Raw genomic sequence first — 72,089 nt, 5'->3', positions numbered from 1 at the left:
CATGAATGTGATCACATGTACTCTACTTGTTTCGTAACCTTGCTACAGCTGACACATGACAAATGACGTTATTAATCCTTATTTCCAGCAATAAGTCAAAAGCAAATATTTCCATGCCCCAGCAATTAATTATCGATCCCAACGCAATGCATTGCTAGCAAAAAAAAAAAAAAAAAAATTATTACCAGTCCCAACTATTACCAGTATACAACCAAATAATGCTACCAGTTGAAGTATTTCTAGTCGTAAATATAATGCAAATTTCTCAGATGTATTGAATCCATTATATCTATGTATTATTGGACCACAGACCTTGAGTAATAGTTACAGTGTGTTACATTTTAAATATGTCCTATGTCACTTGAATGATGAGTTCTGAGCAATACTGAATGATGTTTTGTAATAATGCATAAATGCTATGCCAATAATTTCTATAAATAATAATTTTGTTATATTCTATAAATGCTATGCCAATAATTAACTCTTGTTTTGAATGATGACTTCTGAATAATACTGAATAATGTTTTGTAAAACTATATGAATACTTTGTAACTGGCCAATGAGTGCCAATAGTTACCGCAATCAGATGAGTTATGAATAGTGTTTTGTAATATTCCATACTTGCTACATGTTTAGTAACTGGCCAATGAATGCCAATGATTACTATAATTATATTAATTATGTATAAATGCTATGCCAATAATTAACTCATTTTGAATGATGACTTCTGCATAATGCATAAAACAATGCTTTTTAACTGGCCAATGAGTGCCAATATTTACTGTAATCAGATGACTTATGAATAATGTTCTGTAATACTTCATACATGCTACTTAAATGCTCTGTAAATAGCCAATGAATGCCAGTAATTGTTCAGATTGGTTGATAGACTAGTGTAATTCTCAATGATGACTAGCATAAGACTTAATGTCCTTCACCTTCTGACCTAATTACCAGAAATTACTGCAATATCCGTTTGTCCTGTCCATCCTCATGGAGCACTATATTTGGTTTTTGCACTAATTCTACGTTGATGTAAGGGTATGGATTCTACAATAATGTGGTGTTGACGTATCAAGCCGTCCACCACCTTGAACGATGGAGATGTCATTATGGTTCTACTGTTTGGTGTAGCTAATGTACTAGCAAAATGATAACATTGAATATTAATACAACATATCAGTGTCTTGGCTGCACTGATAAATACTTCAGGGAAGAGAACTTCATATTGTCTCACTTGGTGCTGTGCTTCTGTAGAAAGATATGGACTTTCAGTGCAGCTACGTGCAACCTACTGTGCTACAACCATGATGCAATCCTTCCCATTCCTTTCCTAGTTCTTGACATATGCTAAAGACGTCTACAGTGCGTGTGCACTTTATTTCACTCCATGATATGTTGTAAATATGCTAAAGGCTTCTACAGTGCGTGTGCACTTTATTTCACTCCATGATATGTCTTAAACATGCTAAAGACTTCTACAGTGCGTGTGCACTTTATTTCATTTTTAGGGTAATCAATTCTTGTAAAATGCTAAAGATTTTTACAGTGCGTGTGCACTTTTTTTTCATTTGTTAATAAGATCAGGTGTCCTAAAAATACTAAAGACTTATAAAGTGTGTGTGCACTTTATGTCATTTGTTAATATATTTTGTATTCAGTGCTTGTGCACTTTATTTCACTTCATGATATGTTATGCACTTTGTTATTTGTTAATATCTTTTATACTCATTGCGTTTACTTTTTGTCATTTTCTAGTATATTCTGTACTCAGTGCGTGTGCACTCTATTTCATTACTTAATATGTTCTGCACTTATCAATAATGTATATACTCTGTGACTGTAGACTTAGTAACTAAATAGATTTTAGAAAAATTTGTTGCTCATGGCAAGTCCAATTGACTCAGATGTAATTTCGAGGTATTGCTCATGCGCTGCCTGCGATATGTAAGGTATAAGAGAATCTCAGACCAGATAGCAGTGTTGACTGCAGTAGGAACTGTGTAGCTGTAGCAGTAAGTTGTTGCTAGCAGTCTGGTCTGGTGTATCGTGTTGGCTGGGCCGGTCGTGGTGCAGCGATGCCGGAGCCTGAGCATTATTGTATAAGGTGAAAAGAAGCCTCGCGCATATGCAGTAATGTCATCTCAAGTCCCATGTAAATGTTTTAAAAATGTCCTAATAATAATCTTTCTCACGAAAAGTAACTTTTAACAACATTTCATTTCAATTTAAAGAATTTACTAATTTCTCCAATCCATGATCATCTCGATTATTGCAAAAGAAAAATTAGTTGTTTCCTTTCATAAATGACAAATCTATCGGCCAGCATTGCACAGGGCTGCGCCAGAAAAATTTATCGTAAGAGCAGATATATATGCGTTATCCGGCGACTTCATTGAGATAAGAATTTTTTTTTTATTCAGAATGATCTTTCAGGGCCATGACCCAGCACTGCTGACGTCCAAAATTTACCAGGTTAAATTTACAGTCAATTATTGAAAAGTTATAAGTGAGCGACAATTTAATTGAGAGGTTAGTTACATTGTATTATTACCAGGTTACTGAATTTATTTTTTGTAGGGACGTTACACTGAATGTGAACGACATAATTATAATTTTTACTGTTGAGAGGTTTAGGAATTTTTCTGTTTTGAGGTTACACTAAGTGTGAATGACTTTTGTGGGGAGGTTACAACATGAACAGACATTAAAATTGCACGTTAATTTTCACTAGCAGGCCAGTGTGCATATGATAGGGCTTGAAATGAAATTATGAATATTTTTGTACTGGATCAGGTTTCGGACCCACATACATACCTTTGGAGGACACCTAGAGATGATTGCAGTATTGGGAAAAGGAAAGAAATGATTGAACTATACTGTTCCGAGAGATTCAGATCCTCAAAAGAGGAGATACGAATTAGAATCACAGTCCAGCACAAAGTTTGTCAGAGACTCTAGTTCAATCAAGTACAAGTAAAATAAGAGCCATGTTCTTTTAAATGGCTGTTGGTTCATCAAATAAAATTTTCTAATGTAAGTAGGTTTACTGGCGACAGTATTACTGTTTACCATGACTTACGCCGATGTCATTTCCCAACATAAACCGGCTCGCCCAGTTGGTAATGAAGGAACGTGATGTTTAATGTGATTCTGGATTATAACGTCTTTCTCTTGAGGTTACCAGAGGTAAAGTAAATCTGTTCATGCCTCTTAAAAGTAAATGCCAGAACCCACGCATTTTATCTGTGATAGATCGTTACAGCAGACCACTGTGGCCATATTTCCCGGCCGCCGGAGTGCGCTGGCAAGGGATCTTACTGCCTTCCGATATACGTTGCTGTCAGTTCTTCCATATGATTTGTCGACGAGAACTGTTTCAAAATGACAGAAAATGTTTTAGAAAATCGATTGTTTTCCTTTGCAATGAACAGAAAGATTTTCATTCTAACCTATCCAAGAACAAAATTTTCGCAATATTAGCTCAAATTCAATATTTGCTTCTATAATGTAGGAAAGCATTTCACAGTTGCACAACCCGCATCTGACTCATTAACCTTATGCTTAGTCGCTGGCCATAAATCCTTGCTCAGAGTGACACCAGTTTAAGTAACCTAATGTAGAGAAGACTGTTTGCCAGTGCTGTTTCTCACCGGAAAATACGCAATTCACTCACTGGACTCCGTAAGTACGCTGTAACAGTAATTTCTGTGTGTATGCAATGCTTATAAATTGTGGAATTTAGTGGTGCTCTTTCTTCCACTTCTGTATACAATATGCCTGACCTAAACGGGCACTTTATAATTACAGGCCGTGGGCACTGCAACATCATACTGACAACAGTAATGTGCTTTTACTGACAACCTCACTGTTTGTTTTACCTAATTTTGTAATAATTTAAATAAAACATGTCCGTCCATCGGGAGACATTTCGTCCCCCTTTTCCTTCTCTGAAATTTGTCAGTGAGCTTTTTACCTTCCAACCAGCGCAATGCGGCAGAGTACGGGCGGTAAACGATTCACAAACCACGTTTTCGTGCCGTTAAGGCGATTTCTTCAAACATTGTCATAACTGAAGGAATTTAGTATCTTCTTAATCGTCTTATGCAGCAACGTTCATAGGTATCTCAAATAGGAAACGCTCTTTATCTTTATCCAGGTACGAAGGTTGTAAAACAAACTTCCCACAGTTTGTGTCAGGTTGATCTTTTCTTCTTATAGCACTGCGTAAGTATTTTGTCTAAGAGGTATCAGAAGTAGTGTTCCTGTAGCTGTGGGAATCATTGGTTGAAAACGAGTTTAACACCGATGGGTACAGTACTGCTAAATATTCAAAATTATTATCAACATAAGTCTGAGTTGATCCACAAACTGAGGCATATTTATAATATTGAAGCTAGACTGTGTATCCTTGACTTCCTTGACTGGGCACTGGAAGGCGTTTACACACACGTATACAATACTATTAATACATCGAACACTATAGTTAAAGTTGCTCTCACAAAATTATTTTTTTTAGTTCTTCTGGGTCTTCAGCGTGCAATATGTGTTGTAGGTACAGTCTTAGACAAAAAAATTGACCGCTGAGTCGTTCACGTAAGGTGAACAATAGTCGTGCTCCCCTCAGAATTCTATGTCTACCAGTATGCTCGATCCGGCACCATTTTAGGCTGCGGCTCTTCCCGGAGGAAGTCCTGACTGCAGTCTGAGAACATCACTCTTGACTACGACCTTAGTCTTGAGGTAAAACGCGAGACTATCTAATACAATGTCCAGCAACCGAAAGCACACGTCGACAAAATTTTTACCGCCCCTTTCCTCTCGGTGCTGAAGCTATGAGCGTAATTCAAGCGAATCTACAATATATTTCGGTTTCTGTCACATTGGTAATAACTGTTTGGTTCAACAATATTTTAGCGAGAGATTTCTTGGCCGACCATCTGCCTCTGTACACCACATGCAGCTGAGTTCTCTGGGACCCGTTTGCTGCCTACCAGCGGGGGGTGAGGCACTGCACTGCCTCGCCTTCTGCCGATAACGTCTGCTCCTCTCCTCACTCTCGACGGTGTAAAATGCTTGAATGTTGTTGAGTGGTGACCCATAAAATCTGTCTACAATTTGTGTTTCACACTCGATAGCAACGGAGGCACAAAACCGTTTTTATTTGATGAGTATTTTATTACACTAATATGCAATACATCACTGTGGCACAGAATTAATTTCATTGTTTCTGATCCAATGCGCTATAATTAAAGCATAACATCCTGTTCTTTTTCCTTTCAAAGGAGATTCTTCAAATACATTATTTTTGTCATGGATTCATATGTGTTAGTCAAGGTACAGAGAGTAAACGCAATGCAATGTGTTTGGTTTCTTTCTTTGATTGCGTATGGTAAATGGATGCGAAACATTGTGTCAATACTTTTCATAACCTGCTCTACAGCTACTCATGCAAATTGCTTGTTATGACGTCCATACATTAATTAATGGAGAAGTGAATGCTGTTCAAAAATGATATTTAAAATATTCAATTGGATTTAAGGCAACAAAATTGCTCATATTTGAAGCTACCCAGAGAAAAAGTAAGTTGCTAGAGCCGCTGTTAGCAAATGTCTGCAGAGAATTCCTAATTGCTACTGTGGAAATTTAGCATACAGGCCCTATAGTAATCAAGAGGTTCATTTCCTTCATACTTATCACCCTGGCATGTGAGTATTAAGGGAAGAACAATACTGAAATTCGTATCGTTGATGGTCGATTCGAATTTCTTCAGAAACACTTGTATTGTGAAGCAGCTTGGCAGTAAGAAAGCCAAAATCTGTGACCATTAACACAACTTACTGAGTCGAGCTACCAAAGGAGTTGATGTGTAAAGGTTTTCTTCTGATTTCGCCACAGAATTTTTTCTGGAAATTCGCAGCTCCACAAAGTAAACCAGAAAGAGAAGCTCGCACACACTGGCCCCTACTACGGTTAGGACTGATGACTCATTGAGCTGTTGCGACACGAGACACGGGCGGTACCACAGGGCTACAGACACACTGCCGCCAGCATGCCAATGTCACCATGGCATTGGTCGCTCAGCCTCATAACGCATTCTGAAAGATAATAAAAGTTGTCACTTACGTGAAGTACAGCATTTCTTTAGCCAAAAAATTGAATTTTCTGTCTCAGTGTCTTAGTTTACATGATGATTATAAAGCACGAGTCATTCAAAAGGAAAGGGAATATCAAGTGAATTTAGCGAGTCATGTCAGTACCATACACAGAAGCGATTGCACTGTTACAGTGTTCCCAAATGTTTGTGATGACGTTACCAATTATCAGCTGTGCTAGGAACAGTTCTGCAGCAGTATGCGAGGAGAATCCCGTGCTCGTGTCATAGGATACAGAGAGGAGGCACGGGGTTTGTTTAATATGCACCGTTTTCTCTTACCAGTTGTGTGAAACATTCAGGTGTATAATCTTCCATCATGATTACAGTTTCTCACAAAATATATACGAGTAAAACAGTTACCTGGTTACTTTGTGACAAAAGATTATTTCAGTACAACAAAGTCTTTGGAAGCCAACTTTGCCCACCTGTCACGAAAAGTAAGATAACAGACATTTTGCACCTCGGAATAGATTGCATGTATGTGCAGTCTTGTGATCATAGAAGTAGAATTTCATGAATTGCACGAGAATGCAGAAAAATGTTGGTGCGAATGGAAACTATAAGAAACAGAGTTAGCTAATTATTCTGTGCTACATAATAATCAATTCATTTGAAAATTCTGAAGGGAAGAAACTAAAAATTATGCCCATTAAGACAGAAACTAAAGTGCCAATGCGGGCACTGTGCAGACCTGCGATCTTTCATCTTCAGCTCTATACAAATAATGTATACTAGCCAGCGTATTCTTGCTTTCGTAATCTTTCCCTCTTGTTTAGTCTTCTAATGATGAACTGGATCCACACCCATGAGTCTGATTGTTTCTTTGTGTACTTTCATCTACTACCTTTGTGTGTTATTGCTCGGTGTTCAAAAAGCAAAATATTATACATGCTCCCACGAGGTATTAGAACGAGGTCGCAAGAAGGCTAACGAATTATAATCAAAATACACTGAGACGCCAATTTCTCTGTTGTCATGGTGTTAAGTCGACAGAAATAGTTGGATATTATTGCCTGCATAACCGGAATCCCGTTGTCGTCTTCTCTTACTGAGATTTTCATATTACCCTGAACACAAGACGCCGAGATTAATATGTATAGTCTCCGTGACGAAACATCCCACATTCCATTCATCCTGATCCATTCGTTACGTGCATCGGCAGCAATGAGTGATAGGAAAGCTGTTGTGAGGTGACGAATGACAATAACAATGGTAGTATTAACAAATCAGTAATCAAGGATGATTACTGAATTACAGACAGTTGTTAACGATTAACAAAATAACCAAGAAAGGCTGAGTGTTTAATTGGCGTACTGCATATGTGTTCTTACCACTTTGTTACTGAATTCTGTGTTTGGTTGTTTGCAGAGAGAAAAGAAGGAACCCTGTAGTCATACATATCGCTAGTACGAGATATTATATCTTTGCTTTACATCACGAGATGAACATGGCGTCACTGAGCTGATATTTGAAATACATTTCTGTTTTCTTTCTCTGTTTCTCTCTCTCTCTCTTTATTTTTATTTTTTGAGGGAAGCATCGAGAAGCGCGAATAATAAGCAAGTAGGCATATACTCTATTTACAGTTATTTTCGTCGGGATACATAATGAAAATATACACCTTTTAACTGTATTAAATTGCGTAATTACAATTACTGACAATCTATTCGTGAGCCTGTTCGCATTCAGTGGGGTGAAACCTGTCACAGAAGCAAGCAAAACACGAATATTTCTGGCACCATGCGCAACACACAACAAACAAAATCTCGCTGTACTGACGTGTTGCCCGATATACTGCTCGGAAAACATATCTGATTCGTGTTGCTAAATACAGCTCTATCAGATATCAATTTGGATGCGAACCAAGTGTATAAAATTGTATCTTGAAATACACAGAAAGGTACATAGATGTATTCCACTGAAACATCACCATGACCAAGATTGTAACTGGGGTCGATAGTATCGTCGTCTACCACCTTGACAACTTGAACGGTGACAGTGCTCGGCCGGTTACTTATGTTTACTGGTGTCAAACCTGCAGGATGAAAACACAAAAATGTTAATAACCCGAAGATCATTAACTTTGGAACCCATAGTGAAGAAAAGCGGTCATCAGTTGGAAGGTTAGTTTGAACACCACAGTGCTTTAATAGGCACGGTCCTGTTGGAGGTGGTATGCCGTTGCTTTCCACCAACCTTTGAGTTGACTTACCTGCCCAGTTAGTGGGGGAACCTACAGTTTAACGTGGCTCTCGGACCACAGTGCTACCCAGATACCTTAGCAGGAAAATCTTTCTGTTTATTGCAAAGGAAAACAATTGATTTTCTAAAACATTCTCTGTCATACAGAACTTGAAACAGGTCACGTCGACCAAATCATATGGAAGAACTGACAGCGATGTATATCGGAAGGCAGTAAGATCCCTTGGCTTTTGGTTTGGCAGTATTCGATAGTCATTTCTAGGCCCAAGTAAATGAAGTAAGGCAGCGCGTTTTTGTTATCAAGTAACGTCTTCGTCAATTACTTTGGTTTTAATGTAATCTACGAGTAATTTCTGATGTCTGATATTAACATCAAAAAGATTCCGTAGACAGGGAGAGAACCTGTTCTTGGGCAACTACTTTCTGTAATCACCAAAAGGCATTAAAATATCTTCAAGAAAATGTGTTCCAGCAGCGGTATGGAGAAAATGACAGTAATAATGACGGTAATAATCGAATTATCCGGCAACATCACACTTCACAGTGGATTTTCTAGAACTAAGAAATTTGCTGAATTAGTGATTTCAAAATGGCTTCACATCGAGGCTATGATGCCTAGAAGAGTCTTTACATCCTACTGACATGAGAATAGCGTAATATCCAAGGCAGAAGCTCGCTTCTAGTTAACCATTTCGTAGACTCGAATTATTTCCACCGTGACTACTTTTGTAAGCAAAGCACATCATCCGTTACAGCACACTCATGTGACTGGGAAATGTGGCCACAGTGGTCTGGAGTAACGAACTATCGCAGGTGCAGTGCGTGAGCTCAGGCATTTACCCTTAAGAGGCACAAACAGATTTACGTTACCTCTGGTAACCTCAAGAGAAAGACGTTGTAATCCAGAATCCCCATCAAACATCACGTTGCTTCACTACCAACTGGGCAGATCCGGTTTACGTTGGGAAATGACATAGGCGAAAGTCATGGTACACAGAAATACTGTCGTCAGTAAACTTACTTGAATATTTTAGTTTATTTGATGAACCGATAGCCATTTAAAGGAACAGGGCTCTTATTTTACTTGTACTTGATTGAACGAGAGACTTTGAAAAATTTTGTGCTGGACTGTGATTCTAATTCGTATCTCCTCTTTTGAGGATCTGAATCTCTCGGAACAGTATAGTTCAATCAATTCGTTCCTTTTCCCAAGACAGCAGTCATCTCTAGGCGTCCTCAAAAGGTAAGTATGTGGGTCCGAATCCTGACCCAGCACATAAGTATTCATAATTTCATTTCAAGCCCTATCACGTGCACACTGGCTTGCTAGTGAAAATTAACATGCATTTTCAGTGTCTGTTCACGTGTCGCCAAAAAGGTGTCGTTATTTCTGGTCCAACATGCACACATCTTACTGTTGGTGAGTAAGCAATTGATACTTAAACTATATTCTTGGATGATAAAGAAGGACGGTAGGTGTGCGGTTCGATTGTCGCTTAGGTACAAAAATTTGTATCGATATTCAAACACCTAGCAGCTGGTTAGAAAAACCAATACGTAACATTTGATTTCACTTAGTTAACAATCGGATTACGTGTTGAGTTCGTATCTCCATCACAGCACTTAACATCATGTTCTTCATCTTTAAATGCATGCTCACTTTTTCCTTCTGAATGTAGGTACATCAGACATCTTTCGTGGTTAGTTAAAAGGGACGAAAGGGTCTTCATAGAAGCCCCAGTTTATTACAAAAATTGACGTCTTTAATTTTTAAGTTTAAATTTGGTTACTGACATTGACGAACATTTCGGTAGTTCATGACTCTTCATGGCTAGTCAGCAATACGATATGATTTGATTACATAAATACTTGTTCCATAGATCATGAATACGAAACTTCGTAATGATATGGAATGTGTCATTTTAATGGAAGATTTCTTTAAATACTGTGATTCAATTTCTTTACAACAGTTTTTTACTCTATCTTTCTTTCTTTTTTATCTTTATCTCTCTCTCTCTCTCTCTCTCTCTTCTCTCTCTCACACACACACATTCTATTTTTTTATTTGTCTTTTGTACTCGACTATCGGCCAGGCACGAAAACGTCAATGAGTGAGCTTCTTAGTTTTGATTAAACTTATGAAAGAAATATAAAAACAACTACGAGCCTTACCGATTTATGATGCTCAGTTTGCAGTCGGTTCCGAGTGTTGTTAGTAACTACGCTTCAGTCCCTAAACCTAGTTACAGAAATGCGAATCAGACGCATTACGTATTGCAGGCTGTGGCAGCCACGTCTTTGAGACGGCACCTATGGCCACTTTCCAGCCCACTGTAGCAACATATTGGTTCGTCTTCTCCCTGTTGGTACTGTAACTGAGATTTGGCAACAAGGCAAGGTATGTTTGGCAACTCTGTGATCGACAAGTTACTTCCTGGTGTGCACGGAATTAAGCATCAAAGTTCACTTGATTTTCCCTGTCATTTCCATTGAATAATCTGAGTTACTATAGTTTGAGGTGTAACAAAAGATTGGAAGTTTACGGTTTTCAGCTGCACGTGGAAATCGCAACTAATCTCGTCCTTTAAATATCGGTTTACGAGCTCTAGCCACAATTGGCCTCGTAAGAGGAAGACCAGAAAGATACCTCTTCGCCAGCTGTGTGGTATCGTGCTGACTTGTAGAAAGCGTCAGTTCTGGTCTGCGGTTCCAGTCTCGCTGCCTGCAACGTTCTTATCCCTTCTGTGAAAGAGCTACAAGCAGTCAGATCGAACACGGGTAAGGAAATCGCAAGAAAATACTTTCGGCTCATAGTGCAATGGTGGAAACTTACAATGTTGCACAACAGGTAACACATCTTTCCGCTGCTGACAAGCAAATTTTGGGTTCCTGGGAATACATAACTTTATTTATGAAATGCCACATTTGCATACCTCTTGAGTATGACGCAGCATACCAATTAAACACAGACCCAATCGAAATCTAAGTGAGTAGTATTTTACTAATTCGTGCCGATAGAGGCACGACTGTGTACAGGTACTCAGTATTATTAAAACAGACTTTCGTCGTAAGGTTATCGTGGCTAGTTTTATTTCATTTCTGATAATACAGTGCACAATTTTCGTAAGGTTTCTTTTAGTGTTGTTAAAACAAGAGAGAGAAATTAATCATCAACGATATATGGGAATTCTCTGATGTTATCTATAACAGTCTGACGAAGCACATGCAGTTTATTGATTACATGCATGTAGAAAACTTGTTCTGAGTTAAAGCTGTCAAATTCAGATGTTCAAATGTGTGTGAAATCTTATGGGACTTAACTGCTAAGGTCATCAGTCTCTAAGCTTACCCACTACTTAACCTAAATTGTCGTAAGGACAAACACACACACCCATGCCCAAAGGAGGACTCGAACCTCCACCGGAACCAGCCGAAAGCTGTCAAACAAGCTTTGAAGGAGAATAAAATGCCACTACCACATGACAGTTAATGTAGAAAATACTTTTCTGACGTATTTTGGCACGACGTGCTCTCACCATACATAATACACAAGTTTCGATTTGCATCTGCTGCATGGCCGTCTGTTGAACATGAAAAGAACGAAATGTCGCAGAAGTTAGCCCTTTTTACACACGCAACTAGCTTACACGTAGCTACAACAGCTCCAGAAGTTAACAACAATTCCTCCGGAACTTGCGTATTCCGCAGTGCTGTGAGATAATGCATATGGCCGGATCTAGACTTCTGAGAGACAGACAGTTACAGTTTTTGCTTTGGACGAGGTTTTCAACAAACAGATAGCGCAATAGAGTAGCTCAAGTCGGAAGGAACACTTCCTTTTTAAATTTCTGCATCCTACACTGTAGGTAGTTCTGTGTAGATGGCAGTTACGTGATTTTATTTCGGTGATTCCAAAATAGAGTCGAATGTATGCACTGGGTAGCCGAGGCAGCTAGTTCATGGTGATTCGGTCAAGCAAGTAAATGAATGTACTGAACACGTTGCAGACCACCACAGGGAGTCTGTGTGTCAGAAATCTCACCCAGTGCGGCGCAACGGCGTTACGATAGAAGAATGAGTCACTGGGAAGAGGATTTGCTGGTCTGTTGGATTGTTGATAGGTTCATATACTTATGGTGTGGGTCTGATTCCAATTTCTGCTGATGGGTTTTGATAAGAGAGCAGATTCTATTCTATTCTGGCTACGCCAAATGAAGAAGGCATTGTGATCTGAAATCACATTAAATATGATATTCCTTCTCTAGCAAGTAGACGTTAGGTTGCACAACAATAAAGTCAGGAGAGGCGACATGTAGAAACATTATCAGCAGTAACCTTTCTTATACTAGTTATTTATTTCTAGTTGCAAAACAATGGCTATGTAGGGTCAAAGAACACATATTCCATCATTTATTTGGGCTTGTGTATGTCGATAAAATTGTTTCTCAACTGGGAATGTAACTCAGACCGCCCTTAACGCGGAATTTGATCCCTTCGTGACAATGCAGCTCCACTACAATTTGCTGTTTGTTCAAAATCTGCAGATTACTCAAGTTTGAGCGTGAATGGGTTCGAATCCAGGCCCAGCACTAAAGTTTTCATTATGTATTATCATGGTCTAGCATCAGAACACCTACCTGCTGGTGGACAATAATTTTGATTTTTAATGTATTTTCATTCGTTGTCAATACTAACGATATCTGACGTTTTTGACTCCCAGTGAGACACAGAACTATTTGCGAGGTCACTGTAAGTTCAAGGACGTTATTACGAGATGCTGGTGGAGAAAAATTCGGTAGCTGACTTCTCTTTGTGTGTAGTCAACAATGGTATGAGTGGGGTTCGATTCCCAGTCAGCATTTTGATTCTGTGACCTTCCTGGGTGGCAGCGGGGAGGGGGGGGGGGGGGGGTAGGGGAGTGTTTCTGCAATTGACCTCTTAAAACGGTATTCTAACACTTTTCTGCGCATTTTAAAAGTGTCAGTACAACATTTGTTCTACTAAAATCATAAAGTTCTATCATACCAGATCTCAAAATCTACGGTATCGATCCTTTTTTTTCCCGGACCGAGACACCACCAGTAGGGAGAACCTATGCGTACAGTCACAAAAAAAGCACTGAAAGGAGGGTTGGGTTGTTTGGGGGAAGAGACCAAACAGCGAGGTCATCGGTCTCATCGGATTGGGGAAGGATTGGGAAGCAAGTCGGCCGTGCCATTTGAAAGGAACCATCCCAGCATTTACCTGGAGTGATTTAGGGAAATCACAGAAAACCTAAATCAGGATGGCTGGACGCGGGATTGAAGCGCCGTCCTGAAAGTAGGTCGTACTGGATATGTAGTCTGCAACGTCAACCATACAGGTCCACTGCTCATATTGCCACTGTTGTGTTGGAATGTACAGACTCTGACAGAGGTAACTACCACTCGGCCCGTTATGGCTCGTCACTCGCAACGCTGCAGGAACCAGGGAGCGGCTGTACTACGGCCGTCAGGGAACTGGCAGCGTATGTAATGTATATATGTGTGTATGTTTTTGCTACACGAAAGCGCCGACTGCCAGATGGCGCCGCTAACCATGGAGTGTGTAAGCTCGATTCACAAAAATCTGCTAACGCTATTGACATCAGTTTATGGAGAGGCGAAGTACAGGCGAATTTGGCAATTCTATATATTTTCTCATTTTCATGTGTAAAAGAATCTTTTAGTGATTTCAAAATTCAAGTGGACATAGGTTGTTATTTTATTGACGTCACTTACGTCACATCAATTCACCTTGCTACCAAGTGATGGAATGGAAACAAAAGAAAAGTAGGGATTTGCTCAGAATAGTCCTCTTACATAAAAACTGATACTTTAGTGTTAGAAAACGAAGTAGGGCAAAAGTTCTACAAATAGTAGACGGCATAGTTTGACTATATAAAATTACCTGTTAAGGGAAAGCGTTGGTCAAAATAAAAGCGGCACCAGTCATAGTTGTAGAAGTGTGTCTGTACTCTGGCAACCCGTTAACAGCGTCAGTGAACTACAACCGACGTGGCACAGTGCAGAACCGTTTCACATGGAGATGAGCGTACGGCGTAGGTAAACATTCCACGTCTAGATGTGTTTTGACCAGTGTCGTTAGATGTGTCCAGGTTGCTCATCCGGTAAGAAGTTAGGGTCAAGGTTCAAGGTTGAAGTCTCATGTAGGACACGAAAGTCTGACCGGTTGACGACTGGGCAGGTAGATCGCCTTCGCGAAACAGTTGACTGCCGGCTAGTGATGGGGAGCTCGTGAATGAGTCGTTCAAATGAACGCTACACTCCAGTGAAGTGTGAACTAACCACTCAGTTTCAATGAACTGGTACTTCAAACTCTTCACAGATAGCACACTCCACACTTTTCTCTAGTTCACTCACTCTCTTCCCCTCTCCCTCTCCCTCTCCCACTACATCGGCGCTACGTCACTCATCCTCCCTTCAGTCCTCCCTCCACTGCCTGTCGACGAATCGCGCGCGTTTGTCGGGGAACGATAGGTTTAGGAAGGGTTTGGGAAGGTGAGGGGCGAGGGGAAGGCAGCGTCAGCTGCTTCCTGCAGGGCTCACAACATTACCCGTGACTATTTGTGCAGTTATACTTCGCGTCTACGGGTAGCCTACCGTTGGCAGCGCTTGCAGACAAATGAATATTAAAGATACAAACGAAGAGGCTGGCTGTGTGAGCACGCACAGCCAACATGAAAGTAAAATGCTTGCCTTCTGAGACTGGAACTGAAGCATGAGTCAAATCCACACTGAAGGATAATTGTTCATGTAGGATTGTTTATCTCGTACACATTATTTAAATAATTACACTAAATGTCAATTTAAGGATTGTCCTAATTATATTTAAAAAATACATATATATTTATGAATAAACATCAACGGATTTGGCGAATGTTCAGAGATTTCCGTTTGATAACACGATTTGTTCCTCTTTTTCCTGTCAGGCGATTTCTTCTGTCAGTTACAAGGTGTCCTGCCTTCGAGAACACTCTTTCACGCGGCATGGAGGTTGCAACAATACACAGTCGTATTTTTGCAAGTTCATAGAGCGAGGGGTATACTGACAGCCGTTCAGACCAGCACTGAAGTGGACTGCCTTGTCTCTGTAGCAGGGGCTCTTGTAAATATTTGTCCACTTCCACTATTGCAGCAGCTCTCGGGTGTGGACTACTCTGCAGCCTGGAAAACACTTCGTCAAATTCGAACCAGAGACCAGAAGTAGATACAGTGGTTAGAACTGAGATTGTTGCAGTAGCAGTGGATGTGTTCGTCACAAATTTCTCACAGTGCCTGATCAGGTTTAATTTCACCTTCTCAGCAGAATTTTTATGAGGAAAACCAGTACTTTGAACTGGGGATTTAATGAAGTTGCTTCTGCGAAAATTGAATCTTCCTCTACATTTCGAAACCGTCATTTTAAGTCCTTAGCTAGCTTTTCGGCCATTTGCTGCACGTCTACATGAATTTCAGTGTTATTAACAAACCTGCAACACCATTTTTTCAACGAGCGACTAAGGAGTATAACTTTAGAAGCAGTGACAACATTTTCACTTGATCTTTCCTCTGTGCAGTCTTTGAAAACTTTCAACAGGTCACAGGCCTGTGTTACACTTGCAATGTCCTCTGCAGTCAGACTTGGAAGATCCGGATAACTCAGAGTGATAACTGTCATTAGGGAATTCTTAACCTCGATTATTCTTCGCAGCATATCATAGGTTGAATTCCATCTTGTAACAGTGTCCTATCTTTGTGTCAGAACTGGCTCATTTAACTGTTCCTGCATCATTTTCAGTTTCATGCAGGCCTGTGAACTTCTTTTAAAAAATTGAACAATTTTTTTTTACTTTATTCAGAATGGGTTGAATGTGTGGAAGCCTATTCTGAGCAATTAAATTGATTGTGTGTGGAAAGCAGGGGTTGTGTTTCCAGGCTGTGAGTCTTATAGCTGCCACAATATTAGCAGCATTGTAGCTAACAACACACACGATTTTTTCTTGAATGCCCCATTCCATTGTGACACGACACAGTTCTTCGGAGAGTTTTTCTGACGCGTGCTGTGCCTTTCGTCGTATTTAAAGCACTGTAGGAGGGAAGGCGCCAGCTACAGGTCTTAAACGTAGTGTGCTGTCACCGACAAATAACTCTCATCTGTGGTTGAGGTCCACCCATCCATTGTCAGCACAACCGCTTCCGCAGAATTAATTTTGACTCTCAAAATTTCTTTCATCATGGCGTACTGTTGTTGTAGTAGTGTATTGGAAATGGTCTTCCGAGCTGGCATTCTCTAAGCACCATTTAGTTTGCCTACAAAACTTTGGAAATGTTTGCTTTCCACTATGTTGAAGGGCAAATAATCCTTTACAACAATCTCCAGAAGTGTGAAATCTATCTCCTGATTTCTTTTGTTCGAAAGAGGTTTCGAAGATTACGTAGGTAATGTCCTGTGTTATTGATGCCTGCTGTCTGATAATGAAGTGATACTGTTATTTTCTGGCACCGACTGCTGTTCGCTGCTGACAATTGCTGGTGGTGGTTCTGGATTGTGCGGGTTATTTGTCCAAGAAATATCAGAAGATGCAGGAGCAGGGGGCACTAAGCGCCTGACTGACAATGACACTGTTGGATGCAGCACTCGAACATGACGTGCTAGATTAAATGTATTTCCTCCTTTATATGAAACACACTTAGAACAACAGCTGCACTTTGCTTTCCCATCACCTAAATCGGCGAAGAAACCCCAAAATTCACTACTTTTACGTGATCGCGAGTTGCTAGCCATAGTATAAGAGTGAACAGACACAAAAACTGGTTTCTGAATAAAATAAAGAGGGATTTTACCTGAAATTGTATAAATGACTACAGGTTACAGTTTACGTTTTGAATCTGGAGGTTTATTATTCTCAAAACAAATAAAATCTATAGGAAAACTTCTGAATAATTACTTTAACGTAGGTATATAGACGTTTTGACAGTGATAAACATACTCATTCTATTTTGGATTAAATTTTAAAAGGAATAAAATTGGACGGCATTTCATTGGTAGCCCTAGTTTTCAGTCCATGAATACAACAAATAAGGTTTCACTTGGCAGATAAAGACTTTTTTGGGCGCTTCATGAGAAAATGTCGAGCAAGATTAAATGTAATACCTTCTTTTTATGTGAAAGGCTTCTTTGTTTATCTTTCATTTCTCCCCTTCGACCATGCTCTATTTAAGTTAACTCAGACACTGCAAGAGTGTAAAACGTTGCTTGCACGTTACTGCATAGTTCGGCCATCTGTTGGTAAAATTATGAAGTATTACGAAGCTTCATTGTACGAGCGAGGCGAAGCGAACGTAGCCGCGGCCGAGCAACTTCGCCAGGCTTCCGTACTTCGTGAATGAACTACTTCATTTGAACGCTTCACGGCAAGAGTGACATGAATGAAGTAGTTCACGCGACTGAACGAGTTCGACCCGTCTCTACTGGCGGCAGGAAGCTCGACAGAGGCCGGGGCTTCCCCGAGCAGCTGACGCAGTGCGGCCACACCTGCGGAAAAGTACTGGCTGTCATGGCGGTGGAGGGGGGATGTGCAGCAGCTAGGCTGACGTCACGGTGGGGACGACAGTGGCCTTGGTGTCGCAGGCATCCTCCGCCGCACACCACCAAGCTGTCTGACGAGTGGGGATGTAGGTGCTTACTTATTTTTGCAAAACGCTCCATCACATTGTTAATTTGTCAGTTCTTCATGGCAAGGTTCGGTTTCTATACCAGATAGGCGATGAACAAGACCAAATAGAACGAACTAGGATCTTCCGGACGACAGCATACAACTATCGTCATTGCAGTACATATCATACACCTTATGTAGCTGATAAACATTGTTCTGTATTAATATGGAAAGCATTGGTACTTAAAAAACGACTGTATACACCATATGAGGTTTGCAGGTATAACAGTGATTTCTGCACCTTTAACAAACGATGCGATTTCTCATTTCGGATAGTTTTAGTAAAACTAGTTTGTCGACTGACGAGCTGCATTCCTTTCGTCTTCTACACAATGTTCATTCCCAAGAGGTGAAGCTCACTCGAAGGCAGACTCAGAATTTCTGTGCTGGGATTCGACAAAGTGACTTCGCCAGAAGATGATGGGTACGAAACTCATTGAAGCGTTGCGACGAGACGACGCCGCCACTCGGCTGATAACCCGAGGAGAGTTCGTCGAGTGACCCCTCGGTTTCCGGGCCCACCAGACTCAACAGTCTCAGCAAGCTGGAGAGAGCCTTTAATCTCCCCTGCACAGCCGACACAGCTGTAAGACTAGGCGACAGTGGTAAATGGTAGAATGGCGGTGTTGAACAGCTGAAAAAAAATTTTTTTGTCATAGTCTCTTTCATGGTTTCAGACCACTCTTTCTCACTTCTCCTTCGCGCTGCATGTGTCATTTCCTCACTGACGCAAAATCTCCGTTCTAGTTTCCTGTTGCACTTTCTCGCTCTTTGGCCAGATTGTGTCTAATTCATTCACAGGACTGCAGACTTCTGATCATTCCAAGATGAGGTGCCACTTCCCCTTGCGCTGTTCTCATTTATGCCCTTATTTATCTAAGATTGCTGTAATTTTTCAGGGAATCCAGCGTAACTGGACTGTCTGTGCATATTTCTCGTGAGCTGTCCTGAGCTTCTGTGCCTATATCTGGAACAAACAGCATTTTCTAAAAAATATTTTCCAGTTCCTAAAATTATTCTCTGTTCCACAAATCGAAATGCCTCGATAATGCCCACGCGTAGTTCATACATGTCAACAGCCACAGTTACTTTAATCATTTCCACCGGAAGATAGCGATGGATTTGCAGGTATGTGTGCAAACTGAGGAAGTAACTTCATGAACCATGATCACTGCAGCTCAGAACTCTGCCGATGCTGAAATGACGGTCGAGTGGAGGATGATTAAACTTTGCTATCAGGACACAAGTGATTGGCCTTTTCCACTACTATAGACATATTCGTAAGGTACAAAGAACTAAATACAACAGGACTGACACGTCAAAAAGAGTGAGAGGTAAACTATTTAGTGCTCGTTCCACAGTATCGAACGTGAAAAAGTGCTCATAGCTCATAAGGTATGCGTTTTAGAACTTCGTTTACTGGACCGTTTCTCTCTGATCGCCCTTTATAGAAGTGTCCATTCTTGTTCTACTGAACTGGCTAATGCTCTATATTGCAGTATCAGTAGCTTCAGAGACATTTAAGCTTGCCTCTCCATTACTTAGTACTTACGTATTCCACTTTTTTACGTATTGTTTCTTCCTGACATGTTTCGAACTTCAGTCTACTCTTCACCACTATTAAATTGTGAGCTGAGTCTATAACTGCTCCTGGGTATGCGTTACAATCCAATACCTGATTTCGGAACCTCTGCCTGACTATAACGTAATGTAACTGGAATCCTCCTGTATCTCACGGCCAGCACGTTCTCCAGACATAAGCCCAATCGAACATGGCTGGGATAGACTGAAAAGGGCTGTTTATGGAAGACGTGACCCACCAACCACTCTGAGGGATGTACCCCGAATCGCTGTTGAGGAGTGGGACAATGTAGACCAACAGTGCCTTGATGATCTTGTGGATAGTATTCCACGTTGAATACAGACATGCATCATTGCAAGAGGACGTGCTACTGCGTATTAGAGATACCATTGTGCACAGCAATCTAGACCACCACCTCTGAAGGTCTCGCTGTATGGTGGAACAATATGCAATTTATGGTGTTCATGAGCAATAAAATGGGCGGAAATTATGTTTATCTTGATTCTATTCCAGGTTTCTGTACAGGTTGTGGATCTCTCGGAACCGATGTGATGTAATACATTTTCATGTGTGTATCTACAGGCAGATAGGATTTGGAAACCTTTTTAGCATCAAATGCTCAGCATTGTCCTAACAGAAAACCTGAAGGTAGTATTGTTGGACCTCCTCTTACAAAGTCAATACCGTCTTCAGTTGCTCATATCTCTGTTTTAAGTATGTGGATATTTGCAAGTAACTTGAACCCTTTATAAGCTGTTTTAAATGTGTGTTTATATCGTCGAAATTTTTTGACACTGTACCATACTGGCTCTATTCACTCAATGAGTGATTATATTTACTGTATGTATGATTGAGGGTTTGCAGAATAGTATGACGTGTTTATCATATCTGTAAATGTCTTGCATAATATTTGTTTTGCACTGGTGCTCTTTCAATGAAAGACAAATACACATTTTAAATAACTTTGTTTATTAACGTTTTTTTACATGCACAAAATCATCATCATCATCATCATCATCATCATTTAAGACTGATTATGCCTTTCAGCGTTCAGTCTGGAGCATAGCCCCCCCTTATACAGTTTCTCCATGATCCCCTATTCAGTGCTAACATTGGTGCTTCTTCTGATGTTAAACCTATTACTTCAAAATCATTCTTAACCGAATCTAGGTACCTTCTCCTCGGTCTGCCCCGACTCCTCCTACCCTCTACTGCTGAATCCATGAGTCTCTTGGGTAACCGTGCTTCTCCCATGCGTGTAACATGACCCCACCATCTAAGCCTGTTCGCCCTGACTGCTACATCTATAGAGTTCATTCCCAGTTTTTCTTTGATTTCCTCATTGTGGACACCCTCCTGCCATTGTTCCCATCTACTAGTACCTGCAATCATCCTAGCTACTTTCATATCCGTAACCTCAACCTTGTTGATAAGATAACCTGAATCCACCCAGCTTTCGCTCCCATACAACAAAGCTGGTCGTAAGATCGAACGGTGCACAGATAACTTAGTCTTGGTACTGACTTCCTTCTTGCAGAAGAGAGTAGATCGTAGCTGAGCGCTCACTGCATTAGCTTTGCTACACCTCGCTTCCAGTTCTTTCACTATGTTGCCATCCTGTGAGAATATGCATCCTAAGTACTTGAAAACGTCCACCTGTTCTAACTTTGTTCCTCCTATTTGGCACTCAATCCGTTTATATTTCTTTCCCACTGACATTACTTTCGTTTTGGAGATGCTAATCTTCATACCATAGTCCTTACATTTCTGATCTAGCTCTGAAATATTACTTTGCGAACTTTCAATCGAATCTGCCATCACAACTAAGTCATCCGCATATGCAAGACTGCTTATTTTGTGTTCACATATCTTAATCTCACCCAGCCAGTCTATTGTTTTCAACATATGATCCATAAATAATATGAACAACAGTGGAGACAGGTTGCAGCCTTGTCTTACCCCTGAAACTACTCTGAACCATGAACTCAATTTACCATCAACTCTAACTGCTGCCTGACTATCCATGTAAAGACCTTTAATTGCTTGCAAAAGTTTGCCTCCTATTCCATAATCTTGTAGAACAGACAATAACTTCCTCCTAGGAACCCAGTCATATGCCTTTTCTAGATCTATAAAGCCTAGATACAATTCCCTGTTCCACTCATAACACTTCTCCATTATTTGCCATAAGCTAAAGATCTGGTCCTGACAACCTCTAAGAGGCCTAAACCCACACTGATTTTCATCCCATTGGTCCTCAACTAATACTCGCACTTTCCTTTCAACAATACCTGAGAAGATTTTACCCACAACGCTGATTAAAGAGATACCTCTGCAGTTGTTACAATCTTTTCTGTTTCCATGTTTAAAGATTGGTGTGATTACTGCTTTTGTCCAGTCTGATGGAACCTGTCCCGACTCCCAGGCCATTTCAATTATCCTGTGTAGCCATTTAAGACCTGACATTCCACTGTATTTGATGAGTTCCGACTTAATTTCATCCACCCCAGCCGCTTTATTGCACTGCAATCTATTGACCATTTTTTCCACTTCCTCAAATGTGATCCTATTTCCATCATCATTCCTATCCCATTCTACCTCGAAATCTGAAACATTACTGATCGTATTTTCACCTACACTGAGCCACTCTTCAAAATATTCCCTCCATCTGCCCAAGGCATCCACAGGATTCACCAGCAGTTTTCCCGACCTGTCCAAAATGCTTGTCATTTCCTTCTTACCTCCCTTTCGAAGACTGCTAATTACACTCCAGAATGGTTTTCCAGCAGCTTGACCCATAGTCTACAACCTGTTTCCAAAGTCTTCCCACTATTTCTTCTTGGATGCTGCAATTATCTGTTTGGCTTTGTTTCTTTCTTCAACATAACTTTCTCTATCTACCTGGGTTCTGGTATGTAGCCATTTTTGATACACCTTCTTTTTCCTTTTACAGGCTGCCTTGACTGTATCATTCCACCAAACTGTTTTCTTCATCCTACTTCTACACACTACTGTTCCAAGACATTCTTTAGCCACTTCTAGTACTGTGTCCCTGTACCTTGTCCATTCCTTTTCCAATGACTGTAATTGACTACATTCAACTAACTGGTACCTTTCTGAGATCGCTGTTATGTACTTGTGCCTGATTTCCTTATCCTGAAGTTTCTCCACTCTTATCCTCCTACATATGGACCTGACCGCGTGCACTTTTGGCCTCACAATCCCAATTCCACTGCAGATTAAATAATGATCAGTGTCATCAAAGAATCCCCTGAATACACGTGTGTCCCTCACAGCCTTCCTGAATTCCTGATCTTTTTATATATAGTCAATGACAGATCTGGTTCCCCTGCCTTCCCAAGTATACCGGTGAATGTTCTTATGTTTAAAAAGGGAGTTTGTGATTTACTAAGCCCATACTGGCACAGAAATCCAAGAGTTGTTTCCCGTTCCTGTTGGCCTCCATATCCTCTCCAAATTTACCCATAACCTTTTCATACCCTTCTGTTCGATTTCAAATCATGGCGTTAAAATCACCCATGAGCAGAACACTGTCCTTGTCCTTTACTCTAACAACTACATCACTGAGTGCCTCATAAAAACTATCCATCTTATCTTGATCTGTCCCTTCACAATGCGAATATACTGACACCATCCTAATTTTCTTGCTAGACACTGTCAAATCTATCCACATCAGTCGTTCGTTTACATACCTTATTGCAACTACGCTGGGTTCCATTTCTTTCCTGATGTAAAGCCCTACACCCCATTGTGCTATTCCTGCTTTGACTCCTGACAGGTAGACCTTGTATTCTCCCACTTCCTCTTCTTTCTCACCCCTTATCCGGATGTCACTAACAGCTAAAACGTCCAGCCCCATCTTACTTGCAGCCTCTGCCAGCTCTACCTTCTTCCCAGAGTAGCCCCCATTGATATTAATAGCTCCCCATCTCATTACTATTTGTTTGCCAAGTCGTATCTTAGGAGTCCTTGGTTTGTCAGTTAGAGGTGGGACTCCGTCACCTCCAAAGGTCCGAGGCACTTTGCTCTGATTGTTGCCAGCATCATGTTTAAAGTATCAGGGAAGCAGGTTGCTAGTCTTACTTGCCCCGAGTCCCATTGGGTTTTACCCCTAATGGCTGAGGGACTAACCGGTGGATTTGGTAGTCTTTGCCGTATGAGCACAAAGGTGACCACGACTCAGAATATGTCAGAGATGGCCAGCCTTATCCCAAAGTAACTGGTATCCCGACTGTCGGGACCACTTACTTGGCCACTCATACGTTGCCCGTGGTTCATGAACTAGGACATGACTACAGGAACCCACACCATGAACCACACATGCACAATATAAAAAGCAATTGTTGACACATTTCTTAATATTCAATCTGTCCTATATCTCTACATTATTCTTTAAATAATTGGTTTTTTTATGCTATACATTCTGCTTCCATTGTGTTCAAACCAACAGGAGCAACGACGTATTTCCGTTCTCTGTCTGTGAACCAGGCTCTAGAGTTTCAATATTTATAGGATTATAGTAGCAGCCTTTGGTGCTGGAAGCATACATATGTTTACATATTGTTCTAAATCATCTTGTTTGCAACATTCACTTACATAACATACAACATCGTTTAATAACGCTTTCACATGTAGTTGCCACCGTATTTGTCTGTTGCAATGCATGGAGCACTGCATAACCAATACAACTTCACGACACTTCAAAGTTTTAAATAAACACACTGTGAAGAGTGCTGACGATGAGAACTTTAATTAGGAGTTTTATACAGGTCGATGATGGTTGCCTTATTGCTACAGATGTTCATGTCAAGAGGAAGTTGAAATGGATAGTAGTGTGTTGTCTTCAACCTCTCAGTGTGCTTCATCGGCCAACATTGCTCGCCCTAATTCATACCTGTAAATTGTGTTTTACATTACGACGAACATCCACAGTTTCTACTATAGCTCTACACTCACGATCACAATTTAATCCTACATTTACATGTTTTGAACCATAAGCTAACATGTATGTGCTGGTAAAGAGTAGCATTCTGAAATGAACTGACAATATAAGAGAGCTGTATGGTTTATATACCTCTCTGCAGTCTAGATGACCTCGAAATCGCAAGCCTTAATGCAATAAAATGTAAAAATAGTGTAGCACAATGGCAGGGCAGTTAACACACTTTCTGAGCAGTGAAGAGATAGTGAAAATGACACTGTGCAACGACTCTCGTCGCTAAGTACTATTTAAGTATCCACGGCCCAGTTCACCTCAGGATACAGAGACCAAGACCGTGGGAGAAGCATAACTGATAAATCATATGTAATTATTTGATGAAATTATGACATACACCTCAGGATCCAGAAGACAGCCCCTGGGTAATTACATATCCTGATGGTTAAGCATGCACATAATTGAATCAGCACGTGAGGATAAAGAGATCTCTGGAATTAGCATTAGATTTGATCATCATGTGACGTCACAGCAGCGGGCAGGACGTGCAGCTGCCTCAAGCGTGCTGCAACATGTGACCCTGTTTCTGTTGTGATAGTACTGAGGCCATTGAAACTGGAATATTTAGAAAGCGACACTGAATTGTCTGTAAATAGAACACTCACCCCATGCTTGAGATAAACACATCAGCCTTCTCCACTGCTAATCCATTTCAAGATCCTCTACTGATGTCTAGGGATATTGAATCCTGTCTGCATGAATGGGTCCTTGACTAGATGCTTGTTGACTATTGATGCCGGATTCCACTGAATTTTCCGTAAATGGTTGGCAATCAAAGAGGACACAACGAGGTTTTCTGCTGTGCATGATGAGGGTTTCCTCGATTTCAAGTGTTGATGTTCTGCCTGTAGAGCATCTCGATGACTGGCCAGCTGAGGATTCGTCAGAATGTTCTTCCAGACCTTTAGGAGAGCTAGTTTCTTAGAGCTGGGGTTGGGATGATGCTGAGAACAGGAAGTCTTCGAGCGATTGTACTCTGAATACATCCCATAATACCTGATTCAGTTTGACATCTATCTTCTTAGTATGAGCACTATTGATCCTGGTCGAACAGTAATCTTCAGCAACAGAGCACCTATGATAGGGTTAGAGCTATGGATCTCAAAACACGAGCATTAGCTCCCCATAAGATACCAACAAATTTTTGAAGACTGTTGTTTCTCGTTTTGACTTTAGGTGCTACTTGTAAGTCAAGAGTTCTATCTAGCGCTCTTCCTATGTATTATGGTGTAATGCAGTACAACGAGACTTGGTCTCTGAATCTGTCTTCTGGTGTGCACTCTGACTGTCTTCTGCATAGATGTAATGTAGTTACAAGTATTTTCTGTGGATTTAGGTGGAGCCACTATTTCTTGATGTATACATCTAAGACTTCCATATCAGTGGATAAAGAGGTTTCAGCAACTCTGAGCAACCAAGCAAATGTCATCAGCATAAATAAATTTTTTGAAGACTTTTAGTAAGCTGTGCATGTACAGACCAAAGAGGTAGTGGACTCAGAACAGACATTTGAAGTAAACTATCATATGTTTTAAGTGCCCTGCATCTGTCATTGTGAGAATGGATATGAAATGCTCTATTGCTTAGCATATTGTTAAGTAAGTCCTTAAATTTACGACACAATCGTGAATTTCTAAAGAAGTGCTTCTCACCAAGCAGTGTCGAGAACAGCCGATAGGGCCAAAAAGGCAGCTACACTTACTAATTTCTGCTCATACTCATTTTCGATATAAGTAACTAGAGAGAGTGTCTCTTCCTTAAATTACTTTGGCTTCTTAAGCTGGGCTAGTGCCTTTGTTTTTAACGAAAGAGTGTGTTTTGATTGTTTCTATATGTTGTGAGTTGCACTCTGTAGCTTCGTAGGTGTAACCAACAGTCTATAGAAAACATGGCTCATTAGTCAGAATGGTATGTTTTCATTATTTCTATTTGCTTACTTCTTTAATATCTGAAAACAGTTTACTATTCACATTCACCTGATAGGTACTTTCCAATTACTTACACAGCTCCAGGAAATGCTATTAGGTGATGGGGCTCAAGCCTGCAGAATTCTTAGCCAGGTAGTATTTACCATGATTGGCAAATCATCACGCAATACAAAGTAACTTTATTAAATTTGGTTAAATCTAAGGCAATTCCGTGTTTCTTGTTTCTTTTACAAGCCTGACAATAGTTGATTGGCAAGCAAAACGTGTAATGAATGGTAAAGCAATGTGTTTTTGCGATCAAGAAAATTAAAAGGTTTCATAATTTAGTTTTAATCTTTTAGTAATACATAAGATCACTTATCTCCAGCACCTGATAAGTCAGGTCTTAATAACACGTGATTAAGGACACGATCATTCGTCGACTACTTCAGACTGACTTTGTTAAAGAATGTCTGTTTCTGATTTTCTGATCCCAATTACAGTCACTGTTGACAGGGGAGAGGTGAAAATGAAAATATTTAAGTTTAGTAGAAGCAGTAATGTGGCTTACCAAACGTGTTACTCTTTGAACGGAAATGTGCTTAATGATGTGGTGACGTTGTTCATCTTTAATCTGAGGCTCTTATTTGGTTTGGACGCAGCGTGTAATCCTGGCGGATTGGAGGACGATGTTATTCTTACAGCTGAGTCCTGGCATTCGCCTTATGAGTGGGTTAAAACCTTCCTTTAAAAAAGCATCACCTGCGATTGTTTGTCGATCGTTATGGCATTTTGTGTCCTGTTACATTGTACTAGTAGTCTTTAAGACTAATGCTTAGGAACTAATCTCTAGTATGATACGAAGGGATTTGTAAGATAACTTTGTAAGTCGGAGGTAAGTGCTATGTTATGTGGGAGAAACTGCTGTCTGAATGGTGTAGTGATCTATGTCTTTGTATAGTCAATAGCATAGCTACATCATATTAATAATTTCTGCTGTCATGACATTACATAGGTTCTGTTTTCAGCTAATGTAGTTATGTCAGTTATATCTCACTGAAGGTAAGATTACAGATAGGGAAGTGGTCATGGATGTAAATGAGGTGGGAGATGTAACTGTGCGAGATCAAATTTGACAGTGTTCTGAAATATCAAGTCGAAACGAGGCCCAGGGAGTAAACAGTCTTCTGCCAGGAGTACAGGCAGCCTCGGGAGAGCCGGCCACGGCGGTGCTCTCCCACCTGTTGTGCCAGGCGTATGAGACAGGCGAAGAATGTAATGTTATCAATTCCAAAGAAAGCAGTTGCTGGTAGGTGTGAAAATTACTGAACTATCGGTTTAATAACTGATCGTTGTAAAACACTAACTCAAATTCTTCACAGAAGAATGAAAAAACTGATAGACGCCGACCTCAGGGAAGATAAGTTTGGTTTCCCGAGAAATGTGGGAACATGCGAGGCGCAACCTGACCAAATGGAGGGTCGGTTGTTAGTACACGTTCCGAGACGTCGACAGGTAACCAATTTAGTATTGAAGTGAAGTGTGGGTGAAAATCGTAGGGGAAGACCAGGTGGTGAATACAGTAAGGAGATTGGGATGGATGTGGGCTGCAGTATGTACTTGGAGATGAAGAGGCCTGCAAGTTATAGAGTAGAATGGAGAGCTATTTTTAAAACCAGTCTTCACACTAAGGAGCGCAACAACATCTCTCTGTGTTATAACATATTATTTTCCAGTTGGTGTATTTCTTCATTGTTTATAACTGACTGTCAGCGTACCTCTGAAGATGACGTGAGGAATACATATTTATTTAAAGTAGGGGTGGTTGAAAAGATCACAGGTTGGTGATGGATAGATTTCGTGGATCCACTGTATTTTAATCTACTCGACTTGCTTAGCGATGATTCCTGCTTGTTTGTGAAGGGGCTGACCTGCTCGTTAATTCTGCCGCATGTCGGGCCCTGACAACAGTACGCAGTGTCGTCTGTGTACAGGGCTCTTCTTTCGATCCTCGACCTTTAGCGATGTCAGCCGTGTTGTTGGTGTGTAGCAGTGGAGACGTGACTGTCCCACGTGGCGTCTCTGCGGCTGGCATAATACTTGTCCAATGGTGATCACCAAGCAGCGCTTGTACTTACCTGTTTCCAGCAACGGTTTTAGTAATCTGCACGCTTTGGCATGCGAAGTTCAAAAGTAACGTTTCAAAGAGCAGCCCAGCATGCCACAACCAATGGAAGGCGCGTTCGCCGTGCACGAGAAAGCGTGCTGGCGCCACGCCTGCCGTGTTGCGTTCAGCCTGCGTCGCTCTGCTGCTCAGTCCTGGGACCGGGTCGCCGCTGAACCCGGCTTGTTCTTGTGCGATTATGTTGCTCTACTCCTTGAATATTTTTAGTCTGTCTCGAAAGCTTTCCCTGTCACTGAGAGCACGGTAACCTATGATTTGGTGTTGTTTTTTGGTCTTTCGGGAAATCATCTTGATTTTAGCTTGCTTCTATTTTAGAGAGACTATTTTGTTTAATGGCCGCGATGAAGAAACGTCTGATGTGTTTGAAGCAGGTGTCTTGTGAAAGGAGTGATTTATTTTGTTATCTTCCAGTGCCTCCAGTCTCTCAGCTGCTTTCTTTCCATTTCATATTCGTCAGTCTTATAAAGTAGTGGATGTTAAGCGGTTGCATCCGGATTTTCGAGTATTATTTCTTCGTCGGTTTCATCGGATTTTGGATACCACGGATGACCATGAATGTTTTTGTAGCACTTTGAGGAACTTTTTTGAGGTTGTCAGTAAGGAATGACATTCTCATCTGCTATTAAGGATGGCTGTTCGCAAATGGTGTGCTATAACCTGTTGGAACTTTTTTCCAAAAACTACTGCTATTGTGGGACCTAATTCTTGTGATTACCTCGCGCATCATTTGCTGGGTTTCTCTTCTTATTAGGTCATTAAAAACGTTCAAGGCAATCGTAGGATATCCATTTGCTTAGTGCCGTATGGTCTATAGAATTTCCCTACTGTTCAATTTTGTTTCTTATGTGCGTCAGGAGTCTTAAGGAGTGGTTTGAATAGTTGATTCGCTAGGTTTTGTATTAAAACTTATCAATCTGATTTTTTCGACTATCCGATTTCGTGAGTTTATGATCGTTTTAAGTTTTTTCCTAGTTTTTGTGATACACAGCATAATAAATGATAGGTATTCGTTAGCTATGTAGTCGCCAAATTCAGTGTAGCTTCAGAATCTGGGTAGCTATGTTGTTAGTATATGTTCTAAGATAGAAGTGCCATAGTGATTGATAGAAGGCGGCGAGTCATTTCTGAGTCTTGCGTGATTCAAAATGGCTACAACAGGTTTAATATCTTTCTTGTTCAATTTTTCAGCAAATATCGCAGATCTAGTACTGAGTCTCCTGTTCCTTTAGCTGGGCACAATGAGGGTATATAATTAACGAGATCAGTTGGCAGTTCCTCGGCAGGATGCATCGTGGTTGTGTTTTATATGAAAGACTCCGAAGCATTACCTCAGCTTCTACTACGGTCTGGTTTGCGTGACAGATACAGCTATCTAGATTGATTTCTCTACCTGCTCATGAGGTATGTGCTGCGACTATAATACCAACTTCTTTTTCTCTTACTATGCCTTTAGGGAGTTTGTTTTTAGAGCAGAAACCCAGTGTGTTAACTATGCAGATAGCGGCAATATCTTTCTTAGGCTTGAATGTGAAGGTTAATTCTTGTTTCCTGGTGTCTCAGGCTACGTTGGGCATAGGCCTCCTTGTCTATCATTATGGCGATATAGACGTGGATCCGTGTTCGCCAAAGAACGTAGTAGGAGCTTTTTAGAAACTGCTGTTATTTCCCTTCTTTCAAATATCGTGTTGGGAAGGGCTGTAGTGAAGACTCAGAGTATGTTTTCCGTTTGTTTTCGTGACACTCTTGGACGAAGACCGTGATAGTTTCATCAATGCGCTTAATGTTTTCAGTTTTGTTTGCTGAGATAGGCTGTTTTGGTCTTTCTTTGCGACTCTCATCACTATTAACGTTATCAGTGTTGTAGCTCCTGCATTTTGGTGTTTCTTGTTCCGGGTATATTTTGCAATTAAAAATTCGATGTGCTCGACTCCGTTCTCCACATTTCAAATTATATCGCAGCTTTTCGTGTCTTATTGGAAAGTGTTGCAATATGGACATTGCTGTTATTGAGGAGGTAGTGTTTAAATAGTCCAACCTTGTGAGGTACACAGTGCATTCTGAAATGGTGAACAAGTAGCTTGTTAGTTGGTTCTTTGTAACTATAGATGACTGGAAGGAATAGCGGGGAATTTTGATTTAGTTTCCCGGTACCTTTAGGTACCCTTCAGTTTTTTCGTTTGTTGTATCACGGTCAAAATTGGTTATCACAAAGGCGAGCGTGAGTCTCTGTGGGTTCTCTTTTGCTTAGTGTTTGGCGTGCGGTGTGATTTCTGTTACTGTTGCTTCAGATCGGTAAGTAACTCAAACTGTTCTCTCGGGTTTCGATATCTGATGGGTGTGTTGTGAAGTTTGCAGATTTTTTCGGATTTTTTCTGTGAACGACTTGGTGGCCCAGGCAACTGTTTTAGTGCAGGTTACAACGATTTGGCTGTTTCTTTACCACCTTCTTAGTTTATAGTAGGGTTTGCTAAAGTGCCATAAGTTGTGTTAGATGTGCCTTAATTCCAACTGCATCCAACCAGTTGTAAACCTTGTTCTTCGCGAGATGTATTTCGATGAGTGTAAACTTTTTGTAATTGGAGTATCGTGTTTGTGGCGGCTTTGCCTGTTTACTTTGGGTTTCTTGTCCGGGTTTTCGGCTAGTTCGCGTAGCGTTGCGTTTCTGGAGATCTGGTGGAGACAGAGTTCTCTACTTGAGTCTGGTGCGCTGAAAACTGTTGTTGCATATCGGAAACAGGACGATCCATAGTCCCCACACCCTGCTTGAGAACGCTCGCAGTCAGCGATGAGTTCTGTGCCTTTAGCCTCGGCAGATGCGAGTTGGTCGTCCCTGTCTCAAAGTGTGGCGGTTGTGCAGACTGCTGATCCCAAGTCTGAATCGCTCTGACAATGATGCATTTGACGACAGCGGCGCGAGTTACGCATGACGCACTTTGCAGGGGACATCGTCTGAGTAACATGTGTGCCGTCTAACAACTACGTAGATGTAACAACAGTTCAAGCAGTTTCGGCTGCGAGAATGCTTGTCTCTAGATATATCAGAGGAAAGCCCTTAATAGGTATATCGGTTACAGAAGTTAATGCTTGATACCGCACGAGTGAAAGGGTTGTAACAGGTAATTCCCGGACCACCCATATCTGCTCGCTGGTTGGCCTTTCTGAAGATCAGAACGTGACAGCAGCGGCTGTAAGCAGCAGCAGGGAGTGGCCAGTGGTGGGGCTTGCAGTCCTCTGCTGCTCCTGATTGGCTGAAAGGCCCACGTGTAGAAGGATTTCGTGGAGAGGCTTGGAGCTCGGGGAATCGAAAGCTGGCCGTCGGCGCCCGTGTGGCCGACGTGGCGGGTCGCGGGCGCTCTGGAGCGGAGTTCTGTGTCGCGACGCACAGTGTTCTCGAGTTTCAAAACGCCTTCTCGTTTGCGCGCATCCATTACCGCTAAAGAACTTTCCTGTTGTTATCTATGAATGTTGCATAGTAATTAGTGTGGGCGTTTACGGCGAATTGTAGCTCAGGGAAAACTCTGTGATGTCAGCTAAGTGGCAGTGGTGCTCCGACTAAAGGTGACTGACTTGGCTGGGGGTAACTGGATAGCGATAATCTCAGTTTGTTATCCAAATCTGGGAGTAATGTTTTTTGAGTGACCGTCTTCCTGTTGAGTTTGAACTGTGTATTTCGTACAGCCAGTCGAAAGTAATTTCCTGGACTTGGCTGTGAATGTTGCCAGTACTGCGGTCGGAACTCGAGATCTTGCCTGGGGGTAAGTAGGTAGCACGAGGGCCGTTAACTACTGGCTTTCGAGCGATGAGGTTCGATACTTTCCAGCGGGTCGAGGCTCAGCTGGCGACCACTGTGTCGGACCGACTTTACGCGTGTCCCGGTGGTGCAGGACGCTTGTCTGGGTGGGCCCCGTGTCGGCTCTGGCCACCACCACCTAAAGAGAAGGCCGCGGCGCACTCTTGTGACGTCACGCAGAGCGGGCCAGGGTCGGCTTGGCGCTGCGCCGACAGCATTGAGGCGCACGGCCTGCAAATCTTCGTTGAACGGTTTTACAGAATGTGTTGAGCTGCCGGCGGCGCCCTGCGGCCAGGCGGGCTGCACCCGACACCTGCCTCCCTCGTGGCGCGGCGGCCTCTGGTTCCACTGCGTCTAGTACGAAAATTGCGGTTAACACTGCGGGTGCCTGCTAAGTGCGCGATGATTGCTGTACTTTCACAATTCACGAAAATCACTCCACTTAGTACTATTTATCACAGGATTTTCAGTTGGGCTGGATACTAAATTCACACAGACACTCCTTTACTTTGCTCACTCCGGTTTTATTTGAACAAATGGGAGATCGCCTATTGATTACGAATCACAACAATTTCGGCGTACTGTGTGCTTCTGGTGAAGCTACTATGGCACATGTTTTCCATGACTCACAGTACTGGCACAAGTTTATCCTTCCACAGTACTGTTTCTGTAAATACGCCTTTAAGTAATGTTCTTCCTTGCTCAAGAGTGGCACATGGAACATTAACTTTTAACATCTGCCATAGTACCCTTACAAACCTCTAGCTTAACAAATCATCTTGTCTCACAAACCCAATAATGCTAATCTCATGTAACTCTGCCATTCGACACTTTGCGTTCACTTCGAGCCACATTTCACACAACAAGTAATGTGTTACTTTATTACTATACCTGTTTGAGCCACTATGTAATGAAACCACTAATAAGCTGAACAAAGGCATTTACACTTTTATCCACACACCACTTCACTCATTGGCCCCTCTCTTTTGATTTTATAAGTATCTGAATGTCTCTTGTCATGGTACTTGAATTACAAATCATGTGAAAGTACATCTTTCACACACATATGGAAAATTTCCTTGTTTCACACAATGTTATATACTAATATCATACATTATACATTAATAAAACCGACAAACTGCAAAGACAGATCGTCGAAGGAAAACGGAGAAAAAACGTCCTACGAACATGTGTCCAGAAATGCACCATCGCCACCGTAGATGACACTGACGAACGGGAATTCCTCCGACAACGTACTGCGTTTTCCTTGTATATAACAGGCTGTGTGATTGACGCAGCCTATTGTATACACAAAGCATTTCCCAACAATTTTAGTAAGTAGTCTCAGTGCATTAGAATAGGTAGACAGGGGCTACCACTCACAAATAAGCACACATTTATAAATGAACGAACGTTAGGAAGGAAAAGTACTGGCTGTACGATATCAGATTTAATGACATTTAATATTGTCATACCAGGTATAGTCCATTGTTATAGCTGGGTTTAATGCAGTGTAGTGTGGAGACAGTTATTTGCGAAAAATACTGAAGGAGGCTACACCGAAGATTTCTGTTTCTCCTGGCCAGATTTCTCTCGGCTGCCGGACACAGCTCTAGACCTGCAGGGATGTTCGTTGGGTTCCACCAAAGAAGTATCCTGTTCTTCAGTATGGGGAGCGTCGTTCCATTGCAAACGAAACAGACGAAGAGCACTGGTCCTTGCACCATCGTAGCTAGATGTATATAGTACACTAACTGCGCTATTCCCTGAGCTTGGTGGAACCCAGTTCTAATAATAATTCCTATTCCACTTAATACAATGGCTTTAACTGACATAAAAAGACATTGCTTCTTTGAGGCAAATTTCTTGGTATCAACAATTTTGAGTTGCCGCATGGAGCACCGAGTACATAGGTACATATATGCAAGCAGTCCGAGACAAACCAAATTGAACGCCACAGACACTGAAATCCCTGCAAGGACTACTATGCGACTGTGGATCAGGTAATATTTACTCGTCTTTTCCAAAGCAACAGCTGCCACACATACTATACTCCACGGTATAAACACACACAGCACCTCACGACGGAATAACTGGCTTACTTCAGCAAGTAGTAGCTGGTCAGGAAGCCTGAGATGGCGAACACAACAATACATCTTGTAGCAGAATGAGTTCAGCCAGATACAGCTGAGAAGTGTGAGGGCGCTGTCTATCAGCACTGCTGTAGGTAAGTCAGGGACGCCTGCCATACGATACACGACCTCAGAACACAGGATCTGAATTATGCACGTGATCTGAAAGGACAAGAATATCTTTCCAGGCAAGTTACGTAACTGGGGAAGGTACATGTATACTCCGGCAGTTGAAAAATGGAAAATGATATTTATCAGTATAAATGAGATTTCTAAAGGCTTCAAGCCGTCTATTTTGAAATCCTTGTATTTCAAGGTGGCGTTGTTTAAACTGTTTTTGTAGTTCAGTGTCTGTTCTGTTACCTTTTGATACAGTACACTGCGACTACTATGGTATAATCCAGATACGGAATTAGTGAACGTACAATTATGGGCTGTCCTAATGGAGGAAAAGTCGCGACACTTTAGCAACAGAATAGCTCTGGAAACAGAGCAGATGGCGTCTGTAGCGTTCGACTGCAGACATGATTGATCGTCAGGACTATCGAAATAGCAGTGACCATCGTGCACGGACCATCATAGTAAACGGGACGTCCTGACAAATGCCGTACGAGTTGACCGCCATCCAGGCCAGCAGACAGGGGTTGACGTTTATCCTCTGCGTGTAGGCCCAGTAGCTGGTGACGGGTATGTGGGGCGACCTCTGCACCACGTCGTCCCACAGCTGCTCGCGGCACTGTAAGCGCTGCTTGACGGCTTCCAGTGGCAGGTCTTCCAGCGACACGTGGGGTGGTCCAGGGCGTTCACTAACAGTTACACGCAGTCAGTGCCCACGGAGAGCGTAGCGTGGCTTCTGTCCTCCACCTGCCACTCCTCGTCTGCAAGAAAACGACAGCAAGTAGGTGGTGGCCGTACACTGCAGGCAGCTGAATCCAAAGTCTTCTCTGGATGACGAGCCTGGGCGTTGTTTACCCACATTACCCAGGTTCAGTTACCCAGAACTATGTAAGGCGGCATGTCAACACAAAGTAAGAGTATTAACAAAGACAGGTATCATGTTACTATGCACGTCTATTTCATTCACAGGGTGTCCAAGGAGTCCCTGCATCGCTCTTGACATAGTAAAAAAGAGGAAGTAAATAGGTTTTATAGATATTCCTGCATTGGAGATGGAAAAAAACAATGTTATCAGAATTATATTTTTGTTTCACCACTGCAGTCTTTGAGTTCCGAATCCATGGACCAACAGTTATCTTGTAAAGGAGAGATTACTGGAGGATTCGTGGGTGCATGAACATCTGCAGATAGGAAAAACTATGTAAGGCATGATGAGACCATTTGCCTCAGTCCACCTCGTAAAGTAGCCATGCCTGATTGAGATAAATGTCCTGTATTTTCAGGCTGTCTGAGACCACATATTGGAAGCAATAAAAAGTGACAGTAATGTGTGTCACCCAGTCTCAATCAGATGAGCAGTGTCCAATGAAAACCACTTGCAAAAGAGCTGTTCGACTTCAAGCATCTTGTTCAACAATGCACGACCATATTGAAAAAATATGAATACGAAAGGATTTAGGCCCATGTTTGTTACTGAATTATCTGACAGTGTGGAGCAATCATTTGTAACCTACTGTACTTTGTTGTGGCGACTTCTGCCATGTCTCGCTCATGAGTGTTGTTTACGTATAAATGTGCCATATACCACTATTTGATCAGGAAAAAACTGTTTTCTTGTCTAAGGAAAGTACCCATTATCAGCAAGAGTTGGAAAGGAACCTACCTCACCTTATGTGGGCCATTGTGTGATCAAAATACCTGTTAGGACCACATTCTTTTGAAGCTTACATGAATGGGAACTTCCATTTCTTTGTACAACAGAAGTTTCCGGTATCTCACCTCCATGACAAGGCAATCACGGATCTTGTGTGGTTGTAGAAGGAAGGAGCTTGAGTCTCGTTTTGTTGTTCAGATGTGTGGGTTCCTAATGAACAACTTATTCTCGGATTGTATTTGGTTCTGCGGCATTTAAAGCCACATTAAAATGGTTACCACGAAATCCCAACATTACCACCTCAACAACCTTTTGAAATCGTCATGACAAACTTTTGATCTTACCATGCAAATAACTGAATATGAAGAATAATGAAGTCTCATGTGGCACAACATTGAAAGATTAATGGAAAATTGACACAAGTGTTGAAGTCTTTCTAAGCAGATTTACTAGAACGATCCGCAATAAAGCAAGGGAGACAGCGAGGAAGGTGTGATCGTCCATACACTGATAGGTTGGATACGCATTTTTTTTTATATCTAAGTACGTCCATATAGAATATACTGTTTTGACATAACTCCATAGGCGTCCTGTACAAATAAATAGGATGCAGGCTGAATTCTCGTCTGTGTGATATTTCACTTTCCTCCGTGAACTTAGTGACCCCATCATGCAGCGTAAGAAAAGTGATGGAGCATATTCGTCACCAGTTTGTTTCGTTAGCACGAGATAGTCGAGAAATAGCACAACAAAATACAGTAACTGACGATTTTGGAAGTACCTTTACCACAATGAACGATTTACTGTTAATACTCTGTTTGCATACATTCAAAAACACGCAAAAAATGTAATTACTTCGTCTCATTCGTACCTTGTGTAATGATAATGATGCAGCAATAAATGCAATTGGGATATATATGCCTCAGCTGCTGAGTGGATGAATGTGGGATTACAACTCCAGAAATTTGGGATTCAGGCACTGCTCCCGAGATTCCTTCTGTCACTTATCTCTTCTTTCACCTCTGATTTATGGAAATCGAAAATTTTGGAACTGTAGAATTGTTCGGAGACCCAATAATTAACTTTGTCCCACAATTATTAACTGGGTAACTTAGTTAAAAAGTAGGAAGACGACGAGTGACCACAACCTGCAGTAGGACAGTGGCTCGTGAAGCACTGTGGTGACCAAACCAGGCTTCAGCTTGATGACGGCTTTACCTACTGCATTCTGAGAAGTCCTGATGGTCGTTTTCCTCGAGCACTATTCCTGTTCAGAGTACAAATCAAAGGAGAATGATATTGATATGCTACACATCATCCAACGTGTACAGAGTGAGTCACCTAACGTTACCACTGGATATATTTCGTAAACCACATCAAATACTGGCGAACCGATTCCACAGACCGAACGTGAGGAGAGGGGCTAGTGTAATTGTTTAATACAGATCATACAAAGATGCACGGAAGTATGTTTTTTAACACAAACCTACTTTTTTTAAAATGGGACTACGTTAGTTTTGTTAGCACATCTGAACATATAAACAAACATGTAATCAGTGCCGTTTGTTGCATTGTAAAATGTTAATTACATCCGGAGATATTGTAACCTAAAGTTGATATTTGAAACCTCCGACGTTCAGTTGCGTCTTGTAACAAACACGGGCCACAGTTGGCGAACAGCATCTGCAGGGACATGTTTACGATGACGACCGTGTTTACGAGTGTGGCTGTAGTGCACTGTTGTGGTTTGGTCTATTTGTCGCAGTGTCCGCATGTAGCGCTTGCTGCTATTGTTATTCTGCATTCGTCTCCGCACGCAGACCAACTGTAGTACACCGTGTTACCAGACGTCTGTGATAGTGTAGTGTTGTAGGAACTGTGGCCATGGTGTATACGAACCCTGAAAAGGCGGAGATGATACTCATCTATGGCGAGTGTCGACGAAATGCAGCTGAAGCCTGCAGGGTGTATGCAGAACAGTACCCGGACAGAGAGCATCCAACGTGCCGCACATTGCAAAACATCTACCGCCAACTGTATGCAACAGGTATGGTCGTAGCACGCAAACGGGTCCGTAACAGGCCCGTCACAGGAGAAGCGGGTGCAGTTGGTGTGTTAGCTGCTGTTGCCATAAACCCACACATGAGTACACGGGACATTGCGAGAGCCGGTGGACTGAGTCAAAGTAGTGTCATGAGCATACTGCATCGTCACCGCTTTCACCCGTTTCATGTGTCGCTACATCAGCAATTACATGGTGATGACTTGAATCATCGAGTGCAATTCTGTCAATGGGCATTAACAGAGAATGCGTTGCAGTTCTACCTGTTTACCGATGAAGCGGGTTTCACAAACCACGGGGCAGTGAATCTACGGAACATGCATTACTGGTCCGTGGACAATCCTCGCTGGCTCAGACAGGTAGAGCGACAGCGACCGTGGACTGTAAATGTATGGTGCGGAATCATTGGCGACCACCTTATTGCTCCTCACTTAATTGCAGGGGCCCAAACAGCTGCAACATACATCACGTTTCTACAGAATGATCTGCCAACGTTGCTCGAAAATATCCCACTGGAAACGCGTCGACGTATGTGGTATCAGCATGATGGTGCACCTGCACATTCCGCAATTAACACTAGGCTGACCCTTGACAGGATGTTCGATGGGCGTTTCATAGGACGTGGAGGATGCATAAATTGGCCTGTTCTCCTGATCTTACACCTCTGGACTTCTTTCTGTGGGGTACGTTAAAGGAGAATGTGTACCGTGATGTGCCTGCAACCCCAGAGGATATGAAACAACGTATTATGGCAGCTTGCGGCGACATTACACCAGATGTACTGCGGCGTGTACGACATTCATTACACCAGAGATTGTAATTGTGTGCAGCAAATGATGACCACCACATTGAACATCTATTGGCCTGACATGTCGGGACACACACTATTCCACTCTGTAATTGAAAACGGAAACCACGTGTGTACGTGTACCTCACCCCTCATTGTAATGTACATGTTCGTCAGTGAAAAAAACTAATAAAAAGGTGTTAGCATGTGGACGTAATGTGCTGTTCCAGTCTCTTCTGTATGTAAGGTCCATCACCGTTCCCTTTGGATCCCTACGTAATTCGGTGCTCTCCGATACACACGATCGAACAGTGGAGGAGTGGTACTCAAGCGTCAACTTTAGGTTACAATATCTCCGGATGTAATTAACATTTTACAATGCAACAAACGGCACTGATTACGTATTTGTTTATATGTTCAGATGTGCTAACAACACTAATGGGGTTCCATTTAAAAAAACGTAGGTTTGTGTTAAAAAACATACTTCTGTGCATTTTTTAATGGTTTGTATTAACCAATTACACTAGCCCCTCTCCTCACGTTCGGTCTGTGGAATCGATTCGTCAGTATTTGATGTGGTTTACGAAATATATCCAGCGGTAATGTTAGGTGACTCACCCTGTAAGGTTCATTGGCGTGTTGAGCGCAAATGTATACCGAGTAAGACGAATAAGTTGTGAAAGATTCTTATACACAGGCACATTCTGTGAAAGGCCGAATGCACGACATTGTCGTAGACACTCCATTTTCTTTGTTATTCATTCCACTCCCACCACATTATCGCGTGGTGCGCAAGCTTCGGACACTTTGCTGCTCTTCAGCCTATCGACGTTAGGCCAGTATAGCTTTTATGGGAGAAAGAATAAAATGACAGGTTTCAAAAAAATAAAAGCCATAGCGTCTCTACATAAACACATGTACATTGAAGTTGATGATGGTGCTATGGTGAAGATAAAGCTCGAGCTTCTGGAAAGTCACTGGTAGTTAGTTCCCAATAACTACTACGAGGGTAATACAGCATGATGCAGGTGCCGGCCAGAAAGGGTGTATGTATTGAAGGTGTTGGAGTGGGCTGGGAAGTGTGATTGACAAGTTGATGTGGGTAGATGGAGGTGTGAAGGAGGGATTACAGTGGTCAGGAGGCTGGAAGCGGGATCATCTACATATTGAAGAGGCATATACGCTAGGATTGTAGCTGGTTGGAGGAGTAAGTGTCTACATACTATTCTGGAACAGGAAGAACCAGCCAGCTGAAGTTCCGCTCGAATAGGATACAGAAGGGTGGCAAGTGCAGGGTGGATATGACATGTTGGTATAGGCGCACCAGAAGCCTAGGTATCCAGAGGATAGGCGAGAAATATTGCTTTTGTTCCCCACGTTTATGGAACGTTTACAATTTGTGACAAAGTCTGAGGAACTTCAGAAGAGAGGGCAATGTAATCAGCTGGTAGAGGTTGCGTCTGAGACGGGAAAGATGATACTGTGTGCAAGGTGTTCTAAGACTGTAAGGAATGGTAAATTTTTGAGAGAGCTGAGATCCAAGCTATATTGGCGGAAGTAACACTGGGGAAATTAAGGTTTTTGGAAAGACGGAGGAAGAAACAAGATCAGGGGTTAATGTCCTGTTGGTGAAACAGCTATTAGAGCATAACCCAGAATTAGGAAGAACGGGGACGCAGGACAGCTGCGTCCATCCATAGGAACCGTCGTGTCATTCACCTTAAGCTGTGTAGGGACATCACAGAGAAACTAAATTTGGTCGAAAATCAAGTTTGTAGCCACCAGCTTACCACAGCATCGCCTTGTTCAGTGGGTTTTTTCCAAGTACAGAGGATGGCTGGATGATGGAATCCCCACATTGTCGAGTTTGCTGTTTTCTTAATTTGAGTTTGTTGTAAGCTGGGGATGCGTCATTATTCCAAGATATGAGAAAGTGAGAGTCCTCTGCCCATGTCAGCAAAGAGGAATGGAGCAGAAGGTCCACCGCCTTACTGCAAGCGCTTATCTTCCTCCACGTAATTGGGCACTGTCCCTGCACTGTGAGAGAACTGTGACTCGGAGTTATCTGTTGAGTGTACGTGACTGTAATGGATGCGTTAAGAGCTTAACATCCACATCTGACACACATGTTGTTGTCTCATGCTTTTAATAAATTTACAAGTAGATAAATGAAACAGTCAATGATCAGAACGCCTTATTGTTTGGAAAGCAATGCACTTATCTTTAGCTCCTCGTGGCTGTGGCTGCGTGAGCACGTGTGGTATTAATTGGGGTTCAAATACACAGGAGCTGCTGAAAACACTGAGCGGCATTACAGTGCAAGTCTGCAGATGATGAGCACTGAATGTTTACTACAACTGTGCCAAATATGTGTCTGTTGTTGGCCCCCGACTCTCTGTACGTGCATGCTTGGCCTAGGCTTGACTGAGTGACGTTACGCTGACACTGCACTCTGAAGGCAGAAATTCGTCGCTTCTCTGCAGTGGTCATGGAACTGTTGATACCCTTGTAGACAGAACAGAACTCAGGCTGGACTCTGGCAGAACTCGTACCAGGCACTGGCAGAGCTGGAAATACTTGTGTGTGGCGCCTCGAAGCTACAGGAGGAGTGGCTTACTGTTTCTTTCTCATAGGCGGTGGCGATGCTGCGTAGGTGTACAGCATCTCTGCGTTCGATTGACGATTTGCTGCAGGCGATTATCGTCGACACCACATGTGTCACAGGCCTCACTGAGGAGAAGTAATGTAATGTAGAGCACAGACACGAGGTCTGGTGATGAGAAACTTTATGCTTCAATTCCCCCTCCCATTACTGGGGAAATACCAGCAATGCAAATTACTTCCATTGCCTGGATTCGAATCAGCTCACCTTTGAAGAGAGTACCACCACGCAGTCATGTTTATGTGTGCCATGGTGGAAGTTAGGGAGAGAGAAATGATTGGTGGTATTTATTGTAATAATTCCTTGGGTTTTTAACATAAGTGATTTTGATGTAGCAGAGGCTACATTAAGAGGTGAAGTTACCGAGGCAGATGGAGATATGCTCTTGAGTAAGATTTACAGTGGCAAAAGAAGTATGGTGTGCCAGACAAGGAGCTATACAGTAAACATAATTCATTGGGACACCTGGCACTTGCCAGTTTCCTCCCACAGATCCGAATGTGCGACTATTGCGGAATATTTCGCCAATGGAGGAGTCATCGTACCACTTTTCAATATCAGGCCACATGTCCTGTGGACAGACACCAGTGGTTCCCATTACCTTCGGCATTGTCATGCCTTTGAGCACTGCTGACTCTTCAGGGTTTTAGGAGCAGTGGAAAAAAGTTCCTTGAAGCTCTATCCGCCCATCCATCATTACTGATGATTTTTATTCTAAATTTAAGCAGTTGCGAGGTTCGAACCTGGGTTCCATGACGTTTTGATTAGTATACAAAGACACTACCCTTAAACCATAGGTGAGCCGTGGGATATAAACTTGCATACAATCTGATATCACACAACTTGACTAGAGCTAGTAGGAAATAAGAGTTTTTTAAGGAGGTCGAAAGTAATGGAGTCATGAGCAGCCTCTCATAAGAATTTCCTGAAATTGTAAGACGTCGTGGTCTCCTTCATTGCTTACATATTCTGCCCTCACAATCATATTCTGCACATCAAGACGCTTCACTCGAGCCCAAACTCGAAAAGATAAAGTCAGTATTGTATGAATTCACGTAAACGATATGCAAATAAGTAATAAATCGCAAGTGCGCACCGTGGTTGAAATACTCGAGGCTGGCGTACACACATACATTCCAGACATGACGGTCACAGGAGCTTTTAGCTCGAGAGAGGCAACTGCACCCCAGGAGGCCGGTCCCAAGCTATCTACGTCGGCCAGTGAGCGCCTGTAGAGCAGACAGCGTTAGCCCGATTGAAAGGACGACACCGTGTTCAGCTTAAAAGCAAATTCCGCTACATTGTGTGGGAGCGGCCAGCCTACGCATTCTTTACACATAGCACGCGGTTTCAGATATTTTCACAGGGAGACAGCAAACGCCAAACACCGATACTACAGATTTCCCGATTGGTCGCTTTAAACAAAACGTCATTCTCCCGTTTTAGAAGAGCAATGCTGATTGGCAGACGATATTTCTGACGCCTAGAGCTGAAGGAGTAATGGAAGAGATCGAAAGATACCCCTTCACGTCTGGCGTGCAGAGGGGCCGTTCCGTTGTCGCTCTTGGACCGAGAACACATAACGAGAGCGTGCGCGCTCGTACATGTACTCAAAGAGCGAGGAACAAGTCTCTCCTCAGTACTTCACTGGGAGAGCACCTCTGTCGAGAGCAAATCGAAGTGCAACTGTATATTGAGTCCTTGCGATTAAGCGTTCTTCACTGTGTTGGCCACCACACTTATTGTGTGGTGTGAATGGACTGAGTAATAGTTAAATGCTTGCGAGCGAATTTTTGAGTGGCATCGCGGTGGACTGATTATCTGACCGGTGTACCACGCCAATAGACTATGGGCGAATAGGAGTCCTTGACTTCATCAAGGCGTAGAGAGTGTTTGATTGGCGAAGGTCAATCCAGATAGAATGAGAGTTATCTTATTTGTCGGCAGCGAGCGGCGCAGACAGCAGTCATCACAGCTACAGCCCTTGCGACCCCCACATTTCCTCCACAACAGTACCCTTCACTGCATATCACACGTGACAGCCTCGACTGTACCTAGCAACATCCTAACCGATAATTATTCAAGTTGAGTAGGTGCAGCTCTCAGCCATTCTGCCAAGTCAATAACAATCTGAAACTTTGTATAGAAATTTCATTAGCGAATCCTATCCTTAAGAGGTAACTTCACATTCTGAAAAGAACCCAGAAATAACGTGTTCAATTCATAACTAAAAGTGCTATTGTGATTTCTCAGAATTTTTGCAAAATAAATAATAATTTTCGTTACTTTCATGTTTATCTTACACTAACTATCACTACTCCAGTACCCAAGTATCCCACTAGTTACGTAAGAAATTTTGTGAATTTTTGTGTCATTTCCTTACAGTGGACGACTCCAGAAGGTATTTATTGCTGAAAGTTTTTCAGGCATTTCTCTTTAGAACGTTAGGAGCGTCTGACTTCTGTGGTAGTGTGGGGGTGGAAATTGCATCTTGCAGGGGCCAAAGGGTAAAGAGTACATCTCAGATTAATCTGTTGCGCAGAATGATAGAATAGCACCAACCCACACGCTCACAAAATGTGTGGCTTTATATTGTGTTGTAAATGCTATATTTAATTCGTTTTGTGGCGTTACAAACAGGTATTTTATACTGGGACCAAGAGATATGGTGGTCGTATTTGTGTGACATTGTATGTACCGAATTGTCGAGCAGTCATTAGATACAGTGAGTATATCTTTAAGATATGAAGCACTGAGCCTGGCTTGTTGAGGTTGTTTGGTAACGTGTGGTTGTTATGGATGAGAGGAGAATGAATCCTTTTTCAATAGATTGTTCAGTTTATGGAAAATGTGGCAGTGTTTTTGTTCATGTGTATCACCAATCCCAGGGTTTCTGATCTGCAGAAGTAGGTGCTGGTATCAGGATATCTCACAAGCACCCATTGGCAGTACCATCTGATTGTATGTTGTAGCAATTATCTGTGCCTTGTAGAGTGTAGAATGACGGACTGTGTTACGTGACTGTAACAATTTTCATTAAAGTATAGTTGTAGCATTGAGATAACATGTGAATGATGATGATCTTGTTGGATTTGATGGAACAGACATATGGATGGAATGCTATGCTGCTGCTTTGTCTTGATGTTTTATGTGGCGAAACAAGGTTAGGTGTAGGTTTTAAGCTGATGTTTTGGTGTGGCTGAAGATAAAGTTGGATTGCTTTTTGGAAGTGACTTGGATGTTAAAATGGAAAGTGGCTGTGGCTGTTATCGTCATCTGTTGGACGATATGTGGACGTTGAAAGAGAGTGAATGTTGTGGATAACAGTGGTTCTAAACTGGATGTCTTTCATGTTAGGGATGCGACACAAGAAACTGTTGAGATGACGACTGTGAGCTCGACTGATGGTGTAGAAAACTGTGGATCTGAACTCAATATCTTGATTCGAGTTGAGGCTGTGTAGATGATGCTGTTGTGCAAGGATTGTACATTTGGGCACAGTTAACATGGTTGGTTTTACGAACTTCCAGTATGCTGCCGTAGTTTGGGTCAGCAACTTCTGGTAATCAGTGAACGAAAAACCATTCCAAGGTTTTGTTCATTCGATGAGTTACCTGTATGCACTGTAAATGTTCATTGCACATTTTTGACATATTCGGAAATGCCATTTTCGACTATGTTATGGTGATTTGAAAATGGGTCTCGGTCCGAATTTGAAAATGGGTCTCGGTCCGAAACAAATCATCGAATGAATAAAAAATAAAAATTCGCAACTTGGACTGGTTTTCTGTCCTACTGATGGGTGGTCTTGTTTGTAACTGGGATAGGTCAGGTGGTTCTGCGATGCTGGGTCAGACAGTTGTCACACATGAAGTATTTTTGACACCTGTGGGCTTGGATTTGCGATTTAGGTTATTTTACACAATGGCAGCGACAACAGATCAGGGCTCAGTTCTTGATACATTGGTCTGTTGTGGGCAAGCATCTAGTTCTGCTGGACAGTGATGCGTAAAGAAGCCGGCAGAGAAGCGCCACGGTTTTAATAGTGGCGATGGCAACTCTTTCAGACAGGGGCGTTGTAGCAGCCTGCTGGATGGTGCAAACCATTTCGAACATCGCCACGTGCTGAGAAAAGATTCACACCAGTTGCTTCTTTCCCTCCCCCTACCCCCCCCCCCCCATCTCGACCAAACTGCCACGACCTCTCCGATCTCTCTGGATTATCACGACAACTTTCCCCTGAAGATAAAATGGCTCTGAGCACGATGGGGCTTAACATCTGAGGTCATCAGTCCCCTAGAAGTTAGAACTACTTTAACCTAACTAACCTAAGGACATCACACACATCCATGCCCCAGGCAGGATTCGAACCTGCGACCGCAGCGGTCACACGGTTCCAGACTGAAGCGCCTAGAACCGTACAGCCACACCGCCCGGCCCCTGAAGATATCTTCAATGTCGGGCTTAAAGTTAGCTTCCAGACAAACGGCTAGTAGTCCACAACTCTGTAAGGTCTTGTCGCTGCTCATTCTTTAATATCTTGCCACCACTCGTGAGGAATTGAAACATCAACTTCAGCTCACACGTTTGTTCTCTGTGTCCATAACAGTTTCAGTCATGATTATAGACATGCTGCAGAGTGCAGCTCAGTCTGGCAACAGATGGGGTACGAGTCTGCTTGTTTAGCAACTTGCTAACAATGCGTATTTCCTTTTATGTGCCAGTATTATTCGTATGAGTTTCTGCAGTAAATTATCAGCGACAGCCGAAATTTTGGAAAGGCCTTTCTTCTCAGTATTACAGTTCCTGGTTCTACTATACGGATATTCGTATGATAACTTACTTCCTTATCTGTTGTAACCCTTTTCAACCACCGTAGTTTCTTAATTAGTTGGCTTACTACCAATGAAAACCCTGCTAGTTCGATTGCCTGAAGCGGTGAAGATTGATAACGGCAGGCATAAATAATTTTTCCGCTGAGAGAGCACAAGCCCACTGTCCTCCCTTCCTCTCATTTAAATGGAGTTACTCCCTACCTAACAAGTAGCTATCAGGGAGGTACAAAGAGAGAATTAAACGATTACAACTCGTTTCATGTCTGGTGTACAATAGATAGATGATCGAGTAAGAGATGAAGTCCAGCAACGAGAATAAAATAATAAATTTAAAGAATATAGTGATTCGAACAAATAGAGTTCTTTAGCAAACAGGTGCGATAGCTGAAAATACAGTGTTTCCTCAGTCCTACTACAGTTCATAGTATTAACACTTTTAAGGATAATATTAACAGTGTATCTCATACAATTAACTGTTCTGTTACAAATCGAAATATTGTTCGACAAAGAAAATTAGTAAATACGATCAGTATCATGCCAGGATCATAGATGAGAAATGTAGAACACTATACCAGTTACAGTATTGACAAAACATTAGCTTGTCTGTAGCCGTTAAGTTGCAGAAACCATTCGCCATTTTTAAAACAAGCCTTAGACTAGGTCTGAAAAAAACTACATGTACAGAATTTTAGAGTGTTTATAGAAGATAAAAAGGAACACTTTTTTATATGAGGCACGTGTTGCACATGTATGAAGGTCTTATCTGCACTGGCGTTCAGAGACGGAGTTCAAAGTGCTGTGGGATGGGCCCTGTTTTAGAGGTGCTGCGGGCCTCCTACGGGAGGGAGACGAGTTGTTCAGTGTACCAGACACTGGCGGACACACCAGGTGAGGTGGTTGCTGTTAGCCTGAGGCTGCAAACATTATTTGTGAGACATCCACTTGTTTCGAGTGTGTTACACAATCGTTAGTACCCAGCTGGCACTTGAGTAACGTCTCTAAAACATCACACCTGTGACATTTGTGTCACATAAAATTTGTTCATTTTAATCTTCTCTAAACACTCCAAAATTTTGTCTACGTAGTCTTTTTTAGTCCCTGCATAATGAAGAAGTCAATAATACATCGAAATGAAGTAGTTAGCTTATCAGATCCAGACGGAGAGTTGCCGAAGAATCTACAAACTGACTTTGGAAAGAGCACCAGAGATCATGCGTGGCGTGCAAAATCACGCAAGAGCTAAAACTACATGTTCAGAAGGATATTTGAATCTCATTCCTCGAACAACTGAACAGTTGTCAGCGCATAACTGTGAAGTGGCCGGGTCCAGTATTAAACTTACCTACAATCTTGAAATCGTCTTTGTAGAATGAATAGATGTCAGCTGCATCGTACCTGTAGACACGATAGAAGGCGTACAGATCGTCAGCGAGACTGAACATTTGCGACGCCTCTGGCTGCCGCTCCTTGCACAGCACACTGAAGTCGTCATCAGAGGAGAGGCTCCACGGCTGATAGCGCAGCAGGCGTTCACTCAACAGCGGCCGGCCTGTAGCACACAAGCTGCCAGGTTAAAAGTTTAAAACCTAGCATGTATAGCTTATGCAAGAACGTATAAGTATCCAAAAATGTGTGTGAAATTTTATGGGACTTAACTGCTAAGGTTACACACTGCTAAGCTTACACACTACTTAACCTACATTATCCTAAGGACACACACACACACACACACACACACACACACACACACACACACACACACGCACACCCGAGGGAGGGCTAGAACCTCCGCCGGGACCAGCCGCACACCCCATGACTGCAGGGCCCTAGACCGCTCGGCTGATCCCGCGCGGCTGAAAGTATCCAGAATGGATTTCCACTCAGCAGTGGGTTAGAAACTTCCTGGCAGATGAGTACTGTGTGCCAGACTGGGACACAAACCTGGAACTTTTTCATTCTTTAAAGGATGCATTGTAAGACAGCAAACAATCGCAAATCCATTGGTCTTTTTAGCATTTTAGCGCATCGAGATTTCAACTTTAGATTTCAGAATACTTGAGTGATATACCAATTGTAACTATTTCTTGCAGATCATCCACTCCGTTCTGTGCTGCTGTATCGTTTTGACTGGTTTCAGACATCAAACAGCAGAACTGCAGCACTTGCCGCAGAATACCTCTTTTCTTTAAAGAAGAATTTCGCATTCATTGCAAGAGAGTGAACATGTGATATTTATGTTAAGGATATGAATGACTTGTTCAAATTTGTTATAAATGATTTTAGACGCTGACATGTAGACATGTATGTTATGAGCTGAAGCAAAATCTTCCACGTTACCACTTGAAAATGGCTCAAAAGGCCGAAACTGCAATAGTAAAACAAAATTTTTAAAGTCAATGGCGAATATGACGTCCTTAAAAAGATAGACATCGAGCTAGCCAGGCACGAACCGAGAGGCGGCGTCACAGCCTTACTTCTGCCAGTAGCTCAGCCGCTGCCTTCCAGCCATCACAGAAGCTCCCCTGCACGGCTGGCGGGACCAGCGCTCCCGGAAGGATGGGCACTGCAGTGACCTGAGGCCTCGGTAATTGCTTCCTGGACGAATCCTCACTCTGCAGTGGAGAGTGCAGTCACTTGAAACGTTGGGGATCTGACCTGCCAGGGAGTTTCGTATCTGCTTTAGGTGATGTGACATCTGCGATAATTTTCCGTAGAGACTGTATGACAGCTGAAAGCAGAACCCCCACAGGAAGAAGAGCTCTATGGACAAATGTGAATGTACCGTCAAGCAGGTCCACTTATTCAGTCCCTTTCAGCTAATCCAACGGCTAAGGACAGCGCAATACGATGACTTAAACTATTTCAAATCCGTCTTTGCAAATACCAAAGATGTGTTTTTATTTCACAATAGGTCTTTCGCTTTACTCATTATCAGTTGTGGCATTTTTATAATGTTTCTGCTTACATCCGGCAGTGTGCATCCCACCATCTCACACTGCTATGCTTGACATGCAGAAGTACATGTCTGCTGACGTAAAACTTGACAAAATGACGCTTCACTATTGCATAAAAATGTTTGTTTACTTGGCTCTGAAGAATTCACTCTGTCTCGCTTCGTGAGTGGTTGGTGCCGGTCTCTCATTTGGCAGTGAAAATTATCATATAGAAATTATTGGCCGTAAAACTTTGTCCTAAGGTCAGTGTTCCGTACATCGATTCGATACATATGTGTCAGGTACATGTTGTGAAGAGAATGGAGCCCTCAGAATCGGGTGTGAGACAATTTTTTCCTGATTAATCTACGACTGCATTCCCTATAGCCCATCAACGATGGAAAGTTTCCATACTGCCAGATACAATGCAGAACAATCCATACTCCCTCTATTCCTTTTAGTATGGTCGTTGGTTATCACTGTTACTTGACAACGACGTTGCCAATTAAAGCATGAAGCTGCATCATAATGAGTTCCGTGTGATGTCTGGGTCCCCAGTTTGACCGGAAAGCAGTCCCTCCCATATGACATGTGGTGCCATGGTGCTAAGGCTCGCAAATCATTTCCACGCTACGTACACCAGCACGCTGTTCTGCTTGGAGGTACAGTACCACACCTACTCCACTGACAAGCTGGGACTCAGACTCCGTGCCGTGATTGAAGTCATCATTTCTACGCCTCAGATGGGGGATGTACGTGCGTACTGACAATGATCTGAATAAACATTATATGGAGATTTGGTTGTGATGTGGTCAATGGCTTCCAGCTTGTAATAAAATTCTATTGAGCTCTCCACTCTTTTCATAAGTCCAAGATCAACTGCAAGCTCTCTTATTACATGTAAAGTACTGGTTCAGATGCTAACTCCTTTATAAAGTAAAACATAAAATTTTACAAAACAAAAGGTAGTTTTATGTAACCTAAGCTTTCTGTTATAGTATTTGATTAGCTTTAAATTCTATTCCTCTACCCTGCTATTTAACTTATTTTTACTGTGTAATGCAAATATTCACTTTTTGTTTCCTTTTTAGATATTGAACCTGATATTACTAATATTTATTGGAAGTCACAGCTATGACTTGTTCAAATGGAATTCACATTGAATCACTTGACACATCACAATAGCATTTCTTGATTTTTATTTTGGAATTTAAGTTAATTTTATTTTTGGATGGTTCCAGTCCTTCCTGCCCCCTTTCAACCTATTTCAATCAATATATTATAAATAGAATCTGCTGGCCATTTATGAGAAACTCCAAATATCATTTGGGCATTTGAATGTATCCATTACAATCGGCTGACAGCAGAACTTTCAATTACATGAAACTTAATTTGGTTCATATGACATAATTATGACATAGGGGTCTTTTGACACCATGGAATAATGTCACAAACCACCACAATAAGGAAACTACTGTTGACAGTAGTGTGGGGTGAGTCATGGCACCATGTAGATGACTGCGTCCAGTACATGTCTTGACAGCTACAAGTTTGAAGATGGTACTTTGGTTTTGCCCAGTGTGAATGTGGAAACACTGATGCAGCAAGCTAGTTAAAATGCATCTCACTACTATTTCGCACATGGAAGCCACGTAAGTTCTTTGCAAAGTTCTTTTTATTTATAAAGTTAAAGAACACCTCAGACAGGAAATGAAGTTATACATCTGCAACCCTGGAGGAAAATATGACCATCCAAGATAAGCTGGTACAACTTTTTCATGGGCCATCCCCTCTCCAACCCCTAAGTGTATATTGGTAACACCTGTTGCAGGCTGTAATGGGAAGTTATGATGCCTGAAAAGCCTATTTATGTAGCCAATGACATTTTTAATTCAATGGCGAGACAAAAACAGTGTTTAATCTAACAACTACCTTGACATATCAGATCTTAGAGTGGAATCAAAGTGAATGTTCAGGGAAAAAGCCTGTTTGCAGTGGCTAAACAAAAAAACATGTAACACTTAATGTAACACTGGGTTTTCATCAATTATTTTTGCACTCTTCTTTCCGACATTGATTTGTATCCAGCAGGACTCTGGACAAAAACAGTAAATAAGGGAAAAGTGTCAGTTTTGAGGCTAACCTAAACCTCAGAGAAGGCTATATATCAAGTCTGTCACAACATAGATCCATCTCTGAGAGAAAGCTGTTAATAGAATTTGAAGAGAGGCAGTGAAACACTGCTCTACACCCCAATACAAGAACCTCTTGTAAGCAGCAGAAGAACATGAAGATACGACTATGCAGACAATACCACTCACCAAAACCAGGATTGTATATCAGATGAAATTAATAAAATTTCAAAATCAAAGTTGCACATGTGTTCTGTATACACACATATATGATTATATTACATTAACAGAATTGTCAACATGTATCAAAATCATGCTGTGAAGTAAAGGCCATCCACAAAATGATTAGTTTGTATGTTAATGGCAGGACTGAGATGGTTAACAGCTGTGCATTGTCTATGATGTAATATCCTCCCGTTGGCTGCGAACAAACCAGTCCAGAGACACGATAGAAATATCTACTTTCTACCATAAACTAGTGCAGTACGTGGAGCACTGTTTGTGAAGTTTAGCTAACGAACCTGTCCACAGGAGTTGTTGACTTGAGGAACTATGTTATTAATGGGGGCACATAAAAGCTATTTCAAGGTAACATATGTCCATCTAAAGTACCTGCACTTATCAGGTATCCATGGCAAGGACTAAGGAATGACAGAAGCCCCTGGTTCCAGTCAAGATGCCACAGGCTCATAAGCTTTCCAGTGTTCTTGACTTTGCTGGTTTGTCTTCAGTCAAACAGAAAGGGAGGGTACTGGCTCCATGATGTGCAGATTGATTGGACACCCAAACCAATGCAACTCGCTTATTTGGGCCTGAAGAATGCCTCATTGCAGCATCCAACCAAGCAGTGAGGGGTTGCTCTTCACTGTGAAATTCAGTGTGAGAACAGTGAGACTGACACACAGCAGCCTTATGTAGTGATACACACCACTATGAAGAAATGTGGTGACACATACCACTGTGGAGAAGTTGATGCATATCCCTACATCATATTTCTAACAAATGATACTAGCAACTCTGAGTTATTTATGTAGCAAGATTAGAAAAATAAAATAATGTTTTGAGTATAGAAGTACAGGGCATAAGACGCATGTCAACGCCTTGTGTTCGCCAAAGTTCCATCTGAGATGTGGTATTCCAATGGTGAGTTTGGGTAATGTATAGTACAATTACTGGAATTTCTGATCCACCTGTTATGGAAACTTTTTGTTTATAAATGCCCAAAAATGATTCAGCATTTTTCTGCCATCATCAGTGAGTACTTTTACTCAGCTACATGTTTCAAGATCTCATAATTTATGTCTTTTCACTATTACCTAATTTTTCTGTACTTCTAGTTTATGTATGTTACTCTATTTTTCTACGCACTGATAGATTATCATCTGCAATTAAATTATGTTCCTGTGAGTTTGGTTGGCTAATAACCAAATCCCTACCTATGAAGCAATTTTGTTGCACCACAAAATTTCATGTCCATTTCGCAGAACTCCACTCACAAGCTATAATTCTTTTCTTTACTGAGAACAATGTTTATATTCCTGTGTCAATCACTATTTATGATCACTTGGGTTTGACACTAAGTTGGAGCTTCTCTCTCTCTCCCCTCTGCCTGTGCCACAGTGAAGGCTCCAATAAGAATATTTTTTGATTTTATGATGATCTCAGCTCCCTATTTTCTGACCTGTGTTATTCAGTGGAAGATGATTTTGGTACTCAGGAAAATGCATCTCAAATGTCACAAAAACTGATGCAAACCCAATGTAAAAGTGAAGCTTTCAACAACTTGGAGGCACTTGTGTGATTGGATTGAAGAGTTCCTAGATAAGAGAACGCATCACGTCATTCTCAATGGAAAGAAGTCTTCCGAAGTAAGAGCGATTTCAGGTGTGCCACAGGGGAGTGTTGTAGGACCGTTGCTATTGACAATATACATAAATGACCTTGTGGATAATATGGGAAGATCACTGAGGCTCTTTGCGGATGATGCTGTGGTGTATAGAGAGGTAACAATGGAAAATTGTACTGAAATGCAGGAGGATCTGCAACGAATTTATGCATGGTGCAGGGAATGGCAATTGAATCTCAATATAGACAAGTGAAATGTGCTGCTCCTTTATCATTTAGCTACAATATAGCAGGTCAGCAATCGCGCAAGCGTTACGGAGATTATAGATAAACTTCAGTGGAAGACTCTGCAAGAGAGATGCTCAGTAGCTCGGTACGGGCTTTTGTTGATGTTTCGAGAATATATCTTCAGGAGGAGTCAAGCAGTAAGTTACTTCCTCCTATGTATATCTCGTGAAGAGACCATGAGGATAATATTAGAGAGATTAGAGCCCACACAGAGGCATACCGACAATCTTTCTATCCACGAACAATACGAGACTGGAATAGAAGGGAGAACCGGTACTCAAAGTTCCCTCCGGCACACACCATCAGGTGGATTGCAGAGTATGGATGTAGAAATAGAAGTAGTTATTAACATCTTAGTGCTTTATTAGGCATTGTCTTACTGGATGTGGTATGCCACTGGCTTCCTCCAACTTCTGAACTCACTGACATAGTAACTTACATGAAGACCTAGAGCTTCACACTGGAATGGAAACTGTCATTTTCCACATAGAAAAAGTGACAGATGATTCTTGGGACTGAACCCAAAACACTTTAATTTGTAGCCTCACACCCATTCAAGAAGCAATCCTCGTACTCTTAGAAAAGTTTGTAAGCATTCAAGACAAGATCCAGAGTTTCATTAACTAACAGTGGCATTATACACACAATACTGGAAGGAAAACTAGAAATGATTAGCTACAAAATCTGATATGCCATACAGAGGACCCATTAGAAAGATGCACCACAGAATGCAGGCAGTAATAGCTTTATTATCATGAAAAATCAGTACTGTACAATGAAATAAATCTGCATTTGTCTCATTGCATGTTACTGAAATTTGAAATCTGCATAAAGATAAGTATCAAATGTGAGGAAAAAATAATTTTAAAGTGTCAAATGGTTGGTTGGTTGGTTTGTTTTGGGGAAGGAGACCAGACAGCATGGTCATCGGTCTCATCGGATTAGGGAAGGATGGGGAAGGAAGTCGGCCGTGCCCTTTCAGAGGAACCATCCTGGCATTTGCCTGGAGTGATTTAGGGAAATCACGGAAAACCTAAATCAGGATGGCCGGACGCGGGATTGAACCGTTGTCCTCCCGAATGCGAGTCCAGTGTCTTACCACTGCGCCACCTCGCTCGGTTAAAGTGTCAAATGTGATGTGGAAAAAAAAGAACATTTGAGTTCCAACATCCATCCATCATAGTAGATTAATGCTTAAGATATAGTCTGGTAAATATTGTATACAATCTAATTTCTCTATCATACTGTAGTGACAGGATATATATACTTCTCAGCTACATAACTGAAGATGCATGCCTTTAGATGGGGAGAAAAATGTGGAGGAAAATTACATCAATAAAGTACAACATGACATGAGGTTGAGCAAATATAGACAACATGAGCCATGTCATTTTATCAGGAGCTGTCCATCCATTTCCTTGAAGAAATTTAGAGAATCCATGGAAAACATAGATCTAAATTTCCAGAGGACAATCGGAACTCATTCATCTCAAAATCACATCCTGTGAAATTAGCACAGCTGTGAGAACAAAAATTCCTGTGATACTCTACAAAACATGTTTTCCAGAACATTAGCCTGTGCAACTGTTTAGAAAACACACACAACAGGACAATATTTATTCTGTTAGCAATAAACATGCCCAAAATAATAAATTCTCTAAATACAGAGATTGTAACATGAGCACTGGACTACTGAAGCATCACAGATTGCTACTGTTGTAAACAAATTCTGAAAGATAGGAACATACTTCTGCCTAACAAACCTGGTAAGGTGATCAAACATGATGCAACAGCCAATACACCCAGTATGGGGAATGTTGTGGAATACGGTGAGGACCTGCAAATGTTAACAACATACATGACAGCAGATATCTGTACACCAAATTCAAATGAAGCTAAATCCCCTGAATCCCCATGGCCAACCAGAAGTTGAACATATGAGAACCACCAAGACAGCCTATATAAAAAGTCTTCCATTAATTTATAAGCAAGATCATATCTTGCAAAACATGAAACAAAAAACGAAAACCCCAGAACTTCTTCACAAAAACATTGACAGTGATGCATGTGGTAGCAAAACAGATGACAGTAACAGAAAAGTCATAATTACAATGCTTTGCCTTAGAAAGTTTCTCCCCTAAAGAACATAAAAATACATTTCACATTTTTGGCTGCAGCAGGGATACTAAAATGACAGATACATAATTGACTAAGGTGAGGACAGGAGGGAGAAGGAAAAACCAAACTTTTTCTACACAGTAGACCACTAGACCTGAAGTGGCAGCCATCAGATTAAATAAAACAAGTGGATCTTGCAGAACAACCTCTGGCAATTGAAGTGTTACTTTATGGAACAGTGGCTTTTCATGGGAATAGAAAAATGCACAGGTCTTTTCAGTTTGTAAGAAGAGGCACAGGAAACATGTTTGGAGCTAAAGACCTGAACAGCAGATAATTTTGTTCTCCTATATGACTTTGGAAACAAAACAGCTCCTCTGCAAGAATAAAAATGGATCCTACAGTCATTGATCAATTAAAATCAGTTGCTCTATTCACTCACAATTCTGCTGCAATGCAGTCAGCCAATACAATTTTGAATACCAGATAAATTATGCTGATCAGAAACATTCACAATTTGATCCAGTGACTGCCTAATATTAGAGAATTGTCTATGAAACAACAGACATAAAAATTTATTTTGGCTGCACTGATTAGTTAAACCTGGATTTCTTGCATTTTATGGGCTGTCACCTTAACCATTATGGACATATCCCTGCAATAATAAGAACTTGACTGAAAATGGTATCTTGCAAATCATCCTCTTCAATTTCCTTCAGATTTAGAGTATTTGGAGTTTAGTGCTGGAACATCAATTTCCTAAACCAGCACTATGCAGTTACCAAACAACTAAAAAAATTTGACTTTGATGATCTGAAGATTTCTGAGTGCTGTCAACAAAAAGATATTTCCTAATTATTAACACAATTGCTGGTAATTGAAACTATAGCACAAAAGTGCCTTAATGAAAAAGCTGCTAGTTCGAATCTTCTAATCGGAACTACTAATTTTTGAAAACTTTCATGTCAACTAACAACTTGCAAATTAAACAAATACTGAATTGTAATGGTTTAGTAAAAATTACATTTTTTTCAACATTTGAGATATTAAAACAAAAATTTTGATGCATTTCTGTGAGATTTCTTTATTTTCCATTTGATGCTCTCCATGTTTGTACCAAATTGTAATTTTTCAACAATACTTGCATTTTTATGTAACTTATAATTAAAAATAATTTTAATAAAGTATGATTCAGCATGATATAAAATTAACATTCATTTTACATATGGAATGTAAATAAAACTAAAAGAACCGGTAGCAATTAGTGTTATCTGAACCACCAATTTTATGATTTTTATACTGTTATCCTATGCACTCAGCTACAGACAACTATATAATAAATTTTTTATACTTACCAGCACTCACAAATCACCAAACTGCCAAATGCATTTCTTGTTTCTACTTCTATAGAGAACTGTGTCATACTGCTTTACAAAATTATTGGCTGGTCACTGACCTTAAAATCCTGAACCTAAGATGAAAATGTATGAGGACACTTAAGTGATATCCCCTTGGCAGCCCTGGAGGCATGCTTGGTTAGGATAATTGTTAATATAACTGATCCTAAAACCAGGAGTTATAGCCTCAAATCTGAGACATAGCAACAGTTTTCATCTGTGGGTTTGTGTGTGTACCAACGCAGTCTCTCACAATTGTCATTTGTGTTCATACAGATAACGAAGTAATTCTACAAATATACATGCTAAGACTATTTCTTCTGCTCCAAGAAAGCACTTTAAACAATAGTGCACAGCCCCCACCCCAAATGAACATTGGACACTGCCAAGGTAGGGTTGCTGGCATGTCAACGATACTGAAAACAGTTAGGTGCAAACATGAATAAGTACTATCTGAGGAGAAATCAAGCTAACACATGGTTCCTCAAGAGAGGCAAAAGCCTTTTCAGCAGTTGCAGGAGCAATGGTCTGTATGATCAATTGACCTGGCCTTGTAGCATTAACCAACTTCCTGTTCCAATACTGCAAGTGGATGAAAGCAAAGGTAAACTGCAGCTATGTTTGTTTTTTTCTTCTCAAGAGCATGCAGCTCTACTGTAAAAAATTATCTTAGGCAAAATATTCTGGAGGTAAAATAATCCCCCCGTTCAGATCTACAGGTAGAGGCTACTGAGTAGGATTTTATCAGGAAAAGCAGGACAGACACTATATGTCTGAGTATGGAGTATTACATACCTTAGTAGGGTAAGTATATATCACTAGGGGGTAAGATAGATACTGCCTACAGGAAAATTAGAGAGACCTTTAGAGAAAAGAGAAGCACTTGGATGAATATCAAGAGCTCAGACAGAAAACCAGTTCTAAGCAAAGAAGAGAAAGCAGAAATGTGAAAGGATTATATAGAGTGTCTATAGAAGGGCGATGTGCTGGAGGGCAATATATGGAAATAGAGCAGGATGTAGATGAAATGGGAGAAATGATACTGTGTGACAAGTTTCACAAAGCCATGAAAGACCAGAGTCAAAACAAGGCCCTGCAAGTATACAACATTCCATTAGAACTACTGATAGCCTTCGAAGAGCCAGACCTGACAGAACTCTACCATGTGGTGAGTAGGATGTAAGAGATAGGTGAAATACCCTCAGACTTCAAGAAGAATATAATAATTCCAATCTCAAAGAAAGAAGGTGTTGACAGACGTGAAAATTACCAAACTATCAGTTTGGTAAGTCATGGCTGCAAAATACTAACACGAATACATTACAGATGAATGAAAAAACCGGTAGAAATTGACCTTGGGAAAAATCAGTTTGGATTCCGCAGAAATGTTGGAACACGTGAGGCAATACTGACCTTACGACTTATCTTAGAAGAAAGATTAAGGAAAGGCAAACGTTTCTAGCATTTGTAGACATAGGGAAAGCTTTTGACAATGTTGACTGGAATACTCTCTTTCAAATGCTAAAGGTGGCAGGGGTAAAATACAGGGAGCAAAAGGCTATTTACAATTTGTACAGAAACCAGATGGCAGTTGTAAGAGTCGAAGGGCATGAAAGGGAAAGAGCGGTTGGGAAGGGAGTGAGACAGGGTTGTAGCCTATCCCTGATGGTATTGAATCTGTATACTGAGCAAGCAGTTCAGAAAACAAGAAAAATTTGGAGCAGAAATTGAAATCCATGGAGAAGAAATAAAAACTTTGAGGTTCGCCGATGACATTGTAATTCTGACAGACAGTGAAGTACCTGGAAGAACAGTTGAACGGAAGGAACAGTGTATTGAAAGGAGAATATAAGATGAACATCAACAAAATCAAAATAAGGATAATGGAATGTAGTCTAATTAAATCAGTGATGCTGAGGGATTAAGATTAGGAAATGAGACACAAAGTAGTACATGAGTTTTCCTATTTGGGGAGCAAAATAACTGATGATGGTCAAAGTAGACCATATATAAAATTTAAGGTCGCAATGGCAAGTAATGCTTTCCTTGAGAAGACAAATTTGTTAACATCAAGTATAGATTTAAGTGTCAGGAAGTCTCTTCTGAAAGTATTTATATGGAGTGCAGTCTTGTATGGAAGTGGATGACACGAATGACAAACAGTTTGAACAAGAAGATAATAGAAGCAAACATCAAACAATGGAAAATCCAGGATGGAATGTAACAATACCAGAGAAGGAAAGTTGCTACTCACCATATAGCAGAGATGCTGAGTCACGATAGGCACAATAAAAAGATTCACACAATTAAGGCTTTCGGCCATTAAGGCCTTTGTCAGCAGTAGACACGTGCACCCTCGCACGCACGCTCGCAGTCTTAGAGAGCTGAGACCACAGCTTGGCAGTGTGGTCTCAGCTCTCTGCACGTGTGTGCGCGCGCGGGCGTGTGTGCGTGTGAGAATAGAAGCTTTTGAAATGTGGTGCTGCTGAAGATTAGATGGGTAGATCATGTAACTAATGAGGAGGTACTGAATAGAATTGGGGAGATGATGAATTTATGGCACAACTTGACTAGAAGAAGGGATCGGTTGGTAGGACATGTTCTGAGGCATCAATGGATCCCCAATTTAGTATAGGAGGGCAGTGTGGATGGTAAAATTCAAAGAGGGAGACGAAGAGATGAATACACTAAGCAGATTCAGAACAATGTAGACTGCAGTACATACTTTGAGATGAAGAAACTTGCACAGGATAGGGTAGTATGGAAAGTTGCACGAAACCAGTCTCTGGACTGAAGACAACAACAACAGCCTAGGAAGGTTAGAGACTTTAAATAGGAAAAATGGATAGGTTGTATTCAGTTGTAGTATGAACTGAAGTGCAGTGGCAGAAAGGACAGGACTTCTGGTCAGGCCAGTACAGGATTATCAACAAAAAATCAAATAGGGGTCATGCAGGGAGAGCCCTAGTAATGAGCAAGAAAATAGGCACATGAGTAAGCTATTGTCAACAGCAATGTCACTGAATTACCATAGCTGAAATAGGCATGAAGAAAATACAACAGTGGTAGATATTTGTATGGCAACCAGACCAGCAGAAGAACGGAATAGGAAAAAGTTTGATGAGTAATTATTCAACAGCTAAGGAAGATGACAGCCAATTCTAGAAGGTAATGAAATTCAATAGTAGGAACAGGATGTAAAATAGTTAAGAGAACATCCAATGGCACAAATGACTGAAAGGGGGAAACCGCCTGGTAGAATTTTGTGCATTGTAGTCACTGCAAACACTTTTTTCAAGTATCATGAAAGAAGCTTGTGTATGTGGAATAACATGGAGAAACCAAAACGTTTCAAACACATTATGTAATGTCAAAAACAAATATTTTGAAACAGGAATGTAAACTACAAAACATTTCCAGTGCTAGATGTGGACTCTGGCTAGAGTTGTTTTTATTAACTGCAGAGTAACGTTGAAGAAATGGTAAAAGTAGAATTTAAGTACATGGGATTTGGATAAACTTGCATGAACCGAAACTCTTTGATGGTTTGAAAATGAGCATTAGGCAACAAGTGATAAATAGAGGGTAAGTATACACTGGGTGATGAATAGGCAGATTTGAGATGAAACAGTGAAGGCAGGAGGAAACATAGGTAAAAAGTAAGGCCTAGTAGGAATACCTTCACAACTCATGAGATACTGGATTTAATTGATGAGAAGAGAAAATACAAACATGTAGCTATTTAAGCAGACAAAAGGGAATACAGACATTACTGGAATGATGTTGACAGAACATGCAATATGGCTAAACAAGAATGGTTGTAACGCAAAGGGGAACAAACTTGCACAAGAAAGGGGAAAGGAAGTAGTTGTAGACAGGACTGGAAATATCATAATATGACCAGAATTTGATACAGCACTGAAAGAGTGAAGTAGTAACAAGGCCATTGCAGTTGATGACATTCCCTCAGAATTGGCTCTGAGCACTATGGGACTTAACTACTGTGGTCATCAGTCCCCTAGAACTTAGAACTACTTAAACCTAACTAACCTAAGGACATCACACACATCCATGCCCAAGGCAGGATTCAAACCTGCAACCGTAGCAGACGCGCGGTTCCGGACTGTGCGCCTAGAACCGCTAGACCACCGTGGCCGGCTCCCTCAGAATTATTGGGATACATGGGAAAGCCATCCGTGACAACATTATTCCACTTTTGTGCGAGATATAAGATAGTTGACATCCAGTCATACATCAACCAAAATTTAATACTTCAAATTTGAAGAAAGGTAGGTGCTTACAGGTGTGAATATTATCAGATTAATATGACATGCTTGCAAGAATGGAAAAGCTTTTAGAGGGTTAACCTTAGATAAGATCACTTTGGGTACCAGAAACATGTAACACAAGGCAATACTGATACTATGGCTTACCTTAGAAGATGAGTTAAATGAAAACAAAATTGTGTTTACAGCTTTTGCAGATTTACTGAAATGCTTTTGAGAATGTGGAGTTGACTGCACTCTTTGGAATTTGGGCAGCAGCAGAATAAATAGACAGGAAGCAAAAGTTTGTTTGCAACTTTCACAGAAACCAGGCACCAGTTGTAAGACTTTAAAGACATGAAAGGGAAGCATTGAGTAGGAAATGAGACAGGCTTGTAGCCTACATCTGATATGCACTCTGTACGACGAAGACACAAACGAAATCTGGAAGAAAGTAAAGCAAACTGTGTGTTTACCAATGACAACGTAATCCTATCAAACAAAACAGGCATCTTGAAACTGTCAATGAAGGGATGTGTGGGAGGTAAAACTCTGAAGAGTAAAATTGGATATCAGCACTAAAGGAGATTGTATGACAAACATCAATTAAAAGCAATGGAATCTAGCTGAAACTAGACTAGACTAGAAATGAGACACTAAAAGTAGTAGACAACTTTTGCTATTTGGGCATCAAAGTAACTGACAATGGCCGAAGAAAGAAAGAAATAAAGTGAAGAATAGCAATATCAACGAACATGTGCCTAATAAAGAGGACTGTTCACATCTAATATAAATTTAAGTGTTAGGAAGTCTTTTCTGAAGATATTTGCAGTGCAGCCCTGTATGGAAGTCAAACATAAATGATAGGCAATTCAGACAAGATGAGAATGGAAGCATCTGAAATGTGATACAGAAGAATGCTGAAGATTTAATGGGTAAACAAAACAAATGAAGGAGGAACATAGGGACCAATTTCACTAACACAAGGAGCCTGTTAATAGCACAAATTCTGAGGCTTTTAGGGATAGTCAAGTTGGTAATGGAGGGATATGTGAGGGTAAAAAGTGTAGAGGGATACTATGGCTTGAAGACAAGAAGCAAGTTCAAATGGATGTAGGAGGTGGCAGTCATCAGAGATTAAGAGGTTTGTGGAGGGTAGTCTAGCATGGGCAAGTGCATCAAGCCAATCTATATTATATTCACCAAAATTGAGCCATAACATAACACTGCTTAATTTCATACAGTCACACAAATTCTAATTTTAAGTCTATGATACTTCCAAAGAATAAATGACTCATTCTCTTCAGAGTGGCCTTCTCAGTGACAGTAAGGTACATTTCAATGGTTGTGATCTAAAAGTTATATGAATGATCAGTGACAAGAAATTTGAAAATTTATTAGCATCTTGCACTTCATTTTCCTATGCTGCTACTTTGAATCATATTAACTACTCCCATAATCTTTAGTTACTTATCGGTAACTATTTTATACAAAATGTGCTTCGTCATATAAAAAAAACAATAGTTTAGTGAAATCAGTGGGTACAACCAGAATCTTTAATATTGAAATCAACAATACCCACACCATACAACTAATTGTAACATCGATTTTCTATTAGCCAATCACACAGTTTTATTTTGAAATTTTAAAATGATGTGGATGAAGCAGGGAGGGAATAATAAATAAAACTTTTGAGGTCATTCACTTTGTGAGAGTTTCCTGTTCTTGCTAGCCCATTCCTTGGGATGTCGACGTTTGCATTACTTACAGTATCTTGTTTGTAAACTGTGTCCTGGCAACACATTATTTACCATTCTTCCTGATGCCAACAGCAGAGTCATAGAGATATCAAAAACTATTATTATTCTAAGCCTGGTAAACAAATACAGGCACCACTATATGTTCTGCCTAGCATATTCCACGGATTTTTTTATGCCACTGATATCAGCGCAATGAACATGTATCTGACAAAGGAACCAAAATATGACATACAGAGCGTGTTACAACCAAACACTACTCTCAGTTTACACATAAGGTACAACAATCTTGGGGGGTTTTCTTCCAGATTTGGTTGTTGTGTTTTTCCCAGTTCACTTTCCCATCAACATGAAATTTGGCAAGTTTACTTTCTATACTGACTCCCAGACATGTACAATGAAAGAGTGTTAAAAATTGAAATTCTGGACAAAGCCCTTCTTCTGAAATAGAAAAACACACACACACAGCCACTGTCTCCAAGAACTGAGACATGATCATCTGCTTTTGGCATGAGCAACAATCTGTTAGGGTGGGTTGTGAGGTATGAGGCGGCACGGGCAGGGAGAGAGGGATAGCAATGTAAAGGTGGGTGGAAGGATGGGGGGAAGATAATGTGTATTGTAGGAGGGGAAGGGGAGGAGAGAAAATGAGAAAGGGAAAATAATGAGTGCACAGTGCACTGGGAGGGTGTGTGTGTGTTTTTAATTGTATTTTCGTGTTAGTGGTCATGTTTACGTAATGACATCATAGGTGGCATATTGGAGTCTTAGTGTATGGTTGCTTCTGCCATATTTGTGACGTCATGGATCATAGTAGATGGGTGGAATTGGACACTTCTGTATTTGTGACTGACAAGACACGGCATGGGAGATCTGTTTCTGGGACAACGCTCTAAAGGAAATTTTAGGCTGTGCAGGCCTCAGTGTGACCCTTAGTATATTCCTTGCAACCACATTGCTTTCCAGTATTCTTAGCTGGTGGTGTCTCCTTACATTTCCTTTCCCCATAACACACTGTACCAGAAAAAATCTACCTTGCACTCCAAATTCTTTCATCACCACTACTAGCACCACTAGTGGTATCAACTGCAGTAGTAGAAGTACTGCCAGTATTAACTTTTAGTTCTTAGTATTATTCACTGACATTGCTAATTGAGACACCCAAATCATTGTAATACTATTTGTCATATTAAAACTTAGTTTCAGGAAAATATGATACAAAAAGGGTACAGTATTTGTGAAACCGTGGTCCAATTTAATACAGGGCCTGATGGACCTAATCAGATCAGGTTCAATAAACAAACCAAGAAGATCATAAAAATGTCATCAACGAATCTTGATCTGGTGAAGGGTTTGTGATTCTGGGTGGTTAGAAAGGAATCCTGTAGGTGGCATATGAATGAACTGGCAGAACATGGTGCCACACAAATGCCCTTTGATGTGCTGTAGATTTGTTTGTAGGCGGTGCCTTCAATGGAGAATTGTGGGTGAGAATCTAGTTGGTCATGGCGACCAGGAAGGGACTGTAGGTTAGGGCAGAGTCAGATACTGGGAAAGGTACTGTTCAGTAACAGAAAGCCATGGGTGTTGGGGGATGTAATCATAGAGGGTGATAGCACTGACAATGATGAGCAGGGTGCCAAATGGTAAAGGAGCAGGAACTGTGGAGCTCAGTGAAGGAAATGATTGGTGTCTTTTGTGGCAGGGTAGGTTGAAGATGAGCAAAGATTCCATCTTTGGGAGCACATTAAAAAAAAAAACGCACACACGTAACAAGCTTTTCTAAATTGTGCAAATGGAAACTCTTCGTACAACGTATGTCATCCCCATAAGCCTGAACGTTCACTAGTCTGTATGCTCCATCCCACCTATTCCCTATCCTGCTCTCATTCTAGCACTGCACACACCTATCCCACAACTCCCCCCCCCCCCCCCATGCCCCACACAGCCTCCCAACACTCCACCTAGCAGCCCTATTCTGTCCCCCCATGTCCTTGACCAATACCACAGGCAGCACAGCATCACCTCCACCCCTACCCTGCTATCCCTCACTTCCCACCCCACAGCTCCTCTTTACCTCTCACTCCAACAGATTTCTACTCACATTAGATGTGTTCATGGCCTAGTGTTGTTCTGTATTTCATGTGAATTACTTTGTCCTAAAGCTTAAATATTTAGCAGTCAATTCATTCTACCTACCTGCAACCTAAGGTCTCCTCAATGTGTTGAGTTGGAACGCATGCTGTGTATATCATTACTCTATCCTGACATTTCCCATGTTTGATTTTAATTTCTCTGTTCTTTGGAAAACACAACTGAGGCATCTGAGTTTTGCTTGTCACCATTGGACCAGTTCAGATACAACCTCACATGAAAAGCTTGAACAGCAATTGCTCAGTTACACAGCTTTGAGCTAATGAAAAAACAGATACATTTACAATACAGATGTAACACATGATATGAAGGTGCAATATAGTCCTCACTTCCGTAGTTGTTCCAAAAAGAAGTGATAAGATTGGTACAGCAAAGGCATGTGTGCTATATCTAAAACTACTTGCCTTTACCAACTGCTGACATTTTGATATCAATGCACGAACTACAATATCACTAGAAGAATGAACATCCTGAATGTCAGCACGACACTACACACACCAAGTTCATAGAAAGAAAGGTAAGTGAGGAATTCGAATCACAAAGGTTTCTTTTTGGGGAGGGGGGGGGGGGAGGGGGAGGAAGGTCCTACTTGACACAGACTTTGGCAGCTGACACTAACAAAAACCTGACAAGGCTACTTTTATAACATGACAATATCTAGCGCGAGTGTACATTTGTGTTTTCACTGCTTCTAGAGAAACTCTCTAGATGAACGATTCAGAGCAAATGATATCTTTACAGTGTCACAGGAGTGTTTTGATCTAGCTACATAAAACAAATTACAGCACTTTGATGAAGAAAGAAATGAATGATATATTTTCAAAACAAGCTTGATGAGGAATGAACTTTTCATAAAATGTTGATGGCCACACACTGGAAAATTCAAAATCCTGCCAATCTCAGAAAAATTGAATCAAGGAGTGAGCTGTAACAGTAACTTCAGCATGTTTTAATTTGCCTGAAGCTGATAGTGACATTCTGCTATAATTACCTTTAAGCGTATGTTGTATGTTACAGACGGGCCATACTTGAGGCCGCACAGTTTAACTCTGTGATTATATTAACATTTAAGTAATTTATTTGATACTAAATATTTAGAGTGGTAATGTTAAGATCTACTCGTTAAAGAGCACTGCAAACATTCCAACATTCTGTAGTTAAAACTTTAACACTCCTTTTTTCCTGTTAGTATCAGCATTACCACCATTTCCTTTTTAGGGTTGTACATTACACTACCAACTGCTCTTTCATTTAATAGTATTTAAGCTCCTCAAAGGATTTCATCAACAACTCTTGGTCCCCTACCACTTCCCAATACTTAATAGATTCTGAATACCTACTGAGAAAATAAAAACAGATCAAGAATGGCAATATTGCTAACAATAACTTTGAGGATATAAAACCAATTAGATGAACAATAGTAAAAATTATACCTGAGGAAAAAAATTTTTTAGGTCATGAGTTTAGATTTCTCCATCAGGCACCATGATGAATAGACTGCCAAATATTGTCTTTGCAATAAATCCACATATATATCCCTCTTGTCTGAGAAAGCAACTCTGGCTAACTTAAAAATTGACCACAAATATAGCGTATGATCAATTCGTCCAGTAAACCATACAACTTATCTACAGTAGTAGCTAAATCATCTGCACTCTAGCTAGTGGAGTCCATTCATATATTACTTTATCATATCCATTAATAATACCTCTTTCTAAAGAAGGAAGCAATCTAGACATTAACAACACACCGAACTAAATCTCAAAGCAGGAAATTAATTTTTAACAAGTGACTGCTAACGTCACAACTCAAGAACATTTGACAATTTCTTAGTAGACAGCAAACATGTGATCATTGACTACTGGGATGCCAACATCACACTAACAATAAGCTGCAGAAATTTTGAAACATTAAATATTAGAGAGCAGCATCATATACTACAAGACACCAATCCATTGCAAATATGTTTCACAGCCAACAGTCAACTTCGTTTGGTCAAGAAGCAAAACCAACAGCCAATACCAAATTTTTCATCTGACAAACAGGACATGTAATCTCCTTGTTTACACACCACATTGCACAAAGAAATTAATGAAACAATGGTAAAAAATACAAGAAGCTATTTACCAAGGATTCTGGTTCAGCATATATTTCATTCTTCTCTTTTTTCACCCAACTAGCTCCCTTGCAGTCCATGATTGCCCTCCTAAGCCACTGAAAAACAAGAAAGCAAAAGTGATATGTTTACAGTGTCATTATTCAACATAGTGCACAGGTAGTATTTTCTGGCTGCAGCAAATGAGTCTATGCATATGAAAAATTTAAAAATGACTGAGGGACAAAGAACCTGACAAAATGAACTGATTGACAACTTGCTGGTTATGAGGACTCTGAAGCCTCAGTGTCATTAAAGGAAAACAAAACTAAATTTGAGAGAAAACAAAAACCCCCACACAATGGAAACAAATGACTTTCAGTTACTGCTGTTCCTTAGTAGCATTTGGTTGTGGTAATCAGTCTTATCCTGAATATGATAGCTGACTTATCTTTCTTTTTCCACATAAATTTCTAACTGTCATGTGAAGCAACTAAGACAAAGTGAATTTACCAGATAAATCTATTTACTGTAGACAATTTTACGTATGAAGAATAAAAGATTAAAATGAGTCTCGAGCTGTATCTAAGCCTGTCAATGTATCCTGCAAATTCCTTAATATATAGAATAATGTAAGAGGTTTATAATTATGTTCTTAACAACATATGCAAGAACAGAAAAGAATTATTTCTCAATCATATTGGCTGCATTTTCAATCAATCTATAAACCCATATTTGCTCATGGTATTCAGGAAAGCAGAACATGAAAATCCACCCATAGAGACAGAACTTGCTTGTTTTGAGTCAGTTTAGTATGTATTTTTAACAACTGTTTGCTTATACAGTCATCTATATTCAACGTTATCAACTCAATATAAAGCAATGCTGCAAACCTTACCCAGTCACTAAAAAACACACACTGCTGACTGCACGTTGCATAGAAAAATAAATGATTCTTGACTGTCAAGATTTAACGATTAAATTCCTCTAACAAGACTTAGTGAATTTATTTTCTCTTAAGCGTCCCATGACGATGTTCTGTGGTTTTGGGATGCTATCGTCGGTGGCAATTACACATACCCATTAGGCCTTACAGAGTCAATTATATTTCCCATATCCTTCCATAGATTGAAACGTGCACATTACTACAAACAGCAATTGAACACTATTTACTAAACTACGGAGCACATAGGCACATTGAAAATCCATGGAAAACGCAACACAATAAATTCCCTCTACAGCATTCTCTTTCATACCAACATAACCAATCTCTGATACTCTGTATTAACGAGTGCTAACGAATCTGATGTATCGGCAGTTGTGTCTGCGCTACAACCCGGGCTAACTACAGATCAGATTACAATAAACTCTTACTGTCCCTATTCCTTCCTCCACGAATATCGTTACCGAACTTCGCATGCACAACACAAGTAAATATAACAATATGAATGCAGCATGTGTGTGAACTTCATGAGGGCCTTTTTTCGTCCATGACAAAGTATTTCACATTAACCTTCACTTTCTCTAACCACCACAGCATATAGACACTTTTCCGGTAATTACAGACAACACATCAAAATTTCTGGCGGTTCTTTTGCTAAATCACGGGAAACATTTAGCAATTTTATCGGACAGAACTAAAACACCAAGCAGATTACATACCCACGCGTCGATCTGGTATTTTTCGTAATTGTCTAACAGCACAGGTACGTAATGTGCGCTAATATGTTTGTCTAAACACTAGTCACCTCCTGCTCGCAATGCGGAAACACAAGCTCACTAAAAATAAGTGTTTGGTTCTGATACAAATAATCTGAAGAAATAATTACTTACGAAATTCTAAAGCTATCTCAAACCATAACCACAAGCGCCAAAGATGATACAAGAATTAAATGTGGTACAAACTTATCGTTCAAATGTGCCCAATAAATGAAATTAAACTAATACAATAATTGTACGAACAGTTAATGTGGCATCATTACAAGGCATTGGCAAACTATGTCATTCGAGGCAATTAGCTGTAATGATAATAAAAATTAAGTATTGACTTAGTACCACACTCAATATGTGTCTTTCCGTGATTTCCTGTCTCCACCATCAAATCACTCACATATTGCACAGAAAACGCAACACATTAACGTACGAACGCATGACACGAACTACTAAACTAGTAAACTCTACAGTCATCTGCTGCTGTGGTCAAAGTCAATCAATGCGGAAGAAAGAACCTACCACGGAGGTTGTTCTAACATTGTTGGAATCAGAGCTGCATATCGGCTAGGAAAAAAATTACAGTCGTTTGTTGGTTAATTTGGGGGAGGGCACCAAACAGTGAGGTCATCGGTCCCGTTGCTGAAGAAAGTCGGCCGCGCCTTTTCAAAAGAACTGTCCTGGCATCTGCGTGAAGCGATTTAGGGAAGTCACTGAAAACCCAATCAGGAACCTGGACTCGGGTTTGAACCGTGTTCCTCCGGAATGCGAGTTCATTGTGCTATAACTGCGCCACCTCGCTGTTTCATGAAAGTCGTATGGGAAACTATGTGTTTTTTATTAATTTTTTCATAGTTGCAAGTATGGTTTCGAAATCTACAAATAATTCCACAGTATTTATGGATACTATGGTCACACAAATTAAAAAAAGAAAAACATTATTCACCCAATCGGCTAAATAACAAAGCTTCAACCAAAACAATATTGCGATAAATATATGCTGTTCTTACTAAATTTTAAAAATAATACTACTAACGAAAACAGAGACTCTCAAGGCTTGAAGTGTAATGTGGAATGTATGATATGTCAGCTTAATACTGTCTTAAGGAACCATCTACCAGATTTTAAACAAATTTAAGTAAAGCAATGCTTTATACAATTTTAGCATTCAAAGAACCCTCATCCCTATCTTCAGAGCATATCAACATGAACAAAAGTACATGTCTGAGAGTTTTCTTAAGTTATTAGTGCTGTACGTGAAATAGTTTGTGGTAAATCTTCGTTCATGATTTAAGCCCAGTGCACATGTGCCACTAATATAACACCCCAGATGATGGAATACTGGACTGACACCACAGTTAAATGAGTAAAGACACAGTTTTCAGTTACATGGCAAAAATTAAGCAACATTTATCTTGTGATATAAAGTTCAACTCCATTCTACTTTGTGACTCCACTTACCAATCCCACCAGTGAATTGCGTCATTTGGCTGCGTCCTTTTGACTGAATTTCAAAGCACCATCCCTTGTGTGTGATGCGCATTCTGGAGTACCAAAAACGTTTAAAGACCTGTTGTTAGCAACATTATTACAGATCCTTAGCTGCAGGGAACGTTCTTTTTCTGGAAGTATAAGAACCATCACCAAAAATACAGAACTTTAGACATAAAAGTTGCTTAAATTATAGATGGCTGAGCCTGAAAATAATGGCAGTGAGATTTCTGGGGAAAATTTAAGAGTATATCGAAAGAATAGGCTAATGAGAAATTCGTTGCAATAGACAAAAAACTCAAAGCCACCATGATGGCAATTGAAGCTGCATGTGAGAATGTTTTGCTTGAACGAAAGTTTCCAAATCATACTGTACTCATTGGGGGAACTTTAGTAATTCAACAATCAACTGGAAAAACTACAGTTTTGTTAGTGATGGGTGTGGTAAGACACCCTGTGAGACATTACTAAATGGCTTCTCTGAAAACTACCTAGAACAGACAGTTAGGAACCTCTCTCATGATGAAAATATATTGTTTCTAATGGCAACAACAAACAGACCTGACCTCTTTGAGGATGTCCACATCAGTGAACATGGTATGGTTGTGACAGCAATAACTTTTTTTATTTATTATTATTTTTTAATTTATATGTTGTTCCAGTGAGCCATGTTGTGACACTATCACAGGACATGGAATCTGCCAATTTTATAAGCTTTTGGCCAGAATTTATGGTAACACACAAAACAAAACAAAAACAGAAAACAGTAACTTAGGTCCCACTACAAAAAATACATTTTAGAGACAGACAGAGATTACAAAACAAAAACAGTAAACAGTAACTTAAGTCCCACTACAAAAAATACATTTTAGAGACAGATAAAGATTACAAAATAATAAGTGTTACAGAGAAATAGATATTACAAAATATATGTTTGCAATAAAAATATTTGGTATTACAAATACAAATTTGGGCATACATTTGCAATTTACAATACAAGAAATGTTAAACACTGTAGTTCAATGACTCTTCTATTGTATAAAATGATCCTTGCAATAGGAACTGCCTTAAGGTTTTTT

This window comes from Schistocerca piceifrons, chromosome 11 (genome assembly GCF_021461385.2).
Source record: "Schistocerca piceifrons isolate TAMUIC-IGC-003096 chromosome 11, iqSchPice1.1, whole genome shotgun sequence".
Classification (NCBI taxonomy): domain Eukaryota; kingdom Metazoa; phylum Arthropoda; class Insecta; order Orthoptera; family Acrididae; genus Schistocerca; species Schistocerca piceifrons.
Note: the sequence above shows the minus strand (reverse complement) of the source record.